This window comes from the organism of the source record quoted next, unplaced genomic scaffold (assembly GCF_019419815.1).
Source record: "Pyrus x bretschneideri cultivar Hongxiangsu unplaced genomic scaffold, Pyrus_bretschneideri_v1 Contig274, whole genome shotgun sequence".
Classification (NCBI taxonomy): Eukaryota; Viridiplantae; Streptophyta; class Magnoliopsida; order Rosales; family Rosaceae; genus Pyrus; species Pyrus x bretschneideri.
This window is the reverse complement of record NW_025999584.1, coordinates 132,705-194,916: the sequence shown is the minus strand read 5'-3', so window position 1 is coordinate 194,916 and position 62,212 is coordinate 132,705. Positions and strand designations below refer to the sequence as shown.

The window sequence follows — 62,212 nt, the reverse complement described above, 5'->3', positions numbered from 1 at the left end:
CAACCTCGAAACTCCGGCCAACCTCGAAACTCGTGATCCCGACGTCCAAAACCTTCAAACGAACCACCCCGAGCCTCCTAGGGACCTCACCAAGCTTCCTACAAGCTTGAAATTCCCAAAAACGTGAGAAATTTCGTGTGCATGAACAGTACCAAAATCGGGCATCGTGAGTTCGACGTGAAAACAAAGGTATTCTTACCTGAAATGGGTATGGTTGGACTCCTACAAGCCTCACGAGTCTGAATATGTGCTCGGTTTCTTCGATCTGTGAAGGTTTGATGGGTGTGTGGGTGTGTCCGTACGTTTTAAGGAAAATGGGAAAGGAATGGGAACTCGGGACAGATACAGGGAAAGGGACAAAAGGGTGTGGAGTGTGGGAGTGTGTGTGTGGCTCAAAACATGCCAACAAAACCCCAAAACATGACACGAAACGTAAAGAAATCGAACTAGGGGCAAAATTGTCTTTTCACGAGTATGTTTTTAAAATTCTCGGGACGGGCTGTTACATCATTTAGTAAGTTTTTATTTTTATTAAGTGAAAATGATATTTTTATAGGAACTTATCATAGGAAAACATCCTGAACGTTATGTGTAGGGTCCTTGTTTCGAAGTACATTTTTTCAACCAGCACTCTTATGATATCGTTTAAGATGTTGAGCCTACTCCGTTGTAATGACGTGACACATGGGCAAATTCCACCTCCTATCTTCCTAATTAATATTTCTTAATTGATTCCGCACATCCGGTGACTCCAACGTATGAGAAAGACTTTTACGGCGGGAGGACACCACTATTGGGTGTCACATGTCAATCATACAATCAAGGGTGGAGTCAGGATTTTATTTTATTTTATTTTATTTTATTTTTTGAACTTTGATGAAAAGGGCATGAGCTAATAAATATTTAATAAAAAAACCATCCCAAAATGTTATTTAACCAAAAAAGCTCAAAGTTTAATAAACAATCATCCAAAACTATTGTTCATGGGTCAAACTTAGAGGCCCAACCCGCTACAAATCTACACTTACATAAATACCCTTAAATGATTTGATATTGTCTTGACTCTTCACCAACCTCAACCCAGCACGAAACCGTCATAATAACTCGATGTCTTCCCATCAAATCGAATTCCTCCATTTCAAAAACAACCAAATCAAAGTTCAAATCAAAGTTGAAAAAGGAAGCATTCATCGGAATAAAGCTGTCAAAACAAGTTTAAAGGCAGAAACCGACAAAAAAGTTTCTAGAAAAAAAAAAAAAGAACCAAAACATAAAATGTTTCTCGAGAACCCAAAACATAGCACTGTTTCTGTAAAAAAAAATCAGATCCAGTGTTTGTTTTGGTTGTGCACAAAAAAATACTATCTGGAAAGAAAAGAACCAAAATCCAGAAACAGTGACTTAAATTCCAGAAACAGTGACTTGAATTTCAGAAACAATGACTTAAATTTCAGAAACAATTTATATTTTAGACTTTAACTGTTTCTCTTCTTTCATGTATCAATTGATTATTTTTAACAAACAGTGTTCTTATTTTGCTTTGAATCCAAATACAGTGAATTTCACTATTTCTTTTCTAGCTTACATTTAAGAAACAGTGTGTCTATTTCATTTAGATCCAGAAACAATGATTTAGATTCTATAAACAGTTTATTTTTCCAATCCAGAAACAATGATCCGTCTTTATTATTAAATAGCATGTAGATCTCAAATTTATTTTCTGAAGAAACAAACGATGAACTCCGTTGACGAAGAAAAATTGAAAAAGAATACCTCGAATACACTATGAATAATAACGACGATCACATTCAACAAAATAATACAAAATATAAATTAAATAGCATGAGGATCTATATTTTTGTTTCAAAGAAAAATAAGAAAGTCTGCAAAACAACAATGAACTCCGTTAACGATGAAAATCTGTAACTCAACCTAAAAAACTTAATGGTAAAATCGATAAATCATCATTGTTTATAGTTTGGCCATTTTTAGTTGGACTACTTTAATATGGGCCTTATACTAATCATTAAACAAAACTTATAACATGATTTTTTTATTAAAACTAAAATTTTTCAAGCCCTTTTCATTAGTTTTTTTTTTCTTTTTTGGACGGACGGTGTGACAGCCTGTTCCGAAAATTTTAAAAACGTATGTGTGAAAAGACAATTTTGCCCCTAGTTCAATTTCTTTACGTTTTGTGTTATGTTTTTGGGTTTTGTTGGCATGTTTTGGGCCACACACACTTTCCCACACTCCACACCCTTTTCTCCCTATTCCTACACCCTGTCCCGAGCTCCATTCCTTTCCCATTTTCCATTCAACGTACGGACACACACATAAACACATCAAACCTTCACAGATCGAAGAAATAAAGTACATATTCATGCTCGTGAGGCTCGTAGGAGTCCAACCATACCCATTTCAGGTAAGAATACCTTCGTTTTCACGTCAACTGCTCATATGTCCAATTGCATTCAAGCCCAAGACTTCCACAATGTTGTCTGTGACGAAATGGGAAATGGATAGCCAGATCTTGATCATCACCACATTGGGATTCCTTGAACGCATTTTGGCTTGCTCCATTTACTTTGAAGAAAACCAGTAAAAATATGCAAAAGGAAGAGATGACCAATTTCTTCATTTCTGAACTAATTCTAATTCGCATGGAATTTTTGTTTTTCCTATGCAAAACAAGTAAAAAGATTAGTTATCTCTGGATGGACTTATAACATGATATCCGGAACAGGATCAAGTGCTTTCTTTGTAATTACGGATCAATAGTAGTGTGGAAGTGTTTCTCCACGTAAGCATTATGTCATTGGTTCGGGACACTGTCATGGAAGTGCAGCAAGTCAGTCTCCATTATTACACAAGTCAGCCATTGACCTACTTACTGTTCATGGGCCTGACTTTAACTTAGCATGACTTTTCCTCTTGGATATCTCTCAATACGGCAGCTTCAAGGAGGGTGCATTAGCTAACAACCAAAGATTAGATTACATTTACTAATCATAATATATATATACACACACATACACGCAACAATTTTTTTGCAAAAGAAAGAGTAAAGCTATGTATGAAAGATATTTTCCTCGATTTTCGTAAAACGAAAAACCTTATTAATTTGGAGTCGTCCTTTATATATAGAACCATCTAAACTACTTTATGTACTAACACCTCTCTCTCTCTCTCTCTCTCAATGGAAACAAGTGGAAGCAGATTCTTGACCTTGTCTTGGTGGCCTTTAATTTCAGCCTTTCTTGTTCTTTGCTTTTGCAGTGAAATTTGTAACGCTAAGGTTGATAGCATTAATTCATCATGTACATCCTTCTGCGGCCATGTCCACAACATAAGCTATCCTTTTCGGCTGAACCATGATCCGAAGCACTGCGGCGACCCAATGTATACTCTGTCGTGTGAAAGCAACATTACAGTACTAGATCTACATTATTACGGTAAATACTACGTACAGGCAATCAACTACACTACCCAAACAATCCGACTTCTAGATCCTGGCCTTGAGAACAACAATTGCTCTTCCATGCCTCGAAATTTTCCGTTCGGCACTTATCCAGTAAGAGAGCCATATGGTTGGAATGGTCCCACGGGTATACTTGCTACACCAATATTTTACTTGAGGTGTAGAAACCCAGTTAATTCTTCTCTGTACATCGATGCTGCTCCATGCTTAAATAATAGTGCCACTTCTTTGATCCAACCAAAATCTTATAGTTATGTCAAGGTTGGCCCAAGCCGTATGGAAGTAGGGGATTTGAATGAGGGTTGCAGTGCCGAGTGGTTGACTTTCATGTCCTTGGACTACTCTAAGAAGTACTACAATGCCTCTTATGAATATATACACAGTGCACTCATGTATGGCTTTGAGCTTCGTGTATATCTGCCCGCAGATATAGCCTGCAGCGGCGCATATTTGGCTCAGACTCCGTATCTTAAATGTTTTCCACACACCATCTCAGGTGCGTAATTCTGAAATACATACGTCTGTTGCCAAACTGTGAATATATATAGAATGTTCACGTAAAAATTACCTGCTATTAATTATTTTAGATTCACACTCTCGATACATAAGCTGCCCAATCTGAAGATATTCAGTTGTTATTGAAAATCGCTTGAACAGTTCATTTAGGCTGGAAATTCATCCTTATAAACCCTTGGTTTAGGTAGCAACCACTATTTTTCTTTGCATCTCTCCACCAGACCTAAGCCTTGCTACCATTGTAACTTTCCTTGTCTCCTTTTTCTCCTAGTGGGACCATCGCGAAGCGCCAGATATAAGCCTTGCCATTGAGGTCGAACTCGATCCCTCCCCAATATGTAGAGAGAATTTGCTCCTTGTGGGGATAAATCTGTGACTCTCACTCTCTCAAAGAACCGAAGTCGATCTCTTTTTTCCTACTTCGATCTCCAATCAATGTGACGTTCTCCTTTAGCAGAACCTCTTGCTTGTGACTGGGAGCAATCCATTCCTTCTACTTGCACAATATCCATACCTAGGCGGCTTTGGAGGAGGGGCGGGAGGAAAATCCCCTGTTTGTAGGAGTCGGCCAAAAACTCGCCTAGGTTTCTTCGGGCACGCCTGAGCGGCCGAGTCGCGCCTTAGGGTGTTCAATTCGGCGTCAAAGTCGTCGAAATCTGAAAAATATTTAGTTGCAGAACACTTCCAAGAAAATGAAAAAAAGGCGAACTTTTTGCCTTATTTTTCATTTTTTTAATTTCTTTTTGCTCTTTACTGATAGCTGTTAGTACATTCCTTTGTCATATTCTTTTTTTGTTAAGTTTTTGTTTTTAGGAGAACTTAATGTAAGTCTAATTTTATGAACGTTATAGTTCAATTTTGTTTAATTTTTGAGTTAGATCTAGTGATTCATTGTCCACATCAGCTTCCTTGTATTCTCTTGCCAAATTTATCCTTAAGTTGACTAATTAAGTAATTACTGCTTTTTTTAAAAAAATTGTGATTACTGTTAATCTTTATCCTTAATTATTGGATTAATTCCAAGATTTTTTTTTTCTTTGGTCAAACAATAGAGTTTGTTACTTTAGATATTAGATTAGCTACTGACGGAGTTTAAACACACATTATCATGTAAAGGCTTGACATATTTCCACCATTATCGTAAATGACTACTTGCTTTAAAGGTGTAAACCTCATTTTTTTGGTCTCCTGCCCCAAACTGTTTATTTCTCTTTTCTTGTTTCAATTCACTTTTCTTGTTTCTCCATCACAATATCTCTCTCCCTGCATTATTTCACCCAGTAATCTTTCTCCATAATATTCCTCTCCTCCTCCTCCTCCTCCTCCTTCCATAAGGATGATCAATATAAATTTGATTGGTTAAAAAAAAAAAAAAAAAAGAGATTGCATTAGTTAATCTTGTATTTAGGGGTTCTTCGTCTCTTTATCTTTTTTTTTTCTTTCTCCTTTTTATAATTTATTTATTTATTTTGAAGTTCTATTGAATTAGAATTTGTTTCCTCTCAATATCATCTTTCTCCACGATATTATTTTATTTTTTTAGTTTTTATCTACTTATATCTGTTGTCCTTTTTTTGTCTTTTTATATTATATTGTATCTATATCATGAATAATTGTATCTATCTACCTATATATATTTTGTTAATAATCTATCTAAGATTAATTGTGTTTATCTACTTATACCATAAGTTTTTTTTATTTTTTTATTTTTTGGTAATACTCCACCTATTTCAGAGATTAATTACGCATGTATCATATGTTTTTTTGTTTGTAAACCACCTGCAACACAGATTAATTGCATTGTTTACCTGCATCACAAATTAGTTGCATTATCTAGCTACACCATATTTTAATTAGATATTATTTACATATCTTCATCACATTTTAATTGTATTTATTTATATCATATGTTTTTTCATTTTGTAATCTTCTTTTATCAAGGATGGATATTGTATTTAGATATTTATATTACATAGGTTTTGTTGTTGATAAAACGTGTCATGAATTTTGATTTTAATTTTTTTTCCTTGGTATTGAATAGATTAAAGGCATTTTAAAGAATCAAAATTTGGATAAATCAAGAAATTTAAATATATTTTCATTTTAGTTATAAGGGCAAAATGGGTATAAAAAAAAGATCAATTGAACCTAAACTGATAAGACACATTGAACTGAATTCAATTGGAAAGTAGAGAATTGGATCCTCTCCGAGGTAATGCCTCGGGATCCTCTTGACCGGAAAACACCGGCTGTTGGATTTTGATCCAATGACTACAATTATTATAATTTTAAAAGGACCCATGTTTGTAGCCGTTGGATCAAAATCCAACGGTCAATGTTGTCTGATCAGGAGGATGAAGGATCCCGAGGCATTGCCTCGGGTAAGATCCAATTCCGGATAGTAGCTCAATTTTTTGGACTTAAATCTAAATGCCCCTTGTTTTTTATATTACTTTATTAGATCTTAAAAGATAAGCTTAACAAAAAGAATCTATATACTTAATAATATTATCTTAAAACACATCATCTACCCCTCTGCCTTTTAAAACATTGAAACAGATACAGACATCAATATGGTCTATGAATATCAAATCATCAGCCGTATGTCTATAAATGCCAATATAATATCTAAATACATATTGTATTATCTCCATATTAATTTCGTAACAATAATATCTCAATAAAATATTGTGATGTTTATGCGCTATATACAAGGGTATTTAGGCATTTGAACTTACCAACACTCTGTGTATATGGTGGTTGGTGTCTATATTCCTATTGTAAAGCGACATGATTTATTATATTAACATATCATATATTGTTGAATAAATCTCACATACTTAATACACTTCGTATTTATTTTTTCAATTAAAAACTATTTTACTACACCTCACATATTTTTCCATAATACCCTCACACTCCATATTCTCAACATACACCATACAGTTTCTACATCCATCCCACATTTCTATACACGTCTCTCATTTTTTACATCTTATAATACCCATTTTTAATTTTTATAAATTAAATTAACTTAGGAGTAAAATCCTCTCTGAGCAACTATGGTTCGATGACCTGTAGGAATTATGCGACGACATACAACCTTAAATTCCTCCTAAGACCGTGAACACACAACAAAACATTATTGTTTCTTAGGAATCGCAAGAAAGTAGTTGAAAAGCAAAATAAGGGCCTCCTATGAAACCTGCTATAGGCAGGCCGCAATAAGTATTTAGTTTGTATGCATAGTAATTCTTTTGCAGTTTGCAGTATATGTAATTCGCAAATTCAGACTACTTAAAGCTTCAACGTTTATCAAACGAATCCAATCCTACCCTAAATTTTCACTATCAAAAGACTTATCTCTTTCACTTTATATGGGGAGATGTCGTCGGAAACTCTATATGAAGTCTTACTTCATGTGAAGCTTTCGAAATGTTGATTTTGTGTTCCGTTCGTCAAAAATAAATTTTCTCAATAAACGTGTTTGTACTTTCCTTGGTTAGGGTATTCTACAAGAGAGAGGTTTTGACAGTTGAAGAAGATAATAATACGTTAAAAGTGATTTATGGTGTGTTTAGAAATTTCTTTTTATTTTAAAGCTTATAAGGTTGAAATTGTCGTTGCATAGTAGAGTATATAAGTCATTTAATATTAAATTTTAATATGAGGTGTATTCAATATTATGTGGAGTGCTAATAAAAAAAGCCTAGTGTTATCCACACATCCATTTTTACTTCTCATACACGCCTCTCAATTTTCAGTCGTCGGATCTAATGAATTAAAGAAGAATGAGCAAAAATTAATAAAAATGTGAGATGTAAAAATAGATGCGTGAATAACACTTTCTATTCTATTTTGATAAAACACTTTCGATTTCCTTCTATAATGACCATTTCCCAGAACTATATGCTAAATCTGCAATCAATTATATGACAAATGAATTATATTGCTTTATTTCATATCATATACAGGTATCAACAATGGTAGCAACTTGAATTTTATTTTCTAAGGGTTGTTATGCTTATGTCGTTTTGTTCTTTTACCGTAGGTTTCTTGCGACTTCGATGGGATGAATTCCGTAAGTGGTCCCTCTCCAAAACAAAAATAAAAAGAAAAGAAAAGGATATCTCTTTTTTTTTTTTTTTTTCTCCTCTCTCTAACAAATTCAATATTTACGCTACTTAGTACTATAGTCTAGTGATATTTCTCTTCACTTGTAAGTGAGAAGTCTTAGGTTCGATTCTCGTCACAGACGAATTTGAACCACATTATTACTAACTCATTGTGAGGCTAAGCCAACCCATTTCCTTTAATGTCGATAATATCATTTGTTGAAAACAAAGTCAATAATTACAAGTTTGGAGTATACACAAGCCTATTGTCCTTAAATTTGAACATGAAACCTTTTCTAATAAGTAAACATGGCATATTTTAAACTCTAAAGACTCACTGTGGCATTGCTAATGTTCTGTATTGTATTTTTTTTCTTTTCACTTTTGTCACTGTAGGTTATTCTATGAGTGAAACCGTGAATTTTGGTAAGTACTTTCTCCCCAAATGCTAACTTCTTTCTTTATCACTGTATGTTATTCTATCTGCACTTCCCAAAAATAGTCTAGCTAGTATTTTGTCGCTGCTGAAATTTGTGTGGTATTGATTGCAGGAAACTTTCCTCGATGGTTTCCATTCCATTCCATCGGTAAGAGCTTGCATTTCTTGCATCTATTCAAGTTTTGATTTTGTTCATGCTATTCCTTTTTCAAACTTACAGCCGTTGATTTAGCTTTTACTGTTTGCTATGTATGTTGCAGTGAGTGGATGGGGTATACTCATGTCCATCGGTAAGAAGAGCTTGTATTACTCTGTGTGTATGTGTTATCTACATTTAGCATAGAATCCAACTTCTCATGAATTTTAATGAAATTATTTAAAATGTAATTTAGAAACAAAAGAAAATATAAGGCCGATGCATAAAAACAGCTACCAATATGATATTCATTATAGAAAAAAAAAGTAATTATTTAAAATGTAATTATATGAATATTTAAGCTTACTTCAAAACAAGAAAAAAAAGTTGAAAGTAGTGGATCTAACAAATAAGTTTCTTTTCTTCTGATTCTTTTGGTGATTTATTTCTTATACAGGCCTATTTTTTCCAGCAAGACTATTGTTTGGGGTTCCAGTTGTGACTGCATTTTTGGTCTATAAATGGCGAAGAAGACATTTGTCAATGTATAGTACAATAGAAGACTTTCTGCAATCCAATAACAACTTCTTGCCTATAAGGTACTCCTACTCAGACATTAAGAAGATGACTCGCAAGTTTAAGCATAAGTTGGGCGAAGGCGGCTATGGCTCCGTATTCAAAGGAAAGTTACGCAGTGGCCGTTTTGTAGCAATTAAAGTTTTAGGCAAGCCCAAAGCTAATGGCCAAGATTTCATTAGTGAAATTGCCACCATTGGCAGGATTCACCATGTCAATGTGGTGCAACTTATTGGTTATTGTGTCGAGGGATCAAAACGCGCTCTAGTTTATGAATTCATGGCTAATGGCTCTCTTGATAAATACATTTACTCCAAAGAGGGAAGTGTCCACTTAAGTATCGAAAAAATGTATGATATTTCTCTTGGAGTTGCTCAAGGGATCGACTATCTACATCAAGGTTGCGAAATGCAAATTCTCCATTTCGATATCAAGCCTCATAATATTCTTCTTGATGAGAACTTCAAAGCAAAGGTTTCTGACTTTGGGCTAGCAAAATTGTATCCTATAGACAATAGCATTGTCACGTTGACAGCAGCAAGGGGGACGATGGGATATATTGCTCCTGAATTGTTCTACAAAAATATTGGAGGAGTCTCATACAAGGCCGATGTCTATAGTTTTGGAATGCTGTTAATGGAAATGGCAAGCCGAAGGAAGAATTTGAATGCAATGGTAGAGCAGTCAAGCCAAATTTACTTTCCGTTGTGGGTACACGATCAGTATGTTGTGGGAAATGACTTGGACATGGACAATGTTACAGAGGAGGAAAAGAAAGTAATAAGAAAGATGATTATAGCAGCCTTGTGGTGTATTCAGCTGAAACCAAGTGATCGCCCTACAATGTCCAAAGTTATCGAGATGCTTAGAGGAGATGTTGAATGCCTCCAAATGCCTCTCAGGCCTTCTCTGTATCCACAAGAGACACCTGTGGATGTGAGTGATATTCAAGACAAATTGAATCCAATATGTTCTAACATAGAGCTGACATGTTCTTTGTCAGGTAGGTGATGATCAACTTGTGTAAACAAGAAAGTGCAATAATGTAACATATTGAATTCTTACTTTAAAGTTATATAGCTAAGAACTTTTAATTGAGGTTTATAGTGAAGAACTGGTCCTCAAGAGTATACTATAGCTTATCAAGCTTTAAAAGGTTGCCTTATTTTTGGTCTTCTCCTCTGCTCATTGGCATGGATAACCATGGCCTACCTTCTTTTTTTTTTTTTTTTGTTTTTTTTTTTTTTTTGATGCTCCTCTGCTCACCAGCTTAATGAGCTGCTTCTTAAAATTTCTATTTAACAGTTTTGAAGTGTTAAGAGTAGAATCCTGATCCTCGGATTCCCCTCCTTAATTAGGGGTTCCTTGTATATCAAGTAATTTACACTTGTAATTTGTTTAGGATTCCTTCTACAACCAGGTTACATTTACCCTTATGTATTGTAAACAAATGATTTAGTGAAAGAATCTTTTAGTTTAAGTACCAATTCTAAGAAAAAATTTAGCTAAAATTATAGGCACCAATGGAAAAAGTCAACCAAAACAGTTCTATAAATACTACTAAAATTCAAAATAACTACATGATTGTACTCAATCCTACCACGTTTTTCAACCGGTCAACTTTTTTTTGCGACCGATTGATCAAATTTTCCTGTCTCAATGTCATTGTCCAACAGTGACCGGAAAAGGTTTTCTACCACGACGCTCAATCTTCAAATCCTTTATTAAAATTGGTATTTAAGGAGTCGTAATTCTACATTCGGTTTGACTTCCACAACCACACTGTATCCTTAAGAAGGTAAACCGGTACCACAATCGGGTTACGTTTCACCCTATATACTGTCTCGTATCTGTTTTGCAGAGGAGTGAGGACTGATATTGAAAAACGTTTCCTTTGGAAGTAATCATGAATAATGATAATGTACATAACTTTTGTGTGAATCACTTTGCTTAGATTATTGGTGTTCTTCATGACATCCTCTTTTAGACAGTGATGGATAACTTGGAAATCCATTCAGTCTGTCTGTAAGTGCGTCATTTTTTGCTCATATCATGTCTGTGCTGCCTTTCATTGATCTTAATTTCCATATTTATGAATGAAGGTTTTATATGTAAACGTGTGAAAAAGGGAAGTAGGATCCATTCTTGTAGATCCGTTCAGTCTGTCATTCTTGTAGATCCCTTCTTGCAACGCATAGCATTCTTATTGATTTGTTGCTGTGGTTTTGGTTTGCTTATTTGCTACTGGGAATCATATCAACGAATGCCCTAGTTGTGTTGTATAAAATAAAGGATCTAACCTAATACGTAGTATTATGTCTATATTTGTGCAGATAGTAGGAGTGGCTTTGTGTGCAATGGTTGTATTTGTTTAACTTATCTCAGACTATGATGATATTTGGCTGTCTCCCCAAGCCTCTTACAACATTAGTCAGACGTTGAAATGTCATTTAACTGGCTCAAACCATTATGAATTTATGGGACTTATAGAGTCACGTATCGAAGGAAATTTCATTACAAAGTGAGACTTCTTTCTTTGTCCTAATTATGTGAAAATTTCATTATTGCAACTTCCAGCTTATACCACTCTTGTTCCTAAGACTTAAATGGAAACCGTATGATTTCTCCTCTATTTTAAGTCATGCGTCAATGAGAAGAAATTTTTCAAGATTCCGGTATGATGCGAGATTTATACGCGCACAAATTAAACCCTCTTTTTGTCAATTGTAGTATAAGTATAAGTAGGGATCGTTCTTAACCGGGGATTAGGAGGGATTGTTAATCACTTGGATTTGACTCAAAAACGTAAAAACACAATATAAAACACTAAACTAAACTCAAAGAATGCGAAGCTAAACGCTTAAAACACTAAAACAAACCAAAAGACTCAAACATCACCCAAAACACTCAAAACTGCCTTAAAAACACTTTCTGGGCAGTTTTGAGCACTTTGGTGAATTTGGACGAAATTGGGAAATAAATTTAATCAAAACTCTTATAAACACAAACTAAGATACTTTCTAACTAAATTGGACAATAAAGTAAAGGGGGATTTAGATTTTTACGAAATTAAACTAAATGTACAGATTGTAAATTAAAGCAAAATGTAAATGTGAATGTGTGATAGAATTGAATGGAATGAAGGCTAGCTAAGGGGTTCATCTCCATACATGTTATACTTGCATAATAAAACGATTTCCAATTGCATTTCAACAAACCATGAATTCTCAATGCTCCAAGTTAATTAGATCCGCTTAAATTAACTTTCAAATCTTCCTAACGTTATTGAATTGGATGATTGCATACGACAACCCAAAACATTCCCCACAAGTCCCCTACATGATTGCATAATAGAGATACAAGCAAGAATCATTATGCTCTATGAAAATTATAAGTGTTGACGAGGCATTCGTTACTATGGAATACGCATGAAACTTATATCAAGAATTCGTTTAACGCGATTGTTTATAAGCAACCTCCACTACTTGTGAATATAAGTTCGTAACTATTAGGTGAAACTTACTTATATTCTAGCGTCATATTCATGCATGAAAATTAAGCGTGCACTCTCAATAAACATACATAAATAAGTTATCAATCAAACAGTTAAACAAATTGGATCCACAACTTATGAAACGCAATTAGAAGTAATCAAATCAAAATGCAAGCATAAACATATATTTCGAATCCCCCCTAGCTAAAGGGGGTTTTAGTTCCTCATAACTTTGAAATCAAAGAAACACCTAAACATTCCAACAACTCAAACTTGAATTGTATGAACATTTAGGCACTCTTCTCTTCCATTCCTCATACGTACAAAACAAAGAGAATTGAATTTAAACATTGAAATTAAAGAAACACCCAAACATTCCAACAACTCAAGCTTGAATTGTATGAACGTTTAGGCACTCTTCTCTTCCTCTTCGTTGTAGCACAAGGTCTAAGGATAGTTTGATGGTGTGAATGGTTTGGGGAGTGGTGAAAATGGAAGGATGGTGTTTGGATTGTAAGGGAGAGCACGGCAATAAGGAAATGGTTGGTGTTGTGACTGAAATGTGTATGAATGAGAATGAATGAATTGTGGCTGCAATGGATCCTTATTTATAGGTGAAGAAGAGGGAACATGACAGCTAGGAACTTGGTGGAAAGCTGGAATGGTGATGGGAGATGCATGTGGCTGATTTATGCATGTGCTTAAAGGGTGGGAGTGCATGTGCTTTGACAGAAATGAAAGGGATAATGCACGGCTAAGAATGATTGTTTTGGTGAATGGCTGAAATATGGATGGAATGCATGGAATTAGGCACGGCAATGATGGTGTTTTTCTGTGGTGAATGGTAATGCAATGTGTTTGCATGTGAATTAAAGCTAGGGTGAATGATGATGAATGCATGTGAATTATTTATGAAGGGAATGCATGTGCAATGAAGTGGAATGACAGCTAGGTTGAATAGCATGTGGAATGAATGAAATGTATTGATATGCACGGCAAAGGAAGTGGATTTTCTGCTGAAAATGAATTAAAGGGTGCATGTGTTGATGATTTGTGGTGCAATGATGAATTAAAGGAATGCATGTGCAATGACAGCTAGGTTAAATTAATTAAAGGGACATGTGGGTTGGAAATGCATGTGGGTTGAAGTGGAATGACAATGAGTGCATGTGGAATGGCTGAAATGTGTTGATATGCATATGCACGGTTTTTGGGAGAAAGGTGGATGCATGAGCATGTGAATTAGGTTGTGAAAGCATGTGGCTTGGCTGGAATGTAAAGGGGGAAGTCACGGCAATGATTGTTGTTGTGATAAGTGAAGTGTACGGTTATGGTTATGATTGTGTTTAAATGGTTTAAAACAGGAAACAAAGCCCTTCCTTGCATGGCAAGGAAGGGAGACACAAGGAAACACACGACATTTTCCTAAGGTTGCAAGGAATGTTGTTTTTGTGTTCTAAAATGCGTAGGAGTCTTCAATGATAACCAGACATGAGGTCTTTTAGGATTTAACTTTCCTACTTCAAGTCTTCAATTTCGTCCATCCTCTTGGCTCCAAGCATATGATATCCATTCCAATCTCTAATTTGCTCCAAAAGGCTCCAAAAGGCATCCTTTTGCATACTTTGCCCTTAGAACCTGAAAACACACAAAAGAAGCATAAAGGACTAAAATAACTAAAGAAACATAACGTAAATGCACGAGAACAAGCCATTTAAGTCGCATGAATATGCTCCTATCACGGTAACAGTCGCTGGGCTGGTGTTCTCAGCCCATAAGAATTTGTTAATAAAAGATTATTCAATTCACCCAAATTGCAAATATAGCTGCACCTTACGTAAGTATAAGTTGCTCTGTTACTATGTTATGAACTTAGGATTTAATGATTGGCTTAATCACTATTAGGAGTTTAATATTGGATTTGTTAGGTTTATTCCTAATATTTAGTGAAGTCTGTTAGAAATGCCTGCTGGCACTAAAGGTCCAAAGTCTATAAAAGGAGCTGAGCTCCCTCAATTGTAATCAGATCAGAATTTACAACAAAGAAATTAAATACAAAAATATTTGGAGCTCTGCTCCTTCATCTCTCATTCCCTCTTCTTCCATAGCTTTCTTGTGCTACTTGCAGGTTGATTAAGGGAATTGAGAATTGGGTCGTATCAATGGTATCATCATTCTCAAATCTTGGTTTCCCTCATTTGCACGCCCACATGACCCGTCTTCCTGCCATGGATGCACACCTCTCCGCTGCAATCGACTCATTTAAAGCTTCGACGCGTGCTGCGATCCGTGATGTAATCCACGAAGCTATGGATTTTGTACTCATCGCCATTCACAAGGTTGTGAATCCTGTACTCGCAGAACACCGCAGTGACCTTGCTCAATCACGCTGTGACTTGGCTCTCGACATCGAGGGAGATTCTGATCCAGCCTCGATGTGTTCCACGGAAGCTGCATTGATTGAGGTAGGTCACCAACAACTTCAAAATGAAGACGGCAACCCACTGTGAATTCCGTCGACAACCACGACCATTCCATTCCACCATTGCTCTTATCGTCACCGATGTTGAAAGCACTTGCAAGTTCTCTGGTCAAGTCCCAATTGAAAGAGTATGTGGCAGCCATAATTCCACTGCAACATTTTGAGAAACCCATGCCTATTGCAATGGTGACTACAGTGCCGTTCCCACTTTCAGCAATTGTTGTTAAAACTGCGGACTTATCTCAACTGGCAAACCAGGACGCCAATGTTACCACCCACATTGAGGGGTGTGAAGATCACAAGAGCTTCAAATTGCAAATTCTATGCCTCTATATGTTGCCTTCAACGTATACGAACACCACGAAGAGTCGACATGAGGTATTGACATCCTTGCTTTCTAATTTTACAACTCGGAAGGACAAATGGTATTAGATTTTGCAGTTTATTCTGGCATAGTATACTGGTGTTATTGCGATCATGTGTGAAGACTTTTTGATTGATAAATGTGGATGGGTTAATTGGTATATTGTGGGAAAATCTATGAAGAAAGATTTTTATGCATTGGAACTGTTTGGGGAAATGTCTAAGAGACCTTTGTATGAGAAGCATCCAATGGAAAAGTTTGCGTGGTCTCTAACTAAAGACACTGATACAGTAGAATGGTGCAATGCATGCCAAGAGGCACTGCACAATATGAGAGCTCTCTTCAATATCATGTTGCCTAAGACCTTGCACTTGACTACTCATGGAAGTTCTGAGCTGCACATTACCATTTTATGGCAGATGGTCAAGCCTTTTTGGAACACATCAACCATTACAAACTACAAACTGGAAATTGAGTTCTTGTGGGACAAGGATATCAAAGTTGCTCTGGGGCAAGGCAACGCCACTTCTTCAATTTTTTCAACTTTAGAGTATTGGTTTATGGTAGAACCCAATAAGAAGGGCTTCAAGCAACAGTGGCTTTCATCGACATTTTCTAAGGCTACATTGGAGGCTGTTATGGGTAAGGCAGGGTCTCAATGGTATTTCCCATATCAAAAAACTCAAATGTCCATTTTAAAAGCTCAAGTGAAGTCAAGCTCTATCTTCCCAAGTTACATGGCTTACCAACCTGACATCAACAAGAAAATGAGGGTAATTCTCATTGACTGGCTTATTAAGGTCCATTACAAGTTTGAGCTTACAGACGAGACACAATTCATTGATGTAAATGTTATAAACATGTTCTTAGAGCACCAAATGGTGATTGGAAAGAAGCTTCAGTTGGTTGGTGTGACAGCCATGCTACTAGCTCGCAAGTATGAGCAGCTTTCTATCCCAATTGTGAAGGATTCTGTGATGAAGGAATTTGATTCAATTTTTGAGCTGCTGAAGAATTGTAAGGTAAATTTGTGCACCCACTTAGCAATTTCTTATAATTCACGAAAAAAGGTGAAGGACATGGTTGAAATTTTGGGTCTGCTCAACTCTTTTAAATCTCTCAGATGGATGCGCCAACTGCAAACTATTGAATTCAAGTTAATAGACCAGGACAGTGAAACCTATAATAGGGCATATTCATCTGTTAATCTTTTTGTTTGTGGGTGGGGTGAGGTGGACTGTAGCGAAGTTTGTAACATTAAAGAATGGCCTCCAACATCACCATTGGACCACAAGTCGTGGAGAGTTATTCTTTTGCTTGAAGAGTTATATTTGGCATTTGGACAGGCTTATAAGGAGGATGGTCAGTTGCATCAAGCTTTACATGTGGTAGAATTTTCCTATTGTGTATATGGATCAATGCCTCAGCATCTCGAAGACACAAAATTCATTTCTTCCATGAGCAGCTGTTTTTCATCACCGACAAAATTAAGTTGTATAATTAAAAAGACTACATCATCTAATAGTGATTTTTCCCTTGAGACAATTGCGGTTTGCACATTAACGAAGCTTGTTGTGAAATTGGAAGAGATTCAGCCTTCAAAGGTTGCAGCAAACAAAGCAACCACACATGCATCATTGATCATGGTCTATATGCTGCAACTGAGTCAATCTTTAGTACTGCCACATCTGATTGATAATGATTCTCAAGATAGAATTGTGTTGTGCATCAAATTACTATGCCACAAGGTGAAGTGAGGAAGATATTGCTAGAGTCATTTAGATATAGCATTGTGAAAATGCAAGCAGATAAGCAGCTCTGGGAAACAAAAGAAAGTAAAGCTAAGGGCCATATATTGATTGCACCACCCTATGACCTTATTGATTGCTACCATCTCAAGGACAGGAAGGGCATGAGCCAGTTTGATTTGGAAGATGAGGTCCAAGATGATCTCAAACGTGCTACTAGGGAATTCACAAAGGTTAACAATACGCAACACAAGCTCAACTGTATTCTTTAGTTCACAGGATTCAGTGACAAACTCAATATAGTAGAACTAACAGTTGGTACCATTAGAACAGTTGCACTTTTCATTGGGGATAAGCAAGCGATTGAGAAGTACAACCAGTTCTTCAATTTAACCTTGAGGACAAGGTTGTTCTTAAGGGGTAGGCAATTTTATGAACTTAGGATTTAGTGATTGGCTTAATCACTATTAGGAGTTTAATATGGGATTTGTTAGGCTTATTCTTGATATTTAGTGAAGTCTGTTAGAAATGCCAGCTGGCACTAAAGGTGTAAAGTCTATAAAAATAGCTGAGCTCCCTCAATTGTAATCAGATCAGAATTTATAACAAAGAAATGAAATACAAAAATATTTGGAGCTCTGCTCCTTCATCTATCCTTTCCTCTTCTTCCATAGCTTTCTTGTGCTACTTGCAGGTTGATTAAGAGAATTGAGAATTAAGTCGTATCATACTAATTTACTATTAGCAGTAGAAACAAACAAACAAACAAACTAGAAAGCAAAAACCGATGGCGGCAATGAGATCCGGTCAGAGCCTGGCGGTGCTAACTCAAGCATGGATCACTCGCTTCATGGAGTCGTCTCGGGGATCCACTCGCTACTTGAGCAGAGGCAAAGGCAAAATCCTCAGCAAGGAGGAACGCATCGTCGAGAATGTCTACATCCAGATACGCAACCCCAAGTTCTCTCTCCTCTTTTTTAATATTTTTTTTTAACTTTGTTTTATAAATACTAATTTTTCAATCAGGTTTGAATCTGTGTTTATGTTATTATTATGTTTTGTCCAATCAAAAATGATATTTTGAATTTATTGAATTTCTGTAATCGAATCAACTTGTTCTGTTGTTTTTTTTTTTTTTTTTTTTAATTTGTGAAGAGAAAGGTGTAAACACGAAAAGTTCCTGAAACAAGAAACAAGAATACCGTGTACAAAATATCTTTTTGTGTTTAATGATTTTGGGGTTACAATCTCTTTGTAATTTGATCCTCTGATTCTATCTTCGTAGGGTGTAGGTTTGTGGATGAGCTGTTGATCCAAAGGGCCGTCGGGGCTTGATCTAGGGATGAACAGTTGATGAACGGATCTTCAAGGGCTTTTGGGCTTGATCTTGAAGGCTGGGTGTATGGATTTCTTCAAGGGGCCGTCGGGGCTTGATCTTGAGGGTTGATGGATGAACGGATCTTCAAGGGCTTTTGGGCCTAATCTTGAAGACTGAGTGTATGGATTTCTTCAAGAGGCCGTCGGGGCTTGATCTTGAGGGTTGATGGATGAGCGGATCTTCAAGGGCTTTTGGGCCTAATCTTGAAGACTGAGTGTATGTGTGGATTTGTTGAGGTTGTTGATCCAAAGGGCCGTTGGGGCTTGATCTTAGGACGAACGGATGATGAACACTTTCTTCAAGGGGCCGTCGGGGCTTGATCTTGAGTCGGCGGAAGTTCTTCAAGGGCCGTTGGGGCTTGACCTTTGAAGGAGGATTTGACGAAGAACGAAGAGTGTTTTCTTGATCCTTCGGGATTTGCTTGAGAGCTTTAGAGTTTCGAGGCTTCAAGGTTTTGGTGTGATGTAAATTCTCTTCTTTCTTTCTTTCTTCTTCCTTCCTCCTTCCCTCTTTTTTCCCCTCTTCCAAAATGAATGCCTTGGCCTCCTATTTATAGAATTCCAAAACTTGATTTTTTGGATTTAAATAATCAGATGAAATAAATCATTTCTGCCAGATATTGACACGTGTCCTATTTGATGACCTTTCCAATTTATTTCGATTTTTCGTTGAGTCACACGCTACATGTAAAATTTATGTGACACGTAAGCGTTGAAATTTTAATTATTGGTTAACATTCATTTCACCGAAATTTCGATGTCTACAAAAGGAGATGGAGAGATTGAAGAAGCAGAAGGCTGAGAAAGCGAAAGAAAATGCTGATAAGGTACGAATTAATTCTTTATTGGTGATATGTGTGTTTCTGTGTCTGTGTGTGGATTTTGCCTATCTCGGATGAAACTGGCACAAATTTGCAAAGATCTGTGATTTCTTGCGGTGTCTGCGTAATTATGAGATAGTTGAAGACTGTTGTTGCTGTATGTCGTAGTGAATTGTGCATTTTGGTAAGCAAGAACACACACACACACATATAAAAATCACATTTGGAAAGTGTTCAATTGCAGAAAGTGAGGCATAGCTTCGTGATGTTTGATCGCTCGAGTTAGCGTTATAATATAATGTACTCAAAAATTACTGGAGGAAAGGACACGGCATTGAGTAAATGCATAATAAAAGAGAATTCCGTCTGAGTGATCAAAATGATGAGGTTGGGATTGGAGGATTGGTATTAATTTATGCCGGCTTGAGGTTTAATTGAATAGTATCACCTGGTTGTCTAGAATAGATAGACTAGTCCTCGGCCGAGGAGATCAAGAGGTTGGATTCTGAGCTTGTTGCTTTGAAGGGGTCTAATATTTTTGCCCTTACTTCTCTGTAGCTTGAGACCGCTTGCCAAGAGATCGTTGACTTGAAGACTGAGCTTGACGCGATCCAAGTTAAGTATGAAAGTACTGAGAAGAAGATTGGATGTTACATACCTTAGATTCAAGATCTTGAGTTTGCAGTTTCTGAGCTTCGTTTCGCTGCTTATGCAAAGGATAAAGAGTTGATTGCTACTTATAATCAAGTGATCCACTTCAAGAGAATCGTCGATAGGCTTGAACCCCAAGTGTTAGAATTTAAAGGTGTACTAAAGATCAACAAAAGTTTGAAAAAGGAAGTGGATAAGCTGCAGCGCGTCTGTGTTTGTTTGCTCGAGGAGAATGAGTAACTGAAGGGTGAGAATGATGGCCTCGAGGTTTCGAGACCTTCTATATTTCTCCAGAAGACTTGCTTGCTTTTACTTTTAAGGCTTCCATTGGTGAAGTAGTTAAAGAAGTTGGTGCCCAGGTTAGGGCAGCTTGGGGTGAAGCGCTGGATGATACAGCTACTAAGAGCGTCGAGGCTGTTGAAGGTGTGGCGACTGAGTAGTCGTGGGATGTCCAAGCTGCTGAAGTATAGTCTTCTAGGTAGCCTTTAGGATTTTCTTTGTTTTTCCTTGTAGCTCTTGTTTTTCTTGAACTCATTTGGCCTTTACTAGTTGTTTATAAACATACTTCCTTCATTTTTCTTCATCTTCGCTTCTTTTGTTCATGCCCTAACCTTTAGACTTTATAGACCAATGGCAGGCGTGCTACTTTTCTATAAGCAGACAAGCCTACATAACCTATGCAGCCGTAGGTGTTGATGTACAACTTTGCAAAGTTGTTAGCCATAGGGTTGGCAGCCGGATGCCTTACTTACAGAAGCAGACAAGTTCGCGTAACCATTAGGCTGTTAACTTTGGCTTTCTCCAATTCCGTAGGTTGCGTATCAAGTATCACAACACTTTAGGACTTGGTGTAACTTGTTCTGCACTTGGTAGAGGTGAAGCTTATCGACTACGTAGCATGTCGATAGTGGATAAAGCTTCGTATATGCACGCGAGCTTGTTTAACCTTTCACAATAATGTGTGATTGTATAAGTCTAGCGTGGCTTTACTGCTCGAAGAGCAAGTCGTAGGCAATCTTTTGGAAACCATAGGCTATATTAGTTCACTCGGTAATAGGAACCCAGGGCAGCTGTTCATCGGATGTACTGCGTAATGTGCCCCTTCTGTCTCTAGGGCTTGGTTCCCTACGAATTAGGCCAAAAAACCCAAAATCCATCAGTTAACTAAGCCTTGAAAAAATCCATTGTGGCTATTTCTAGGAATCCATGCGCAAGCCATCGTGCATCTAGTTATACTAAGGCAACCAAGCTCATCCATGTCTGGATATTCGGAGTGTAAAGTTTATCCTCTCGTCTTGGAGGGCTGACCCATATGGGTGTCGAGTAATTGGTTTACCCTCTCGCACTGGAGAGCATGGTTGGTCCTTGGGAGGCGCAATTCCTGCGATGAGTTCCCAAGAATGGTGCGGTCTTCTTTTGAAATGCAGGAGTGATCAGTTGTTGTAAACATGCAGCCGAGCCAAGTTGTGATTACTTATGAATTCCTCATTGAAAAACGAGTGAAACAAATAAAAACTTAATTGTAAGGTATGAACTACATAACAACTAGATAGTCCTCGGCTTGTGAAATGGTGCTCATCGAGCTGCTTGAGTCTTCGGGATTTGATATAGTGGGAGGTCACATATGGTACTTCCTCAGATTGTAAGCACTCCACTACTTTTCGATCTTTTTGTGGTTTCATGGTGGTAAGGGTGTAATTACTTTTGCAGCCTACTCTGCTGATCTTGTACGGACCTTCCTAGATGGGATCCATCTTTTTAGAGCCTTCTCTGTTGGCAGTGAAGAAGGCTTTTCTTAGGACTAGATTTTCGGGCTGGAACTGTTGGATCTTGGCCCTTTTGTTGTAGCTGGAGAGGAGCTGTTGCTGGTAGGCTGCGATGTGGGTGATGGTCTGCTTGCGCTTCTCCTCTGCTAGATCTTAGCTTGTGGCCATCTTCTTACTGTTCTGCTCAATGCTTGGTAGTAGAGCGATGATACTTGGCTTGATGACATTGGGATGAATGATTGCTTCTGAGCCAAATGCCTAAGAGAAAGGAGTTTCACTGGTTGCTTGTATTTTGGTGGTGCGATGTGCCTATAGACATCCGGGGAGTTCGTCTGGCCATTTTCCCTTCTTGTTGGTGAGGGATTTCTTGAGGAAGTCGAGGATCATCTTGTTGGATGCTTCAGCCCGCCTATTGTCTTAAGGACATCTCGGTGTGGACATGTGCTACTTGATGCCATACTTTTGGAAGAACTTCGCCACATCTTTGCCCACGAAGTGCAGGCCGTTGTCGGTGACAATGGATTGAAGGATGCCAAATCAACAAATGATGTTCCTCCATATGAAGTGCTCAATGTCCGTCTGAGTCGTGGTCGTCTTGGGCTCTGTTTCTACCCATTTGGTGAAGTAGTTGATTGTCACAATCATCATGCCTCTACCCCAGTAGCAGGCGGCATAAGTCCTACTAAGTCAATTATCCACTTCATGAATGGCTAAGGACTCGTATGCGAGTGTAGCTCGCTGGCAGGCAGTGCTGATATTGGCTTGTAGAGTTAAAACGGTCACACTTTTGTATTAACTCCTTAGCATCTTGGTGCATGGTAGGCCAATAGTAGCCTACGTTATGCCACTGCCCAATCCATACTCGCCTACGCGTTGCACGCGCTAGGCTTTTTCAGATTTTTGTACCAACCCACATGGGGTTGTTCCCCCTGTGTCAGACCATCAAGTAGCCGTTGGGCTACTTTTCTTCATCCAACGACTCCATTTAAATGGGCCGTTGGTTAATCCAACGGTCCAGGTTCAAATTTTTTTTTTTTTTATAGTTTGATATTTATATATTTATTGAATCCAACGGCTTATATCGAATATAATCAAATCTAAGGGTAAAAAAAAAAAGATTTAACGGTCCAAATTTAAATCCAACGGCTAAAATAATTTAAAAAAAAATTTTAACTTAAAATTCAACCAAAAACTCTATAAATACCTATGTATTTGTTCAAACATCCACACAAAACTCACTTTTCTCCTACAATTCTTCCAATTTTTCTTTCTACCCTTTCTTCTCATTTCTAAATTTTTCAAGATGGCAAAAGAGCATGTTAGAGGTCGTAATTGGACCTTTGATGAAGATATTGCTTTATGTTTAGCATGGATTTCTGTTAGCGAAGATGGTGTCGTTGGCACAAACCAAAATAGAAAGGTTTTGTGGGGTAAAATCGTTTGATAAGTTCCATGAAAACTCCAACGCCGGTCGAAGGGAAGTTGGTGGTGTTTATGATCGGTGGAAGATTATCAACAAAGCGTGCACTTTGTGGAAGGGAAGCTTGGAGAGAGCCACAGTTGACATGCCTAGTGGAAGGGGCGCCTCAGAAACTGTGAGTTTCTTTGTTGATATTTTAGTTGTCATGTACATAATAGTATTTTGCAACTAATTGTTTTTATGTATTTGTTGAATAGGGTGACAAAGCAATGGCAATTTACAAGACAAGAACTACAACAAAAAATCAAGCTTTTAAGTTGCATCATGCTTGGAACATCCTCAAGATTGTCCGAGTGGGGAACCGATGCGAACCAACAATGTGGAAGATTATTTCATAGTGAAGCCCCACCCCCAAATGATGTCAATGAAGGTGTCGAACAAATGATCCCAACTTCTTCTTTTGCAAGGTCCCCGGATAGAGATAAACAAAAGGAAGCAAAGAGAAAAGGGAAGTCCCAAGATCCGATACGCGCACAATTTGCTAGCGAAATGGTAAGAATGAATGAAAACCGTATCTCTCGGCAAGAAGAATCGGCCCAAATGCGTTTAGCCATGAAGGAACAAGGGGATAGGGAGCAAGAAAGGTTCGAAATTAATTTGATGATGGAGGACCTCGACAAATACACTCCAGAGAGGAAGAAATACTTATGTGGTAAGCAAAAGGACATTTTACAAAGGAATGCCACAAGGAGTATATTTCAAGATGATGATTCATCTCAAGACTATCAACCAAGTCCATCACCAGGTCAAGATGGTGGATATTATTTTTAAGTTTATGAGTTTTCGATTGTATTAAGTTTATGTGGTTTATTAATTGTCTTTTGTTTTTTTTTAAGTTTATGTGGTTTATTAATTGTCATTTGTATTAAGTTTATGTGGTTTATTAAATGTCGTTTGTATTAAGTTTATGTGGTTTATCATGATTTTCATGTATTGATTTAGTGATTTTTCAAAATTTATGGGAATTTAAATATTTTTAGGTTAAAATGTTCATATAATTAATTTAGGATAGTCTACATAATTTTTTTTTTTTAAAGTTAACTTAAAAAAAAACTAGCCTAATTCATTCTTTGATAATCTTGGGCTAAAATTTTAGGCCAGAAGGGTTGGAGCAGAAAAGCTGTTTCTGCGCTAAATATTTTTAGGTTTTAGGTCACTATTGAAGATGGTCTTATGGCCTAAAATTGGGCCGGTATTTGCCCTTCATTTAGGTTTTAGGTTTTAGGTTAAATTTAGGTCATGGGTTTGAGTGGATTTTTTTTTTTGGTGGGGGGGGGGGGGGAGGGGAAGGGAAATTTTAGGTTTTAGCCCACCATTGGAGATGGTCTAAATGGATTAGGATTCTCTCCTTTCATCTCTTTTTTTATCCCTTATTTTTGGGTAAATTCCAGTTTACTACCCTCAAATTTCGTGGTCTTCAACATTTAGTACATGAAGTTTTTTTCGTCTCAGAGTCATACCTAAAGTGTTAATTTTGGGACAATCTCATACATCCGTTAGTCTGGCTGTTAAGTCTCCCGTTAACTGATGATGTGGCGCCCACATGGATAATGATTGGGCACCACATGTCATTAAAGGGTCCACGTGGAAATTAAAAAGTTAAAAAAAAAAAAAAAAAAAAAACCTAGAACCCCCTTCGTCTTCCCCACCCGACACCCTTCCATCCCCTGCACCCAAGCACCCCCTTCTCCCATCCCCCCCTCTGTGACCCCTTCCTTTATCCCTCAGCTGTAACTCCCTATAGTTTAACCCCCACTGCGAGCCCACAACATCGACACTCATTCAATTCCTTCCATAAACCAACCCCCAATTTTCAGAAAGAGGCTGCTCCCTTAGCCTAAAACACCAAAATGAACATAGCTTGGCACCCTCAAATTCTCAAAAGAATTTTGAAAATTTCTCTCAAAATTTGAAACTTTGAATTTTCTGCAAAATTTGGGACAGTTTAATATCGGTAGGTAGGAAATTAGGGATAAAAATGTGATAAGTCTCTTTTTGCATGCATTTATATATTCCTTATTTGGTGTCTTTGTGATGTTTTTGGATTGAACTAGTTGCATTTTACATTATTTGGTGTTAGTGTGCAGCCAAGTGTGTAATTTGGATCAAAGGGAAAGCAAATGAAGTAAAAACATTCCAGAAAAGATGTGAAGTGTTAAGAGTGCAATTCGGCCATATTGGGTGATTTTAAACAAGGCAAAAACATTGAAGTCAATTATGTGGTTCCAACACCAAAACATGCATTCACATGCATGTTCACAACCTTGGCCGTGCATTCCACTACTTGTCCATTCCCCTTGTGTGCCAAAACCATCCACTTCCATTACTTAATCTACTCAGCCACATTTTCAGCATGATCACAACCTGGCTGTGCAAATCCCATGTGGTTCCAAGTCAGATTATGCACTTCTAAAACATCAAAACATGCATTCACATGCATGTCCACAACCTGACCCGTGCATTCCATTTCCCTTATTCACTTCTCTTTGCAGAAATACACATGCATTGTGATTAAACAAACCACATACTTGCAGACTTTGTCCAGCTCCCTTATGCACTTCCACCACCGAAACACATCACCTTTGCATTTCCATCTCTTTAATGTCCATCCCGTGCACTTTTCTGCCCATTCCCAGAGTATTATAACCAATTTCAGGTTATCCACTTCATGCTTGCAGACATCCCACATGTGTTTTGGATTAAATAAACCACATACTTGCAGATCATGTCCATGCTTTGCAGGTATCATGCCAGAAATCCACTAAAACAACCATTTCATGCGATTCCAACTCCCTACTGCCCATACCGTGCACATTAATCCCCTTTGCAGCATCACTTTCACATGGACCATGTCAGTTTTTCACATGGATTCTGATGGTTTTCCATCATTGACTACATTCAGAAACTGACCAAGTAACACTCACTCATCTCTTTCTCGGATTCAATTTTTCCATTACACACTCTATTGGCTCCATTTTCTGTCCATCATTCACTCTCATAATCCCTCTCCATCCCATTGCATTCGACACTTTTCCTCTCTCACAGAAACTATCCATTCTCTTCCACACACGTATAACCACTCCCTTTCACTCCATTTCTGTCCCATTGGCAGAAACCATTCAATCATAACCAATCTACCTTCATCCGTACCACACTTGGAGCACCAACACCGAAGGCACTCTTCAAGGAATTCAACATCAGTTTTGCTTCAAGGGTTCCTTCTACTTCATTCTATGTTCATTCATGTTGTGTACCTTTATGTTAAACATTCTGTAAACATGAATTGTAACTAATCTTTCTCTAGGGATTCGATGTAGCCTTGCAAAGTTTGCCATGTAATCAAGTTAGAATGCTCAGTTTGTTCATCTATTTCTTGTTTCATTTTCTGATTTAGTTGTGACTTTGTGAGTTGATTTTAATGTTTGATCACCATTTGAATTAACCACAGGTTGTTTAGCCAAGATTAGAGCACACATCATGCATAATCTTGGTGGATATGTGAATGAATGAAGGGAATGTTTTGCAAACATCCTGCCGAGTTATTCCCTTTGGTTTTATGAAAGTTTCTTGTGCATTACATACTCTTGATTATGAACCAACGTTGCACATCACAACTAGGTTCGTGATTAGGGACATTTGATCAAATCCACACATCATATGGTTGATCATATCTAAGTGACACAAACTCAAGCAATAGGTAGATGGCTGAGAATAAACTAACTTGACAAACATGAACTTGGTTTAGCAATGGTGAAACCGAATCCCTAGTTTCATCTCCATTGGTACTATCTCATTTTATTAGTTGTTGATTCATTTGGTTGTGTTTACTTCTTTTATTTATGCTTTCAAGTAACAACAACAAATCTGCTCAATTTGATTAGTTTGATTCATTTCATAGAAGTTCTTGCAAAACAAGTAATTACATAGGTCCAATTAGTCCCTGTGGATTCGACACCCTTACTTGTGCCATTATACTAAATATATTCTAGCATTAGGAAGGAAATATACATCAACAAAAATGGCGCCGTTGTCGGGGACTGATTTCAGTCCCTTGTAATTGCTTGTTTGCTTGTTTGCTATTTTGATTAGTGTCAAGGTTCATAACTTGTCAAATTGATAACTGGAAGTTGATTTAAGTTGCATACATTTCATGTGTGGAAAAGAATCCCTTAGCCATTCCATTATCCATTGGTTTACATCAATTTGCTTTACAATCTGCTTTCGTTATAATCTGTCCATTTAATTGCATTTCGTCCAAATACAAATTCTCCCTATATTTTGTTAAGTTTTAGGCTTAGAATCTGTCTTATCTTGTGTTTTGAAGCATTTTGAGTCAAGCTCAAATCTAATTTTCGTCCAAAATTAGGTTTGGTGTCAAAACTGCCCAGTTTGTGTTTTTAGGCAGTTTTGAGAGTTTTTAGCTTGTTTTGAGTCTTGTGAATATGTTTTGAGTCCTTTGAGTCCTTTCAAACGTTTTTAAGTTTATTTTTGTTCATTTCATTGTTGTTGCTAGTAGATTTTCATTCACACTTGTGTTATTTTATTTCAGGTAGTATATGTCAAATAAACTTGTTGAGTTAGGCCAAAGAATTGAACGGTTGAAGGGCCACACTTTGGACAATTTTGTGCCATCAAGTTCATCCTTTAGCCGTGAGGAAGAGGAAGGGAATTCACCTAGTTCAACAAGTAAAGAATCTGAGCAATTTAATTGGGAAAGAGAAGAAGAGATGGCGGGCAACGAAGATGAGCTTCGAGCTTTGGAGGACTTTGCTCAACCAATCATACCAAATTCACCTTCATGCATCTTGCTGCCCACAGAAGCTAGAAACTATGATCTCAAATCTTCACATTTCCATATGTTTCCTTCATTTTATGGCTTACCTAATGAAGACCCTTTAGCTCATATTAAAGAGTTTTACAATGTTGTGAGTGGTTTACTTTTGCAGGAAGTAAGTGAAGCAAATTTGAGGATGAGAGTGTTTCCTTACACCTTGAAAGATAGGGCCAAGAGTTGGTTGATGACTCTAACACCAGGTTCCCTCACTACATGGGATGCCGTGGCTAAGAAGTTCTTGGAGAAGTTCTTTTCCACTCAAAAGACAGCCACATTAAGGGGACAAATATTCAACTTCAAACAAGATGATGGAGAACCTTTCAATGAGTGTTGGGAGCGTTTTAAAGGCCTCTTGATCCAATGTCCACACCATGGGTTACCTTTTCACTTACAAATGCAAATTTTCTATGATGGATTAACCCAAAATTGTCAATCAACTGTTGATAATGCAGCAGGTGGAGCATTGAAGAAAAAGAATGCTCAAGAGTCATATAACATTTATGAGATGTTGGGGTCTAATGCTCAACACAAAGATTTAAGGGGTAAGAAAGTTGGAGTCTATGAAACAAGTTCTAATCATGAGCTCTTGTTGCAGGTAGCTAACCTAGAAAGGAAGCTTGAATCTGTGCTCAACATGGTGCCAAAAGCAAATGAAGTGTGTGCCATTTGCAACATACCAAGCCATCCTACTCACCAATGTCCATCTAGGGAGGCTTATCCCGAGTATGTTCAAGAACAAGTGAACCTCATGAATTCTTACAACCAAAGACCAAGGAATGATATGTATTCCAATACATATAACCCGAGTTGGAGAGATCATCCCAACTTTTCATGGAAGAACAACAATCCAATCCAAAATTTCCAACCAAAACCTGCCACTACCCTTGAGGACACGGTTAAATTGTTAGCCCAAAACACCTTGCAATTCCAACATTCCACCAATAGCACACTCCAACAACATTCGGCAGCCCTAACCAAAATGGAGACACAATTGGGGCAGATTGCAGATGCCTTGAACCAAAGAGAGGTTGGGAAGTTTCCAAGCCAACCCGTGATACTCCAAAGGAATCAAGAGCAAGCCAAAGCAATCACTACACTTAGAAGTGGTAAGGTTATTGATAATAAAGTTGGCAATGAAGTTACTAATGAATATGATCATGTGAATGCAGGTGTCACTCAAGGAATAGTAGAAGATCCGTGAAATATCCAAGAGGTATAGTAGAAGATATTCTAGTTCAAGTTGATAAACTAATCTTGCCTGCAGATTTTGTAGTGTTGGACATGGAAGAAGCTCCTATACATGATCGTGAGTTGCCAATATTGCTTGGGAGACCTTTCATGGCCACGGCCAAGACCATCATTGATGTGCAAAATGGACTCCTCACTATGACAGTGTTAGGAGAGACAGTTCAATTCAAAGTGTTTGAATCTCTTTCTCATCCTTCGTCATCTCTTGATTGTTATGCCATTGATGTGCTTGATTCACTTGTATTCTCTAAGTTCTTGCAGGCACAATCGAATGAACCATTGCAAACTGTTTTGAGTTAATCTCAAGATGAGTTTGATGAGGAAGATGCACTCATGGAAGAAGTAGCTGCTTTGGAAGCATTAGCATTGTATCCTTTCAATGTTTCACCTTGTTTTGAGCCTTTAGAATCATCAATGTCACATCTAACTCCTTCTACTGTTAAAGCACCAAAACTTGAACTTAAACCACTTCCACCACATCTAAAATATGCATATCTAGCTGAATTTGAAACTCTTCCAATTATCATAGCTTCTGATCTCACCCCAAATGAAGAAGATAAACTAATTAGGGTGTTAAAAGAGTTCAAATCTGTTTTTGGTTGGTCTATTGCAGATATCAAGGGAATAAGCCCTACCATGTGCATGCATAGGATCATTTTGGAAGAAGGAGCAAAATCAACCCGTGAGCCACAAAGAAGACTCAATCCACACATGAAGGAAGTTGTTAGGAATGAGGTGTTGAAATTGTTAGATGTGGGGATCATATATCCCATTTCTGATAGCAAATGGGTGAGTGCTATTCAGGTGGTGCCTAAGAAGGTGGGAATCACTGTGATGAGGAATGAAAACAATGAGCTTGTGACCACCAAGCCCACGGCCAGTTGGCGGGTTTGCACCGATTACAGGAAGTTGAATTCTAGCACTAGAAAAGATTACTTTCCTATGCCTTTCATAGATCAAATGCTTGAGAGATTGGCAGGTTACTCACATTATTGTTTTCTGGATGGATACTCAGGTTACAATCAAATTGCAATCGCTCCGGAGGATCAAGAGAAAACAACCTTTACTTGCCCCTTTGGCACATTTGCATATAGGAGAATGCCTTTTGGACTCTACAATGCTCCAGCAACATTCCAAAGATGCATGTTGGCCATCTTTTCTGACATGGTAGAAAGGTTCATTGAGGTATTTATGGATGACTTCTCAGTGTTTGGTTCCTCTTTTGATGAATGTCTTAACCATCTATCGTTAGTACTTCAAAGATGTCAGGAAACAAATTTGGTTCTCAATTGGGAAAAGTGCCAATTTATGGTGAAACAAGGAATTGTGTTGGGGCATGTAATCTCTAGCAAAGGAATGGAGGTAGACAAAGCCAAAATTGACGTCATCACCAATATGGTAGCCCCCACCACTGTGAAGGGAGTAAGAAGTTTTTTGGGCCATGCGGGTTTTTATCGTCGTTTCATTAAGAACTTTTCAATGATCACTCGTCCATTATGCAATCTGTTAGCTAAAGATGTTGTATTTCATTTTGATAAGGCTTGTATGGATGCATTTAATACTTTGAAAAATGAACTAACCTCGGCCCCTATTATTATGGCACCAGATTGGTCGTTACCTTTTGAATTAATGTGTGATGCCTCTGACTATGTTGTTGGTGCAGTTTTAGGGCAAAGGGTGAACAAGCTTCCACATGTGATCTACTATGCAAGCCGGACTCTGCATGATGCTCAACTTAACTATTCCACAACTGAAAAGGAGTTGCTTGCTGTTGTTTTTGCCTTAGAAAAGTTTAGGTCATATCTTGTGGGATCTAAAGTTATTGTGTTTTCTGATCATGCAGCCATTAGGTATTTGATGACAAAGAAGGATGCTAAACCACGCTTGATTAGATGGATACTCTTACTACAAGAGTTTGACTTGGAAATTCGAGATAAGAAGGGCAGTGATAATGTTGTGGCTGACCATTTGTCCAGGCTTAATGAAAACCATGGAGTGGGACAACCTTTGCCCCTAAATGAATCATTTCCAGATGAACAACTCTTTGTTGTTCAAGAAAAAGAACCATGGTATGCGGACTTTGTGAATTATCTTGCCTGTGGTATAATGAGAAATGACCTTTCTTTTTAGGAAAGAAAGAAGTTCCTTGCCATGGTGAAGCACTACGTTTGGGACGAACCATATTTGTTTAAATACTGCCCTGATCAAATCATTAGGAGATGTGTCCCAGAGAGTGAGCAACAAAGCATTCTAACATTTAGCCATACATTGGCATGTGGAGGACATTTTGGTGCCAAAAAGACATCTCTAAAGGTTTTATAATCTGGTTTCTTTTGGCCTACTTTATTCAAAGATGCGTTTGATTTTTGCTCTAAGTGTGATAGGTGCCAGAAGATGGGGAACATTAGTCGAAGAAATGAAATGCCATTGAACAACATTTTGGTAGTGGAGCTCTTTGATGTTTGGGGAATTGACTTCATGGGACCATTTCCATCCTCCTTTGGCTGTTTATACATATTAGTGGTAGTGGATTACGTATCCAAATGGGTTGAAGCCATTGCTACAAGAACTAATGATCATAAGGTTGTGTTGAATTTTCTTAAAGATGTGATTTTTTGTTGGTTTGGAACCCCAAGAGCTATTATTAGTGATGGTGGCAGCCATTTCTGCAACAAACCCTTTGAATCCTTGATGAAGAAGTACAATATCAACCACAAAGTGGCAACCCCGTACCATCCTCAAACCTCAGGACAAGTGGAGATTAGCAATAGGGAGATCAAAAACATCTTGATGAAGACCGTGAGCCCTACAAGGAAGGATTGGTCGTTGAGGTTGAATGATGCACTATGGGCATATAGAACAGCATACAAGACCCCCATTGGCATGAGTCCTTATCGCCTTGTGTTTGGGAAAGCTTGTCATTTGCCAATGGAGCTTGAACACCGTGCATATTGGGCCATCAAGAAGTTCAACTTTGATTACAAGGATGCTGGAATAGCAAGGAAGCTCCAACTTAATGAGTTGGAAGAGCTTAGAAATGAAGCATATGAGAATGCCAAAATCTACAAGGAACGGACTAAGCTCTATCATGACAAGGCCATCCTAAGGAAGGAGTTTCACCAAGGTATGAAAGTACTTTTGTTTGACTCACGTTTGAGACTTTTTCCAGGAAAATTGAAGTCTAAGTGGGTGGGACCATTCAAAGTATTACAAACATTTTCCCACAGAGCTGTGGAGATAGAGAACATTAAGAATGGCACCTCTTTTAAAGTCAATGGGCAGCGTTTGAAACCATACTTGGATAAAGGGGAGGAAGAGCAAGTGTATCAAGTCGTCGATGTTCTTGAATTTACAACACCATGAGCAAGCGACCATGTCTTGCCTAGACATTAAATAAAGCGCTTACTAGGAGGCAACCTAGTGTGGTTTGTGTTCTTTCTTTATGTTGTGTTTTTGTTGTTACCATTCCATATTCTTTGCCTACTTACATTGCATACAATTTTAAACATCGAGGACAATGTTTAGGATAGGTTTGGGGGTGTGGGATGGAAGGTTTGTTTTTTTTGTGTTTGTTTTAAGTGTTAGTTTTGGTTAAGGGTGTTTTTGCATGCTAATACGAATGTATATGAGGACTATGTTTGAAAGCAAACGATTGGGTTGCTATGAAAAAGGGTTGCATCTTGTTGTCATGTATAAAGCTATAACTCTTGAAATTATGATGATAGAGTTACCATACTCAAATTTTGGAAGAAGAATTGTGGAGACTTGATAGGAGCATATTTATGCGACTTAAATGGCTTGTTCTCGTACATTTACGTTATGTTTCTTTAGTTATTTTAGTACTTTAAGCTATTTTCGTGTGTTTGTAGGTCCAAAGGGCTAAAGGAGCAAAAAGATGCATTTTGGAGACTTTTGGAGCACTTTTGGGCTAAGGACGGATAGCTTATGCTTGAAGCCAAAGTGTTGGACGAAATTGAAGACCTAATTGGAGCCAAAGTGTTGGAACCTTGTTCTCTTTAGTTTTAGGACATTTAAACCTTTCCTAATCCCAATCATGCCATGCATAACACACATCCATTCTAACACATTGTCATTGCACATGCATTTCCTGCATTAGTTAACCCACATGCACTTATCACTTATCATCACCACATATCATATCACTTAATCACTTATCACTTATCATCACCACTTAACCACTTATCATATCATAACCACATATCATATCACTTATCACTTATCACTTAACATATCATCCACCTACTTCACCTACAACATCCACCTACTTCACCTACAACATCCACTTCACCTACAACATCCACCTACTTCACCTACAAATGACATAGCCATATGTTCCCTCCACTACTCCTATAAATACCCTTGCATTCATTCATTCAGGAACATCTCATTTCATACACAACACACCACAAACACATCCCTTTCTCTCTTAGTCGTGAGTCTCCCTTAGAATCCAAAAACCATCTTTCCATTTCCATCACTCCTCACTCCATTCCACACTTCCATTCCCCCAAACCAACTATCCTTAGACCTTATGCTACAATAAAGAGGAAGAGAAGAGGGCCTAAACGTTCATACAATTCAAGTTTGAGTTGTTGGAATGTTTAGGTGTTTCTTTGATTTCAATGTTTAATTTTAATTCTCTTTGTTTTGTATGAGGAACTAAACCCCCCCTTAGCTAGGGGGTGATTCTAAATATATGTTTATGCTTGCATTTTGATTTGATTACTTCTAATTGCATTTCATAAGTTGTTGATTCAATTTGTTTAACCGTTTGATTGATAACTTATTTATGTATGTTTATTAAGAATGCGCGCTTATTTTCATGCATGAATATAACGCTAGAATATAAGTGATTTTCACCTAATCGTTATGAACTTATATTCACAAGTAGTGGAGGTTGCTTATAAACAATCGCGTTAAATGAATTCTTGGCACGAGTTTCATGCTCATCATAGTAACGAATGCCTCGTCAACACTTATAGTTTTCATAATGCTTAATGATCTTTGATTGTATCTTTATTGTGCTGTTCACGTAAAGGACTTTTGGAGAATGTTGTGAATTGCGTTGCGCTAACCCATCCAATTCATTAACTTAAGGAAAACTTGACGGTTAATTTAAGCGGACCTAATTAACCCGGGGTGATGAGTTTCATAATTTATTGAAATGCAATTGGAAATCTTTTTATTATGCAAGTGTAGCATGTGTGGAGATGAACCCCTTGGCTAGCATCCATTCATTCCATTTCATCAATTTCATATTTACATTCTGTCTAGTTTATTAACTTGTTTCGTTATTTCAATTTTCGTCAAACATCAATCCCCATTTTGCTTTAATGTTCAATTTAGTTAGAAATCAATTTAGTTTGTGTTTTTAAAGCATTTTGAGTCTTTGGTTTGTCTTAGTGTTTTAACGTTTAGTTTCGCATTCTTTGAGTCTAGTTTAGTGTTTTATATTGTTTTTACGTTTTTAAGTCAGTTTCCAAGAGATTAACAATCCCTCCTAATCCCCGGTCCAGAACGATCTCTACTTATACATATACTACAATTTGACGAAAAGAGGGTTTAATTTGTGTGCGTATAAATCTCGCACCAAATTTTGGCGCCGTTGCCGGGGATTAGAAAATTTGCTAATCCCTTGGATTGTTTGTTTCTGTATTGTCTTTTAGATTTAGTTTTTATTTGTGTTTTGTTTTGTTTGTTAAGAACAACATGGCACTTGATAACGCTTCTCTTTTGTCACAGCTCATGGAAAGGTCCCAAATGCAAAGAGTTGATATATCTAATCTTCAATCAAGGAATAACGTGTTTTCCAATACTTACAATTCGGATTGGAGTGATCATTCAAACTCTATGTGGTGGGAACCTCAAAATGCTCAACAAGGAGGATATTGGCAGCCACCACAACCTCATATTCAATATGCCCAACCAAACTCAAGTTCGTCAATAGATTATAATCAAAAGCTTAATGAATTAATTTGTTTGGTGCAGGGCTCACAAAATCAAGACATTGAGGCTCAACAAGAAGGATATTGGCAGCCATATGAGGAGTTCTATTCAATGCCTATGCAGCCACCACAAAGGTTGGACCACTTGGATAAGCAAATTGGGCAGATCGCGGAGTTCGTAGGACAGTTTCGAGACCAAGGCGAACTCCCTAGTTCAACCATTGCAAATCAGAAGGGAGAATTTGAAAACACCAATGCTATCATGTTGAGAAGTGACAAGGAGGTTGGAACGGACCCTCAACCATCAAAATCAAATCACAAGGAAGAGGAATACATCCAACCCACGGAAAGGGTGGAAACACCTTTACCGGAGGCACCTATTGCTCCTATGCCATCTAATACAGGTATGGTTGTTCCAAATTTCATTATTTTTAACCCCGTTCCAACAAGTATCCCTATTCCTTGCAGATTCATGACTTCCAAGGAAGAAGAAGGTGAAAAAGACATCTTGGAAGCCCTTTCAAAGGTGACAAGTAGGGAATGTCATGAATTCATCAAAGAGGACGTTCTTGAAACCACAAAATCCAAAGAAGTTAAATTTGATGACATTGGACAAGTCATAACCATCACTTGCAATCTGGCCAAGTCCAATATCCCTGAAACTTTCAAAGGAGTGGTGTTTGTCATTGAGTTCTTGTCGGACAAAACAAGTAAGTTTTTTTCAAATTCCTTTACATTTTATACTAACTTGCTGTTTTTTATGAATCAGGCACCTACACTAGAATTCAAACCATTGCCGGTTCACTTCAAGTATCACCTTCCATTCAAGGACCAATTCCATGCCGTTTGATTTTATTTATGTTAATAAAAAAAAATAAAAAAATAAAAAAATAAAAAAAAAGAGAAAGAAAGATACTAAACATGGAGAAAGGTGGAGCTTCACAAAGGTTGTTTGCGTGAAGCCCCACTACGAGGCGCAGAAGCGGAAGGCATAGAAGCGGGAGGCATAGAAGCGGGAGGCATCGGAGCGGAAGCCATCGGAGCGGGAGGCATCGGAGCTAGAGCATTCCAGGCCTCAATACTTGGCCAAGCGCTGGATGACCCAGGAAAAAGGTGCCTCTGGAGATAAGACGCAAGCCTTTGACAGTCACTGTGAATTCGACCCTCAGATTCTTGCAGCTCATCAAGCTTCCTCTTCATCCCTGACGAATAGTTATTTGCAAGCACATGCAAACTTCTATTCTCGTACTTAAGCTGCTGGATCTCTTGCTTAAGTCTTTCCACCTCTGCCATCAACGATTCCACTTGGCGGGACCGAGCAAGCAGGCGTTGGCCCATGTTGGACACAGAACTCGCACACTGAACACTAAGTGCGAGGGACTCTTGAACGGCCAACTCATCGGACCGTCCTGACAGCAGCCTACTATCTTTTGGAGTGAGGAGGTTTTTAGCTACTATTGTAGCTGTTGTGGCATCCTGCATCACAGAGTCTTCACCTGAAAGAGGACCGTTAGAAGATAAAAAAGAAGGGCGCCATACATTACCTTGACGGGGCGCAACCGGATCGCTGCTGAGACTCAAATCTAAGCTAAGGTTCGATGAGTTTGCCATTTTTTTCAAAAGTGTTCAAAGAGAAGGGTGGATGGAGTTAAAATTTCACAAAGGGCCGGAGTCGAGTTTCAGGAATGGGAAATCTTCAGAGTGTGTGTGTTGGGGTGATTGATAGCTCTATAAAAAGCCAAGACGACGCGTCCACCGATTCAAAGAGCCGGATTTTCCGGCGTAATTTAGGCGACGCTCCCTCGGCTTTTCAGAAAACGCGTTCAACTTTGTCAAAAGATTTCTGACAAAGCTGAAAACACGTGGAGGCCATCATCGCATCTACACATCTTTAGCCGACAAGCGCAAAGTTCGGCGACGCTTTCTCTGCTTTTCAGAAGACGCGTGCAGCTTTGTCAAAAGGAGCCGCATCTGCACTACCACGTGTCGTTCAGAAAGCGAAGGGGCGTCGTTTAGAAATCGAAGAGGCGCCACTATTTCAAAGAGCCGGATTTGCGGGATCAAAACGTTTGTCGACAAGGGTAAAAAGTACCACCACTTGATATTATCTCTATATATGTCGACCTTCGTCTTTTATGGCAGGCCAAACCTGAAGAAAATGCCCAACTCTCCCTCACCTCTGAGGGCGCACTCCCAGCAAAGCCTTTCAAAATACTCAATTCTTTCTTCTTCCCCAAAGATGATACCAGATGCCTGGAGTACATATAACCCAGGAGGAAACGGCGGATTGAAGCATGTGCTGATTCATTCACCGCTTCTTCAAAGCAAAGGTATCTCATATCATCAAGGTCAAAAGCAAAAGTATCTCATATCATGCTCTTTCCCTGTCTTTTTCTTTGTCCTTGTTCTTACTTGCATGGCAAAGTAAAAGAAGCAATCAGCCGGCACTTGGAGTCAGTCTTCCGATCTGGAGCCAACCGCCTGGAATCTATTCCTGATTGCTTACCTAGCGTTGCTCTCGAGTAGTCATCTTCAACGGTTGTTACACTTCCAGAGAAGGGACCACTCCTGCAAAGATTGAACAAAGAAACAGATAACAGGAGGAAGCTCAGACCTTCGGGGGAAACCAAAAGAACCATCCTGCTGCCCAGATCAAGAGTAGCACAAAGGAAAATCAATGATGGGCGGAAACCAGTTCAAGAGTAAGCCTGTGGAGTCACTATGATCAAAGCCTCAATGCAATTACCAAGGAGAAGATGGAATTTACACTCCATAACCAGATTTGCGTCCCTAAACTCTTCTCTTTGTTAATTACATTCTGCCATGTTTAGTATGTTTAAATTGCTTTTTGTGTGTTTACTTATGTTTTGTGTGAATCTATGCTTAAAACATTGAGGACAATGTTTGATTTAAGTGTGGGGGGGGTAACTAATGTTGTTAATTTAAATTCGTGGGATTTTATCACCCATAACTTCAAATGTTGTTCCTTGCTGTTTTAAGGTGTTTTTAAGTTGTTTTATAGTGTTTTGTTTTATAATTCGAAAATCCCATAAAAATTTGAAAAATTGTTTTGAAAAACCCAAAAAGAGTTGTTTTAAGAGTCGTTTTTGTGTGTTTGTGTCTTAGGGTACCTTCCAACACAATGATAAGGATTTGGTTTATAATTGCATGACGGTTAGAAAGAGTTATAAACATAGAGAAAAGTTTGATTTACTCTTGGTATATGCTTGGTTATGGTTATAATGTATGACTTCACATGCAATCATAAAAGAAAAAAATTCGTTTTTGTAACATGCTTGAAGGAAGGAACTCAAACAAACGCTACAACCCTGAGAGACTTGAGCCTATAAGGTTCTTTGGAGAGTATAATATGTGATTTCTTGTTTTCTAAAGTCGTTGCATGATCTCATTATTCTTTGCTTGGTTACTACTTAGAAGGCGTTTCATCATATAGTTCCAAATGCTAGAACTCATGCCCATTTCATTCAAAGCATGTTATTGATTTGCATAACACATATTCAAGAAGAAGTTGTGTAGTGACCACCACCATAGCCAAATAGCCTTACTTCCCATACTTCGTATATGTTGTAAGTTTTAACCCCGTTGAGCCTCGTTTTGCCTTTATTCCTTGTTTACCCACATCACCCCTTACCTAGCTTAGAGTAGGACTTTCCTATACCCTTGTTCTTAAAGTTTAGTGAGCATGACTTAAATGAATTCCTTTTGAGTTACATTATGCAAGAAAATGAGTGTGGGGGAGTAAAAGTTTGTTCTTACGTTTATATGTATGTTTTGAGATTCAAAAGAAAAAGAAGAAAAGAAAAAAAAAAAAAAAAAAAAAAAAAAAAAAAAAAAAAAAAAAGAGTGAAAATAAGTAAGAATGAACTCACGAGCGTTGATGGTTGAAGAAAGGGTCCAAAAAGTTGAATATGGCCCTAAGTTTTGTGTGATTTTCCCTTGGGTGTTCAAAGTTGACTTCTGCGTTCTTAAGGGAATTCTAAGTGCCTAATTCAATACTTTGCTCACTATTGCTTTAAGAATGTTTGTTTATCCTTCACCTTTCATTGTTAGCCAATACCCTAGCCCCGTTACTACCCTTTGACTTCTATATTGAGTGTTATGTATTTCAATTGTGGAGTTTGAACTTGGTATGAGCTTATGGTGTCACTGGTTCTCGCGTCTAAGTAGTAGCATTCCATTCATGAGATCATATCTAAACATGCTTATTAACTCCAGAAAATGCTTTCCTTATTATAACATATGTGAGTGTTCGTTTACATGTTTACATCAATCTTCTCACATATACCTAGTGTAGGGTGTGTAGTCAGAAAATCTGTGTGAAAAACGAGAGTACATCTAGTAAGAAATTGAGGGAATTCTCTAAAGGCATGTTACTACATTTGAAATGTGTTTTAATTGCTTAATTGTGAACTAGTATGTGGTGACTATGATTAAGAATGTACTTGAGTGTAAAGATGGCTCAAATCTGTGAGAATAATGATTTTTAACTTGTCATGTGCATTGGAAGTCCCTGATACGATTGTTGGAAGGTGTAGGTTGTGTTTTGTTCTTTTTATTTTGTTTTTCTGTTTTGCTCGAGGACTAGCAAAAGCTAAGTGTGGGGGTATTTGATAGGAGCATATTTATGCGACTTAAATGGCTTGTTCTCGTACATTTACGTTATGTTTCTTTAGTTATTTTAGTACTTTAAGCTATTTTCGTGTGTTTGTAGGTCCAAAGGGCTAAAGGAGCAAAAAGATGCATTTTGGAGACTTTTGGAGCACTTTTGGGCTAAGGACGGATAGCTTATGCTTGAAGCCAAAGTGTTGGACGAAATTGAAGACCTAATTGGAGCCAAAGTGTTGGAACCTTGTTCTCTTTAGTTTTAGGACATTTAAACCTTTCCTAATCCCAATCATGCCATGCATAACACACATCCATTCTAACACATTGTCATTGCACATGCATTTCCTTCATTAGTTAACCCACATGCACTTATCACTTATCATCACCACATATCATATCACTTAATCACTTATCACTTATCATCACCACTTAACCACTTATCATATCATAACCACATATCATATCACTTATCACTTATCACTTAACATATCATCCACCTACTTCACCTACAACATCCACCTACTTCACCTACAAATGACATAGCCATATGTTCCCTCCACTACTCCTATAAATACCCTTGCATTCATTCATTCAGGAACATCTCATTTCATACACAACACACCACAAACATATCCCTTTCTCTCTTAGTCGTGAGTCTCCCTTAGAATCCAAAAACCATCTTTCCATTTCCATCACTCCTCACTCCATTCCACACTTCCATTCCCCCAAACCAACTATCCTTAGACCTTATGCTACAATAAAGAGGAAGAGAAGAGGGCCTAAACGTTCATACAATTCAAGTTTGAGTTGTTGGAATGTTTAGGTGTTTCTTTGATTTCAATGTTTAATTTTAATTCTCTTTGTTTTGTATGAGGAACTAAACCCCCCCCTTAGTTAGGGGGTGATTCGAAATATATGTTTATGCTTGCATTTTGATTTGATTACTTCTAATTGCATTTCATAAGTTGTTGATTCAATTTGTTTAACCGTTTGATTGATAACTTATTTATGTATGTTTATTAAGAATGCGCGCTTAATTTTCATGCATGAATATAACGCTAGAATATAAGTGATTTTCACCTAATCGTTATGAACTTATATTCACAAGTAGTGGAGGTTGCTTATAAACAATCGCGTTAAATGAATTCTTGGCACGAGTTTCATGCTCATCATAGTAACGAATGCCTCGTCAACACTTATAGTTTTCATAATGCTTAATGATCTTTGATTGTATCTTTATTGTGTTGTTCACGTAAAGGACTTTTGGAGAATGTTGTGAATTGCGTTGCGCTAACCCATCCAATTCATTAACTTAAGGAAAACTTGACGGTTAATTTAAGCGGACCTAATTAACCCGGGGTGATGAGTTTCATAATTTATTGAAATGCAATTGGAAATCTTTTTATTATGCAAGTGTAGCATGTGTGGAGATGAACCCCTTGGCTAGCATCCATTCATTCCATTTCATCAATTTCATATTTACATTCTGTCTAGTTTATTAACTTGTTTCGTTATTTCAATTTTCGTCAAACATCAATCCCCCTTTTGCTTTAATGTTCAATTTAGTTAGAAATCAATTTAGTTTGTGTTTTTAAAGCATTTTGAGTCTTTGGTTTGTCTTAGTGTTTTAACGTTTAGTTTCGCATTCTTTGAGTCTAGTTTAGTGTTTTATATTGTTTTTACGTTTTTAAGTCAGTTTCCAAGAGATTAACAATCCCTCCTAATCCCCGGTCCAGAACGATCCCTACTTATACATATACTACAATTTGACGAAAAGAGGGTTTAATTTGTGTGCGTATAAATCTCGCACCAAGACTACCCTAGTGAGTTATTTTGAGCTTAATTGCGTCTTTGAGAGGGTTTAAATTGTTTCTACTTCTATCTTTTTCTTTCAATTTCACTTTAAATGATCTCATTACTTCTATCTTGATTGGATACTAAGAATTACTCTCTTTGCAGATACCATGTGTTTAGTATCATTCATGAATGAACTCAATGAGATGATGTTAGGCTATGCATGTTTTAACTACTAAAAGGCTTAAATCCTACCCATTTGTGTGCTCCATTCACCCTTGTTGCAGCCAAACACTTTAGCCTAATTCTTTCATCACCCACACTATACTTTACCCATTCTAGCCCATTACAAGCCATACCTTATAGTTTGGGGAATACCAAGGTGATGAAGACTAAAGGTAAATTGAGCTTAGAACAAGATTGTGGCATGTACCGAGGGCACCTATGTTGAAGATGTTTCTAAAAAAAAAAAAAGAAAGTTATAAAAAAAAAAAAAGAAGAGAAGAGAATTAAAGTGGATACAAGTTCCAAATCCCCTCATTGTAAGACTTAGGGCCTGGATGCCAAAAACAAAGAAGAAAGAAAACAAATGCAAGTGAAGAGCATGATCCTCAAGAACACTTTGGTATGCCCCAAGCTCTTGTATTTCATGTCACTTCTTTCGTAACCTATAACCTAAGCCTTACATTACAATCTTGAGAAAAGACCTAGCTGATCATTGAGGATGTATTCATGGGGTGATGGTAAGTGTGTGTGTTATCTAAATTCTTAGCATTTGATTCATTTCATGAGATCTACTCAGAAATTGTGCTTCCATTCCAGATTTCATATGTGAGAATTTTGATTCCCTTTACATAATTTCACTCATATATGGTTGTGGAGGGATTAAACCTTAGGATCTGAGTGAAAATTTTGAGTGAAATCTGTGAGGAGTAGAGTTGAGGTGAATTCTATCTGAAGCATTTGGGTATGGTGACCTCGAAGTTGTAAGACATGGAGAAATATCTTTATACGTTACAATTGATACGATTCTTTGAAGTGACAATCTTTTGAGTTGAATGAATGACAAAATCTTCATTGGTTCTTATTAGTTTGTTTAAAGCATGTTTTAGCCAATTTGTTTGCAGTTTTTTTTTTGTAGATGTTTGTGGGTTCATCACTGTAAACCCTCAGGAGACACAACTCCTCCAACTAGGGACACCTAGGGGTTCAAAGGCTTGTTGCACATGCTCAGTGCAATCGTTTGGCCAGCGAAAGTGGTTTAGTTAGATGTTTGTGTTGGTGTGTTTTAATTTTAAGTTTGCTCGAGGACTAGCAAAAACCAGGTTTGGGGGTATTTGATAAGTCTCTTTTTGCATGCATTTATATATTCCTTATTTGGCGTCTTTGTGATGTTTTTGGATTGAACTAGTTGCATTTTACATTATTTGGTGTTAGTGTGCAGCCAAGTGTGTAATTTGGATCAAAGGGAAAGCAAATGAAGTAAAAACATTCCAGAAAAGATGTGAAGTGTTAAGAGTGCAATTCGGCCATATTGGGTGATTTTAAACAAGGCAAAAACATTGAAGTCAATTATGTGGTTCCAACACCAAAACATGCATTCACATGCATGTTCACAACCTTGGCCGTGCATTCCACTACTTGTCCATTCCCCTTGTGCGCCAAAACCATCCACTTCCATTACTTAATCTACTCAGCCACATTTTCACCATGATCACAACCTGGCCGTGCAAATCCCATGTGGTTCCAAGTCAGATTATGCACTTCTAAAACATCAAAACATGCATTCACATGCATGTCCACAACCTGACCCGTGCATTCCATTTCCCTTATTCACTTCTCTTTGCAGAAATACACATGCATTGTGATTAAACAAACCACATACTTGCAGACTTTGTCCAGCTCCCTTATGCACTTCCACCACCGAAACACATCACCTTTGCATTTCCATCTCTTTAATGTCCATCCCATGCACTTTTCTGCCCATTCCCAGAGTATTATAACCAATTTCAGGTTATCCACTTCATGCTTGCAGACATCCCACATGTGTTTTGGATTAAATAAACCACATACTTGCAGATCATGTCCATGCTTTGCAGGTATCATGCCAGAAATCCACTAAAACAACCATTTCATGCGATTCCAACTCCCTACTGCCCATACCGTGCACATTAATCCCCTTTGCAGCATCACTTTCACATGGACCATGTCAGTTTTTCACATGGATTCTGATGGTTTTCCATCATTGGCTACATTCAGAAACTGACCAAGTAACACTCACTCATCTCTCTCTCGGATTCAATTTTTCCATTACACACTCTATTGGCTCCATTTTCTGTCCATCATTCACTCTCATAATCCCTCTCCATCCCATTGCATTCGACACTCTTCCTCTCTCACAGAAACTATCCATTCTCTTCCACACACGTATAACCACTCCCTTTCACTCCATTTCTGTCCCATTGGCAGAAACCATTCAATCATAACCAATCTACCTTCATCCGTACCACACTTGGAGCACCAACACCGAAGGCACTCTTCAAGGAATTCAACATCAGTTTTGCTTCAAGGGTTCCTTCTACTTCATTCTATGTTCATTCATGTTGTGTACCTTTATGTTAAACATTCTGTAAACATGAATTGTAACTAATCTTTCTCTAGGGATTCGATGTAGCCTTGCAAAGTTTGCCATGTAATCAAGTTAGAATGCTCAGTTTGTTCATCTATTTCTTGTTTCATTTTCTGATTTAGTTGTGACTTTGTGAGTTGATTTTAATGTTTGATCACCATTTGAATTAACCACAGGTTGTTTAGCCAAGATTAGAGCACACATCATGCATAATCTTGGTGGATATGTGAATGAATGAAGGGAATGTTTTGCAAACATCCTGCCGAGTTATTCCCTTTGGTTTTATGAAAGTTTCTTGTGCATTACATACTCTTGATTATGAACCAACGTTGCACATCACAACTAGGTTCGTGATTAGGGACATTTGATCAAATCCACACATCATATGGTTGATCATATCTAAGTGACACAAACTCAAGGAATAGGTAGATGGCTGAGAATAAACTAACTTGACAAACATGAACTTGGTTTAGCAATGGTGAAACCGAATCCCTAGTTTCATCTCCATTGGTACTATCTCATTTTATTAGTTGTTGATTCATTTGGTTGTGTTTACTTCTTTTATTTATGCTTTCAAGTAACAACAACAAATCTGCTCAATTTGATTAGTTTGATTCATTTCATAGAAGTTCTTGCAAAACAAGTAATTACATAGGTCCAATTAGTCCCTGTGGATTCGACACCCTTACTTGTGCCATTATACTAAATATATTCTAGCATTAGGAAGGAAATATACATCAACAAAATGGTGCCCTAAATTTGGAAGTATAGAAGGGCAGATTTTTGCAGTAACTTGATACGGTGAAATTGAGGCAGATTTCTACAAAAATAGATACATTGAAATCGAGGCAGATTTCACAAAAATAGATACAGTGAAATCGAGGCAGATTCGAGCCTCCTATGCTCAAATTTGAACCCCAGGATGAAGGGGAAGTGATCCATGGTCATTTCTCCCACTCACCTTTCTCCCCCATTCCATCAGAAGCTGCAAAAACACTTGGACCTTGAAGTCTGCAGGCAACCCCAGAATAAAGCAGTTAAGAATTGGTGGTCTCTCGGATAGGCAAGGGGTGGGTGATGGGGGATGGGAGAAAGGGGTGCTCAGGTGGAGAAGACGAAAGGGTGGAGGGGATGGAGAGGTGGAGTCATGGAGGGGGTGAAGTGGATGGAGGGGTGTCGTGTGGGGAAGACGAGGGGGTTATTTATTTATTTATTATGTTTTTTTTTAATACTTTTATTTAATTAAAAAAATTTTGAATTTTCATGTGGACTCTTTAATGACATGTGGCGCTCAGTTATTGTTTACATGGACGTCATGTCATCAGTTAACGGGAGATTTAACAAAAAGATTAACAGATGTATGAGACTGTCCTAAAATTAACACTTTAGGAATGACTCTGGGACGAAAAAAATTTCATGTACTAAATGTTGAAAACCATGAGACTTGAGGGTAGTAAACTGAGATTTATCCCTTCTTTTTATACACTTTATTTTATTCTTTTTATAAAAAATTAATATAAGACATTAGTGATTTAACCGTGATCGTTCAAATAAAAGAGGAGGAAAGAGAAAGAAAAAAAAAGGGAGATAATCCTTCTCCCTTCTCAATTCCTCCTGCCTCTCCTCTCTCACTCTCTCTCGCCCCTTTCCAATCAAACCGAGCCTCTCTTCAACCCAGGCTGTCTCTCTTTACATCCCAAATCTCTCTCTCTCTCTCTCTCTCTCTCTCTCTCTCTCTCTCTCTATTCTTCCTTGGCTCATTTTGAGTACGTCCCTCGCCGCATCTCACTTCCTAGTCATAGATCTCGACTTTCCTTCTCTTATAGTGGATGGATCTTCCTTCTTCGTCTCAACGCCGCTTCCATCAACAACTTCACCTCCGCTTGCTCGTACTCGATTTGAGATCTACTCGTTTAGACTGGCCGCCTTCTCGCGTGTTCTTGCTTGACTAGCCGACGGCACACCGTCCATACTTGACCTGAGATTTTGTTGTGGTCACTCCGAGAGCGATGGGTTGGTTTTTTCCATTTTGTTAATGGGTAATTTTTAGTTTAATTTGTTTTTTTTTATTTTTGAATTTTATATTTAATTATTGTCCTCCTATTACCTTACTCTTGGTAAGGGTGTTGATATCAGATCTCTTCAATTGTTTCTTAATTTACGTTTTGTTTTTAATGGGTTAAACAGGGTCTGAGTTTTAATTATTTGCGTCCTATTACCTTACTCTTATTTGGCGTGTTTGTGGTGTTATAGGAAACAGGGTCTGAGGATTAATATGTAGTAATTTTTGAAAGGAAGAAAGATGGCCAAGTGTTTATGAATTTTGCAATTCCGATTTCAAATTTCTTTTATTGTATTTCTGAACATGTAGTTTAATTTTTTTTTTTTTTTTTTTTTTTTTTTTTGAGGTCGTTGATTCTTTGGGGCTTGATAGTTGTGCCAAATGTATTTTTTTTTATTTTTTATTTTTATTTTTATTCCCAAGTGCATGTCCACATGTGTAGACCGTTTTGTAGCCTTCTAAAGTTTGGGTTTGTGCTTACATGGGTTGGGATTACTTTACTTTTCAGGCCTGGTATTATAAAAAGCTTTGCCATTTCAAATTAAGATAAGATTTGATTATGTCTTACAGTTAATTGTGATGCCCATGGCTAGGTGTACATTTTTTTCCATTACACTTATGTGTTCTATCAATTAAACTCCAGACCAACTACTAATCTCCGAAGTTGTTTGAATTCCTGTTTGTTAAACGTTGTAGGAAATGGCCTATTTTGAGATATTCTTTGAATTCCTGTTTGTTTTAGTCCGACCCATAGTTTTATTGGTATCTTGGACGTGCATGTAAAACCAAGCTGAATATTTCTTACCAATGGTATAACTATTTGATTTTATTTTGTAATATTTGAATTTTATGTCTTTTTTTAATATTTAACCTATTGGGCACAATAATAAAAAGGGGTGTGCTATCCACACATCCCATTTTACTTCTCTCACATCCCTTACTAATTTCTATCTGTTGATCTTCTTCAATTCAACCGATCCGACGGCTGAAAATTAAAAAGGTGTGTGAGAAGTAAAATGGAATGTGTGGATATCACACCCGTAATAAAAATTGTGTTAACATGGATGGGAAAGTAATCTGACAACTTGTCAGAATGGAGCACAAAAGCTCTTTATTTGTGCTGACATCATTGAGTACCAAACATAGTATTGTGCCCTCTGATCAAAAGGCACGTCTCTAGAGGGCACATATAAGATTTTGGTTGCTACACCGTTGTTATTAGTCTAAGGATATTAGTGCCCTTAGGCCTTATAGGCACATATAATTTTTTGTGCGCATTGCCCATATTTTTTGTAGTCAAGATTTTCCACTCCTTTAAATTATGATATCAATCGACAAACTAACCGTGATATTCTTATAGACGAAAAGACAATAATATGGTACCGGTTAAAGACCAGAGTAAACTCGTATAATTTTGGACCAAAGAATTTGACTTAGAGTTCAAAGTATTACGTGCTGCATTGTTCATGCAGGAACTATTTATACTAGTAATTAAGATGGACTACTTGTTTGAGTAGGAGCATGTAAACTTACTTGTTTGCATTCCAATATCAATGAGGACATTGAGGAGGAAACAAGATCTTGTTGACTTTGGGAGAGGTTCGTAGTAGATTATTTCCTTCCTTTTTCACGTGTTTCCATTGATATCTTTCCGTCTAGCAGACACATTCTCTAGCACAGATATTAAAATAAAAATAAGTTTTAAACTTATAATTATTTTTTTTTAAACAATTTATAATTAATTTTACAAAAGCTGAAATATCACAAGGTACTTGTAAGTTAATATTTGTATGTTTACCTACTAAGAATAAGAGTTAGAATTGTTGTGAGCCACACGTATTAGGCTAAAACAGAACTCTCTGTTAATTGTTAGCCCGTGGTATGGTGCACGTATCAATAATTACAGAAAGTTGACAAAATTTTTAATTTTGAGTATAAATCCTAACTGACTACACCATAGGGACTTAAATCCTAATTTTTTTTTTACCATAGAAGCTATCTTCCAACTATAAATACCCTATCACCGTGGGGACTATTAATCCAATTAAGCCTTTAGGCAATGATGAATTGATCATTGATTTAATGAATGGGTTGGGTTAGTGGGGATTGGGGGGGGAGAGAGAGAGGGATGAGGTGAGTTTGAGATAATAAAGAGAATTTCATATTAATTTGACTTAATACATGGCAAGTTCTAAGTGATGGTGGAGCACCACTCAACAAAGTTCAGTGGTAAACTAAGGCCCACATAAGTTTCTTTTTCAATATATAGACAAAGCAAACTTCATTGTTATAATTGATCTTAACTTTTACGAAAAATCGATGAAGTTATGTTACAAACTAATATAACATAAAATATAGAATAGCCAAGGTTTGGCTTAGGCGGTTTAGGTGGATTTAAGTAAATTTATTATATATCGTATAAATAAGTGTTTGCTCATACTGAAAACATATATAATTTCATGAAAATATGAGAAATAAGCATATAATGTGTGTTCATCTAAGTATTCAATAAGAACCTTACAATTTATTGAAAAAAATAAAAAGCAAAATGAAAGTTATGTTGCAGTCTTAATTGTTTAGGACTGTAATCGTGCAAATCCTATTCTATCTTGGGATGTCCTTATGAGATTCTACCATATCTTATGTTTAGATATTATCCTAATAGAGTTGTAGTCCTATTGGGGGTAAGGAATTAACCTTCCATACTACTATAAATAAAGACACAATAGGGTGAGAAATCACACCGCATAATTCATCCAATTATCCCTATGTTTGCCGCACCTTCTCCCTCAGTGACACACCCCGACCGAGATCAGGGCGTGCTGGCCGTCACGTGGAAGTGACGTAGCCATGTGCACAGTGCGGAAGCTAATAAAATCGTAATGCAAAAAGTACGAATAATTAAAAACTAGCGTACATAAGGTGATAGAAATAAGTGCTAGCGTAAAAGAGACACAAGTTCAGAGCAATAAGCCTACAGCAGTCCAAAAGAAAATGATACGACAACAGTACAGCCGAAGGTGACCCTACGCTGGTGATCGTCTGTCAGAAATGCCGGGAAAGCCCTCTGGGAAACCACCGAACCTGCTAGACAACTAGAACCTGGAGGGGCGCAAAACAAAAGCGTGAGTGGGCAAAAACAAAGCTTTTCGAAAACCATTTAATAAATACTTTCTAACCCCTCTCCGTAAAACCTGTATACTTCCCAGAAAATAACCATATGTACATGTATATAGATATACCAATTATGCTCAAGAATATGCCATGTCGGAACCTCATAATGAAATGCAAGTGCTCAGGTATAAATCATATCAATAACATATAATATGGCAGCCGGAGTCACCTAACGTGACCTGTACGGCTGAATCTAGAGCTTAAATCTCAATCTCAATAACTAAACTTGTCCACGAGTCGGAACCACCTAAAGTGGTCTGTACGACAGGACTGTGCACCTAACTTGGATCCAAGCTGAGCGTGTGGTGCGGGAGGTGAACATCACGTGAAGGACTGTGCCCTACTCTGGGCGGGAGCACTAACACCGGAGGTGCAGGTTATGAGCTCTCTAAGCATCTCGAATCGCTACTGAATGTAAACATGAATAACACTTACCTAGTACTTACCTGTGCATCCACAACACCCGATATGCATATGTGTATATATATATATATATATATACAACTAATAATGCACGTAATGATGCATAACCAATGAAAATATAGTGCATGGCATGAAACACATAACTCTTTCAATCAATTTCTGGGAAAATAAATGTATATAGGTATATACGGAAAACCAAAAGCCCACTCACTGGTATGTGGAAGGGTCGTAGCCCCCCTGCCTCGAGTGACCACGCTCGTCCTCGGGATAGGTATCACCTATATGCGAAACAACTACAAAAACGTTAATTTTAAAGCACATAACCAACCTTTTGTAATAACTTCTCATACATTGCTCAAATTGGGCAAATGAATATACCAACGTGCTCTACTCAACCTCAGGATCACACCCAAATTTTTAGAAAAATTTTCCACCGTCACACGTGCCCCCACGCGCAGGCCACTCGCAGGCAAGTGCCTGGCACGCTGACGGCGTCAACTGACGCTGTAGGGAATATTCCGTCAGTTTTGACAGATTCCGTCAACGGCGTCAGGAATATTCCGTCAGACTTGACGGAATATTCCGTCTCCTTCTCCGGCGAGCCTCCGACGCCATCGCCGGCGCCGGAAAACTGGAAAATTTTCAAACTTCGGTATCTTCTTCGTTTTTCACCCAAATTTGACAAAATTGGTACCAAAATGAAGCTTGGAACTAGAGGAACACAATTATACTACTTTCAAGGGTTAAAAACCACGAAATCTCACCTGTCAAAACAACCCAACTCTGGCCAACTTCGAATCTAGTGATCCCGACGTCCAAATCCTTCAAACGAACCACTCTGAGCCTCCTTGGGACCCCACCAAGCTTCCTACAAGCTTGAAATTTCCTAAAACGTGAGAAATCACGTGTGCATGAATAGTACCCAAAATCGGACGTTGTGGATTCGACGTGAAAACGATGGTGTTCTTACCTGGAAATGGTATAGTTGCACTCCTGCAAGCCTCACGAGCTCGAAAATGTGCTTGGTTTCCTCGATCTGTGAAGGTTTAGTGTGCTTGTGTGTATGTCCGTACGTTTTCAAAGGAAATGGGAGGAATGGGGCTCGGGACAATCACAGGGAAAGGGACAGAAGGGTATGGAGTGTAGGAGTGGGAGTGTGAGTGTGTGGTCCAAAACATGCCAACACAACACAAAAACAACCAATAAACGTAAAGAAAACGAACTAGGGCAAAATTGTCTTTTCACGCGTACGTTAAAATGTTTCTGGGACGGGCTGTCACACTCAGTCTCTCTATAATTCTACAGTCAAATAGGCCTACAACATGTTATCAGCACGTTCTTGATGCTACACTAATGACATTTTTCCATCTTCAATCAGGGGAGTATTACTTTTTAATCATTCTTTTTATGATTAAATTATTATTTTATTAAATTGATCTACATGTTAGTAATAAAATTTAATTTTTTCTGTGTTGAATGTGATACAACGCCGTGGAGATGAAAATCCGGCTTTCCGAGAAGGAACTTCTACAAATTTAAAGTCTCAATTTGGTTTTTGCCAATTAGGTTCTCCTAAAATGCAAGTTTGATATTTTTAATGACCATGATGCATAAACCCCTTACATTTATATTTATCTTTATATAATACACACACACACATATATATATATATATATATATATATATATATATATTGTATATTTCATATATTTGTTAATATATATATATATATATATATATATATATGTTCATGGATAACGCAATTATAAATTTGCTAGGTGGAATTTGTGAGTCAAAGAAATGAAAGAAAATAGAAGCACTTTAGGGTTTTCTCTAAAACCCTACAATTCGAAAAGAATAAAAAAATGGTTTTTTTTCTTTGCTGTGGCCTAGTGCCGCGCTGACGAGCCGAAGCCAAACCATGCCAGCAGCTCAGGTCTGGGCTTCCTCTGGACAACGCAGTTTTTGCGTTTGGACTGCAACAGCCTTCTAGGCTATGCTGCGTGTGTGAAAAACCAAGCTGAAGGCCTGGATTCTAGTTTTCTGGGCCTTCAACCTCAGCCCACACCAGAAGGCAACAAACTTTGCTGGGCTTCGTCCTCGCTCTGCCCATTTCTAGCAGCCTTGTGCTGCTGGGCTTACCCTAATGCCCCGGCCAGCTTTAACAAGCCTACAAAGCCTGCTTGCCAAGCCCGCCCCGCGTCTCAGCCCCTGTCCCGAGAGCCCAAAGGCATGCAACCCTTGCTGTACAGCCGTGCACTGGCAGCCAGCAACTTTTGCTAGGCTGCGATATTTTTTCGACCCAACGCCGCATTTGGCGACCCCTGCTACTTAGCCATACCCAAATATTTTTGGGGTGTTCTAGGCCGAAGTTATACTAGGCTATATTTTCGCAAATGCTCGACCATATGCCAACCAAAGCCAATATAACCCGTAAGTCATTGTTTTACTTGTACTATCAAACCCGAATGGTTTCGATCTATTGAATTAATTAAAAGTAATTATCAGTCCGTTAACAAAAATTATTGGCCTAAAGTCCACTTTTGGACATTCATGATTTTTTTTTAATTTTTTTTTTTTATGTTCTTTGAACTGTTGACATCATTTCGTATTCCCGAAGCGACTCACACTTGAGTTCCTAAAGCAATCCAAATTTACTACATTTTAGTTGTATATTGTATTATGTGTTCTTATAGGTACCTTCTTTTATAATTCGGAAGTTCACACTAAACTCGAAACTGTGGGTTCGAATTTAGTGTCTTTGAAACCCGAAGTTTTCATAAAACAATACACCCATGGAAGCCCAATTTTTTTCATGTAAACCATGTCTTAGAACCCGAATGTTCTAACTTTGATGCTTATAGAGGTTTTATTTCCCATAACACCAGTCACAATCTTGTCCCTCCATTTAATGGATTGACGAACTATCATGAGTTTGATTTCACTGATTTGGACGTTTCTCACAAAAGCTACTTTATACGGGCACAAGACCTGTAACTCCACTTGACTGTCATTAAGTTAAGAAACCATTGAAACCAATAATGGCATGGAAGAGCTGAATAAGCATCTGTCATGATCTTCATTTGAAGACTTATGCTCAAACCGCTACATATGGAAATACCTCCTTAACGAGGAATCCATGACACATTGACTCGTTCTTCGAACTGTTTAATCATGAAGAATGATCTTGCCTGAAGCAAACTATGATTGAAACATTTAAGTCCATGAATAGGTACAATTTTGAAGTTTATAAAATTCAATCGAATTTTTACTGGAGAAGATTTTTCTCGTCCTTCCTTGTCTCTGACTTGCTCCTGGAGCAGCAGATAGATAGCGTAAGTCAAATAAATTGTCGAATATGATTACTACCATAAATGTGAGAGAGATACCCTAATGCAGATTAACTAGGCGGGACCATACACATGTCTCCATAATGTTGTTCCTAGCGCATTCTATTTTCCTAGGGAAACTAGCTTATATCATTCCCTCTTTCCCCAAGAAAACTCACGAGCAAGGTGCAAGGTAACAAAATTGGCCAACCTTGCCTAGGTCAAACTGCATTTCAAAGCTTATAGAGAACCGCTCACTCATGCAATAAATCATCTGATCATGGCACAAACAAGAATCTCAATCATTAAGCCAAGTTCATCATCAAATTTGAAGTTAAAACAAAAGGAAGAATAGAAAATAAGGCATCGATGCTATTGTGTTCTTCCTAGCACTAGAAAAGCAAAGGGTCTCATGGCCACCAATTTAAGAAAACAAGCCGATTGTCCAGAAGACAATCGTGATAGGAAGTTATTCCTGTTGGCCGCTGTCACTGTTAGACCTCAGCCGCATCACCTATGTTTACCCTAAGAGATAAGAAAATCCTTAAACCATATCTTCCATTGATTTCATTTCATTACCATATGTTTACGAAGTCAATCACATGCCTATCTTTAATGCATGAATTGCTCATTATACATATAAAGCATGCTTATAATACAAAGTACTATCAAGTTTATATATGCCATGCCATTAATTCACCTAAGTTCTAATTTGGAGTGTTATAGTTTCTTTCGTCAAGAAAGTGTAGAAGCCCACGTAAATTTGTTCTCCACGCATACTTATCGTGTCTAAGTATCGCTACATAATTAAGACTTGCATTGTTCGCTCTATACATGATCACACATTTTTATTTCATGGTTTCATTGTTGATCATGCCCACTTGGTACGTGATGTTGTGAACGCATATGAATTGCTCACTACACGAGTTAACTTACATGCTACAAGTTTCCTCATGCGACCAATATATTCACTAACGCTCAAATATAGGTTTGAGGTCATGTTTGAAGCTAAACTTCCATGAATAGCTCGAGCCCTAAGCTCACACTATATACATTTTCCACTACAAGCATATACATTTACTGCCAGAAAGAAGAATACAAGCGAGCTTCTCAATGCAATATGCGTAGAAACTCATGACCAACAAGGCTTTAACACGAGAAAAGTTTCGCTCCATGCTACCATGCAAACACATACACCTTTCCTTAGCCATGCCATGCCAACAAGCTGGGAAAAAGAGTAAAATTCTAACCAAGGGAAAACATGCTCCATACAAATGTCCATACAAAAAGGGAAGCTACATACAACCAAGCAATCATGCCAAGCTAAACAGTGCACCTAAACTAAGCTTACTCAAGAAAGCATCAACAAGCAATTAAGTCAGGGTTTGTAACAACCGTGCGACACACACATGAAAAGTAAGAAGAAAAATCACAAAAGGCAGGCACATAGGGTTCCCAAGCCAAAAACTACGGAAGAGAACGAGTTTAGTTTCCTGTGGGAATGATCATGCCATGCAAGGATGCTGATTCAAGAATTCCTAACATGCAAGATGCTCTAGCACGCCTCAAGCATTGTCAACCCCAAGTAATTCTAGAAAGTCAATATTTGCAATTGACTCAAGAAACATTAGGCAAAGTCAACAGCGCCCACAACCTTTCCCTTTATGTTTGAGTTGGTTGCCAAACACCATGTCGATTGTTTACTATAACCATCATTTCCCTGCCTATATTTAGTTGTTTTACATGCTATGCAGCCTCATGCCTGTTGGAATTTGAGTTTTATGTGGGACTCCAAGCCCCACATCACCCAAACCACTTTATAACTTCTTCTTTATAAGTGAGTTCACTCACTTATAGTTTGAAATGAATTGGGCCAAAGCCATGAACCTTGGGCCTTAGACTTAAAGGGTTTGGGTGCATATATTAAATGTCAAAGATGGGCCTTGGGCCTCTTGGGCTCGGATGGACGAAAAACCCAAGTATCATTTTTACGTTTTTGATTTTTGCATTCAGTTTTTTTTTTCTGAAATGATAAAACCGATCACATGAACGGTTGTAACCGTTCTTAAAGATAAATATGAACGGTTTCAACTGCTCATTTACGCCATTATATATGGCTGTCGGATCAGAAACAAGAACAACAATCTTCCATCAAATCCTTCACAGTTCACAGAGAAACACCACAACCAATTCGCCAAGAATCCGAGTTCGAGTGCAAGAACTTGGATTTGATAGTTGTATCCTGCAAGATAGACATCCATTGAACTGCTGCACTGGTGTAGGAACGAATTTCTGTCTTAGGAGATTGCTTCTGCAAGCCTTTATCTACAAACAAACAAGTCAGTGATTTGTGATTTTATATATAATCTCATTAAGTGTTTATGTTTTAATATATTGTATTTGTCGTTGAGTTTTTACCATTTGAAATAAAACTATGCAAATTGTTATATAATATACACTTGACATTTGATTGGTTATAACAATGCCTTTATATCTAAAAAACACCCTTTCCACCAATAACTTTATGCGACTACCCTTTCTACCTGCCCTTTTCATCAACAATCACATTCAAAATTCAAAATTCAAAATTATTCTTTCCTAAGATAGTCCAAGCAAATATTTACAATATCAATGTAAACTTTCTGCATGAGCAAACAACTTTCTACACGAGCAAACTTTGATCGTTATGAGCCAAACTTCCTTGACTATAGCCAAAGCTCAACATGCCAAGGATATAAGTGTTGAAATTGTTATACCTTGAAAGGTCAACTGACTTATGCTAGAGTGTCATGCCTACAAATATGATATCGAGGGAACTTCCCTTCATCCATGCTCTTATTTCATGTTATTATTCCCTTTTCCTACCATGCCCATAAGCACCTAAACAACCATTGAAGGGAACATGAAGCATGCCTTACAGATGGCCTTGTCAAAAGCAAGCTAACAAACACATGAAGAACTAATCATGTCAAGCTAACTACAATCAAGCAATCATGCTGAGCTAGTCATTGTACCTAGACAAACCCCACTGTAGGAAGCACAAGCCTAATTTCCCTAAGGAAACCAATTAGGGGAAGTGAGGAAAGAACGGGGATCTGCCTTAAGAAAAGAAGAACATAAACTGCTACCCATAAACCAAAAGGAATACCTGAAGTTTCACTAGAAGAATGAGCTAAGCACGGGAAACTATGAAAGAGATCATCATGCTGTCGTCAGTTTGCACGCAAGAAAAGAGTCTTGCCGAGCAGAACATGCTTTGGAGTTTTGGGCCAGGGTTTGACTCTTTGGCCTAAATCAATTCTTTCACAACCCAAATATTCAAGGGGCTAATGATGGGGCCCAAAAATGTCACCTACAAGCCCAATCATGTCTCTAAACCCAATCGTTGTGGAAGCGTCACAAGCCAAGCTTAGATCCATGCATAAAATACAAAATGAAGAGTATGTAAATTTATGATCATGCCATGCCAATAAAATAATTGTTTATTGGATGTCATATTTATCATGCCAAGCCGTATTATATATTACTTTATTAATATTAGAATATGAGTCATGCCATGCATACTCCATGCTTAAATAAGCCCAAGCCACTTAACAACGCTTACCGAGTGGTTCGTGTTGTGGATGGTTATGGAAGTTCATTGGGCCTATATTGAATCAGAATTATGGAAGACTTTTTGGCTGCTTGGGAGCACTAAAAGTCCAAGCCTATGATTTCGGCTTCATGTGGGAAGGCTAGAGAAAGAACAACTTTAACCTTACCCTTTCCCTAGCAAACCAACTATAATACTTAAGAAATAACCAAAATCCAACGCCATGCTAACCAAATCACATGCTTATCTAGAGTTGTGCACCCTTTTTACTTTGCAGAAATGAATCCTTCAGTTCTAAGCTCACACTGGAAAAGGAATAAAGAAAGTAGGGAAGAACGTTACTAAAGATGGACTCATGTTGTGGGACATGGTATAGGAAAGGTGTTGTGAGACTTGGTCCAGGAAAGGAGAAACTTTGGGTAGTGTGCTCAAATAGGCTTCACGGGGCTCCTAGCCTCTGCAATGTTATACCAAAAAGAAAACCTGTGGCTGCAGCCATGGAAAGATGAAAGAAAACTTAGTTAATTTAGAAGAGAAGAAGAAACCAAGAGATTCTCCAGCTGTAGCCTAGAAGGATCCATGTTTCTATAAATACAATGCATCACGCTGTAAAGGGGAAAGAGACAGAACCACATGATGGATGAAGAACAACAAGGGTGTTGAATGCACCACACAGAGCAAGCTTCCTCTAAGTGTAGGTGATAGGAGCATATTCATGCGACTTAAATGGCTTGTTCTCATACATTTACGTTATGTTTCTTTAGTTATTTTAGGCCTTTATGCTTCTTTTGTGTGTTTTCAGGTTCTAAGGGCAAAGTATGCAAAAGGATGCCTTTTGGAGCCTTTTGGAGCAAATTAGAGATTAGAATGGATTGCATATGCTTAAAGCCAAGTAGATGCATGAAATTGAAGACCAAAGGAGGCTAGGAATAAATAAAGGGTTGAAGAAATGAAAATGAAGAACAAAGAGTTCACATTCATCACATACACAACCTGCCATCATTCCTACCCATGCCGTGCACTCCCATCCACATTTCCAGCTTTCCTCTTTGAAATTCCACATGCATTCATCATCATTCACCCTAGCTTTAATTCACATGCAAACACATTCATTCCAGCCATGCACATTCAATCACACATCACCCATTCACCCTTTGCTGTGCACTCCCATCCCATTTCAGATTGCATTCCATTCATTCCAGCCAAGCCACATGCACTCCCTTTAATTAATTCAACCTAGCTGTCAAAGCACATGCACATGCACCCATAATCATTCTCACATTCTCTCACATGCATTCCCATTCTCTCCCCAAACACAAACACTTCCAGCTTTGCCGTGCATCACACTTCCATTTTCCATATTTTCCCTCATCGTGGCAGCAACACATCCACTCAATTGCAGCACATCCATTCACTCCAAATGATGGCAGCCACATTCTCTCCTAGCTGTCATATTCCCTCTCCCATCCATTCATCTCCCTATTGATGCGTGATTTATACGCACACAAATTAAACCCTCTTTTTGTCAATTGTAGTATAAGTATAAGTAGGGATCGTTCTGGACCGGGGATTAGGAGGGATTGTTAATCACTTGGATTTGACTCAAAAACATAAAAACAAAGTTAAAAACGTTCACAAAGACTCAAAGGACTCAAAACAAGTTCAAAAGACTCAAAACTGCCTAAAAACACTAACTAGGCAGTTTCTGACCTTAACCCCAATGTTGGACGAATTTAGGATTATGGCTTGATTCAAACGTAAAATAACAATATAAAACACTATACTAGACTCAAAGAATGCAAAACTAAACTTTAAAACACTAAAACAAACCAAAAGACTCAAACATCACCCAAAACACTCAAAACAGCCTTAAAATCACTTTCTGGGCAGTTTTGAGCACTTTGGTGAATTTGGACGAATTTTGGGAAATAAATTGAATCAAAACACTTTAAAACATAAACTAAACAAAGTCTAAACACTAAAGAACAAGAAAGTAAAGGGGGGGTTAGGTTTTGACGAATTTAAACTAAAAGAACAGATTGTAAGTAAAAGCAAAATGTAAATGTGAATGTGTGATAGAATTGAATGGAATGAAGGCTAGCTAAGGGGTTCATCTCCATACATGTTATACTTGCATAATAAAATGATTTCCAATTGCATTTCAATAAATCATGATACTCAACACCCCGGGTTAACCGTGATGCACTAATTAACCTTCAAATCTTCCTAACGTTATTGAATTGGATGATGCATGCGACAATTCAAAACATTCCCCACAAGTCCTCAACATGAATGCATAGAAGAGGTACAAGCAAGAATCATTACGCTCTATGAAAATTATAAGTGTTGACGAGGCATTCGTTACTATGATTGCATGAAACTTATGCCAAGAATTTGTTTAACGCGATTGTTTATAAGCAACCTCCACTACTTGCGAATATAAGTTCGTAACTATTAGGTGAAACTCACTTATATTCTAGCGTCATATTCATGCATGAAAATTAAGCGCGCATTCTCAATAAACATACATAAATAAGTTATCAATCAAACGGTTAAACAAATTGAATCCACAACTTATGAAACGCAATTAGAAGTAATCAAATCAAAATGCAAGCATAAACATATATTTCGAATTCCCCCCTAGCCAAGGGGGGTTTAGTTGAAATTAAACATTGAAATCAAAGAAACACCTAAACATTCCAACAACTCAAACTTGAATTGTATGAACGTTTAGGCACTCTTCTCTTCCTCTTCGTTGTAGCACAAGGTCTAAGGATAGTTTGATGGTGTGAATGGTTTGGAGAGTGGTTGGAGTGGCTGCAATGGAGGAGAAAAGTGTTTTGGTGGCTGCAATGAGGGTGTGAAGAGGTTTTGACGAATTTCTGGAATATGGAAGAGTGTATGAATGAAATGTGTATGCAATGGATGCTTATTTATAGGTGAAATGGGGGGAACATGACAGCTAGGAGGGAATGTGGCTGCATGTTTGAATGATTAAAGGATGCATGTGGGTTGGAATTGCATGTGCAATGAATATGTGGCTGCATGTGCAAGGGGACAATCTGAAAATGCATGTGAAAGCATGTGTTGGCTGCAATGATGAAATGGATGGGAGTGCATGTGGCTTAATTAATTAAAGGGAGTGCATGTGCAATGTTTTAAAGGATGGAATGCATGTGAATATGATGGAAATCTGATGGGAGATGGAATGGGATGTTTTGCATGTGAATTAAAGAGTAAATGCATGTGAATTAAAGAGTGAATGCATGTGCAATGACAGCTAGGTTGAATATGCATGTGGAATGGCTGATTTATTTGAAGATGCATGTGCAATGAAGTGGAATGACAGCTAGGTTATGATGATGAATGCATGTGGCTGATTTAATTGAATAGGAAAGCATGTGGATTTAATGGTTTAAAGGGTGAATGCATGTGGATGCATGTGTTGATGAATGGGATTAGGAAAGGTTTAAATGTCCTAAAACTAAAGGGAACAAGGTTCCAACACTTTGGTCTTCAATTAGGTCTTCAATTTCGTCCAACACTTTGGCTCCAAGCATAAGGTATCCATCCTTAGTCCAAAAGTGCTCCAAAAGTCTCCAAAATGCATCTTTTTGCTCCTTTAGCCCTTTGGACCTACAAACACACGAAAATAGCTTAAAGTACTAAAATAACTAAAGAAACATAACGTAAATGCACGAGAACAAGCCATTTAAGTCGCATGAATATGCTCCTATCAAATACCCCCACACTTATCTTTTGCTAGTCCTCGAGCAAAACAAAACAAAAGAAACCAAAAACAAAACAAAACGAACAAAACACAACCTATACCTTCCAACAATCGTCTCAGGGATTTCCAATGCACATGACAAGTTAAAAATCATTATTCCCACAGATTTTAGCCATCTTTACACTTAAGTACATTTTTAATCATAGTCACCACATACTAGTTCACAATTAAGCATTTAAAACCATGTTTTGAATGTAGTAACATGCCTTAGAGAATTCCCTCAATTCCTTACTAGATGTACTCTCGTTTTTCACACAGATTTTCTAACTTCACACCCTACACTAGTTATATGTGATGTAAACATGAAAACGAACACTCACATATATGTATCATAAAGAGAGCAATTTCTGGAGTTAATAAGCATGTTTAGGTATGATCTCATGAATGGAATGCTACTACTTAGAAGCGAGAACCAGTGACACCATAAGCTTATACCAAGTTCAAACTCCACAAATTGAAACACTTAACAATCAAGATAGAAGTCAAAGGGTTGTAACGAGGCTAGGCTATTGGCTAACAATGAAAGGTGAAGGATAAGCAAACATTCTTAAAGCAATAGTGAGCAAAGTATTGAATTAGGTACTTAGAATTCCCTTTAGAACGCAGAAGTCAACTTTGAACACCCAAGGGGAAGTCACAAAACTTAGGGCCATATTCAACTTTTTGGGCCCTTTCTTCAACAATCACACTTGTGAGTCCATTCTCACTTATTTTCACTCTTTTTCTTTCTTTTCTTCTTCTTTTTCTCACATTTTTTTTTTCTTTTTCCCGTGCCTCCTTTAAGACTTAGGCACATACATACACACAAAAATCCCTTCCCCCACACTTATTTTCTGCAACATATTAATCAAAAGGAATTCATTATCCGTCATGCTTACTATGCTTCAAGAACAAGGGTACGGATGGTCCTAATCTAGGCTAGGTGAGGATGATATGGGTTAACAAAGAACATGGGCTAAACAAGGCTCAACGGGGTTAAAACTTACAACATATACGAAATATGGGAAGTAAGGCTATTTGGCTATGGTGGCAACTACACAACTTCGTCTTGATATATGTTATGCAATTCAATGTCATGCCTTGAATGAAACGGATATAAGTTCTAGCATTTAGTTCTATCATGATACAATTGCATTCTAAGTAGCAACCAAGCAAGGATAATGAGATCATGCAACAACTTTAGAAAACAAAGAATCACAGAAAATAACTCTCCAAAGAAAGTAATGGCTCGAGTCTCACAGGGATGTAGCGTTATTATGAGTTTCTTCCTTCAAGCATGTTACAAAAACGAATTTTTCTT

The 62,212-nt window shown here is 37.8% G+C and overlaps 1 protein-coding gene and 1 pseudogene across 1 annotated transcript; one reads left to right on the top strand and one right to left on the bottom strand.

Moving 5' to 3' along the window:
• The first annotated feature begins 3,400 nt into the window (after positions 1–3,400).
• LOC125479095 (rust resistance kinase Lr10-like) lies at positions 3,401–10,274 on the top strand. The gene is made up of 5 exons (XM_048588128.1): positions 3,401–3,977; positions 8,509–8,538; positions 8,664–8,699; positions 8,812–8,868; positions 9,145–10,274. Exons 1-5 carry the CDS (start codon positions 3,401–3,403, stop codon positions 10,272–10,274), a joined length of 1,830 nt encoding a protein of 609 aa, XP_048444085.1.
• An 18,272-nt stretch (positions 10,275–28,546) lies between these two features.
• On the bottom strand, positions 28,547–28,657 carry LOC125479096 (annotated as a pseudogene).
• Positions 28,658–62,212: the final 33,555 nt, after the last annotated feature.

Excerpts from the sequence above, each read along its gene's own strand:
- LOC125479095 (XM_048588128.1), top strand. The coding sequence starts at position 3,401 with ATGTATACTCTGTCGTGTGAAAGCAACATTACAGTACTAGATCTACAT. Across the intron at positions 8,700-8,811 it reads GTTTCCATTCCATTCCATCG|TGAGTGGATGGGGTATACTC; the intron begins GTAAGAGCTTGC and ends TGTATGTTGCAG. Across the intron at positions 8,869-9,144 it reads GAGCTTGTATTACTCTGTGT|GCCTATTTTTTCCAGCAAGA; the intron begins GTATGTGTTATC and ends TTTCTTATACAG.